The sequence below is a fragment of the Nerophis ophidion genome, linkage group LG17, assembly GCF_033978795.1.
Source record: "Nerophis ophidion isolate RoL-2023_Sa linkage group LG17, RoL_Noph_v1.0, whole genome shotgun sequence".
Taxonomy (NCBI): domain Eukaryota; kingdom Metazoa; phylum Chordata; class Actinopteri; order Syngnathiformes; family Syngnathidae; genus Nerophis; species Nerophis ophidion.
The window spans coordinates 19,110,158-19,182,246 of record NC_084627.1 but is presented as its reverse complement, the minus strand read 5'-3'; the positions used below and the strand labels follow the sequence as shown (position 1 = coordinate 19,182,246).

General features: G+C 39.2%; 2 protein-coding genes across 5 annotated transcripts; one reads left to right on the top strand and one right to left on the bottom strand.

Annotated features, from left to right (window-relative positions):
• Nucleotides 1-15,358: 15,358 nt before the first annotated feature.
• klf4 (Kruppel like factor 4) lies at nucleotides 15,359-48,451 on the top strand. Of its 2 annotated transcripts, none has more exons than XM_061876459.1 (5): nucleotides 15,359-15,486; nucleotides 31,155-31,263; nucleotides 39,531-40,374; nucleotides 40,699-40,869; nucleotides 47,478-48,451. In XM_061876459.1, exons 1-5 carry the CDS (start codon nucleotides 15,446-15,448, stop codon nucleotides 47,651-47,653), a joined length of 1,341 nt encoding a protein of 446 aa, XP_061732443.1. In that variant the 5' UTR covers nucleotides 15,359-15,445; the 3' UTR covers nucleotides 47,654-48,451. The 2 variants fall into 2 exon arrangements, with proteins under 2 accessions (XP_061732443.1, XP_061732444.1); XM_061876460.1 differs by lacking the exon at nucleotides 15,359-15,486 and adding an exon at nucleotides 30,837-31,059.
• Nucleotides 48,452-51,655: 3,204 nt separating this feature from the next.
• On the bottom strand, nucleotides 51,656-70,797 carry rad23b (RAD23 homolog B, nucleotide excision repair protein). Of its 3 annotated transcripts, none has more exons than XM_061876456.1 (10): nucleotides 70,590-70,797; nucleotides 64,356-64,437; nucleotides 63,102-63,181; nucleotides 60,392-60,555; nucleotides 60,277-60,326; nucleotides 60,075-60,202; nucleotides 58,474-58,603; nucleotides 58,276-58,403; nucleotides 52,237-52,410; nucleotides 51,656-52,152 (listed from the first exon to the last, which is right to left on the bottom strand). In XM_061876456.1, exons 1-10 carry the CDS (start codon nucleotides 70,653-70,655, stop codon nucleotides 52,039-52,041), a joined length of 1,116 nt encoding a protein of 371 aa, XP_061732440.1. In that variant the 5' UTR covers nucleotides 70,656-70,797; the 3' UTR covers nucleotides 51,656-52,038. The 3 variants fall into 3 exon arrangements, with proteins under 3 accessions (XP_061732440.1, XP_061732441.1, XP_061732442.1); XM_061876457.1 differs by having other exon boundaries at nucleotides 58,480-58,603; XM_061876458.1 differs by lacking the exon at nucleotides 64,356-64,437 and having other exon boundaries at nucleotides 70,590-70,726.
• Between the last annotated feature and the right edge of the window lie 1,292 nt (nucleotides 70,798-72,089).

Genomic DNA, 72,089 nt, shown 5'->3' with positions numbered 1-72,089 from the left:
TACACAGGAAGTTGAGCAAAATAAACAGACTCCTCTTCAAAATGTTATTAGTCGTTTTGTTGTTTTTTTCAGGTTATAGGCTGGTTTACTACTTTTTGCATACGATGTTGCACAAAATATATTTTTGATACTTCACCAACAACTAAGCTAACCGCTCATCTTCACACAAAAACACATCATAATGGGACTGAATGTGAATGGAGATTGTCGTTACAACTATATGTACAGTAGCTTCTTACCTGGTCTACCAGAGCATAAGAAGACACAGCTGGAGGGATCATTGTTGCCAACTAAGTGATCCCGTTGCTATAATTGAGTATCAAGACCAGCTTAGATACTCTTTAAATTAAAAAAAAATACATCTAAAAATCAAAAATGCCTTTCAACATGGTTCTCTCCCGGAAAAGGGTGGAGTGCCATCTCCGGGTTGGGAAGGAGACCCTGCACCAAGTGGAGGAGTTCAAGTACCTAGGAGTCTTGTTCACAAGTTGGGGAAGAGTTGATCGTGAGATCGACAGGCGGATCGGTGCGGCGTCTTCAGTAATGCGGACGTTGTACCGATCCATTGTGGTGAAGAAGGAGCTGAGCCGAAAGGCAAAGCTCTCAATTTACCGGTCGATATACGTTCCCATCCTCACCTATGGTCATGAGCTTTGGGTCATGACAGAAAGGATAAGATCACGGGTACAAGCGGCCGAAATGAGTTTCCTCCGCTGTGTGGCGGGGCTCTCCCTTAGAGATAGGGTGAGAAGCTCTGCCATCCGGGAGGAACTCAAAGTAAAGCCGCTGCTCCTCCACATCGAGAGGAGCCAGATGAGGTGGCTCGGGCATCTGGTCAGGATGCCACCCGAACGCCTCCCTAGGGAGGTGTTTAGGGCACGTCCAACCGGTAGGAGGCCACGGGGAAGACCTAGGACACGTTGGGAAGACTATGTCTCCCGGCTGGCCTGGGAACGCCTCGGGATCCCCCGGGAAGAGCAGGACGAAGTGGCTGGGGAGAGGGAAGTCTGGGTTTCCCTGCTTAGGCTGTTGCCCCCGCGACCCGACCTCGGATAAGCGGAAGAAGATGAATGGATGGATGGCCTTGCAACAAATCCAGAAATCATTTCTCGTCTTCCTAACAAGCAGCGGGTGCTTTGGGGGCTTTCCCGTATTCAAAATCACTCGCAGGCGGCTTTGTCTTGTTTTTGACATTTAAAGAACAATAAAAAGTGACAGAAGGAAGTCATTTGTATTTCCACATATTTGCTTCGCTTGTCATATTTTTTTCACTCCTTTTTGATCCCACAGCGTTGTTCCTTACTCCTACAGTGTCCATTACACGTACACGCGTCATTTGACTAGGGATGGCTACGTTTCAAATGGTAACAATTCTGACTGCTTCTGTGACTAATAAATGTTCATTTTTTTTCTCATTAATTACAAAGCGGTAATAACAACTTTTGTTGTCCAGTTTGTTCATCTTGTTTCCTTACATCTCTAAGAGTCTCATTCAAAATTAATTTCAGTTTGTCTTAAGTGTTTTGCTTTAGTCCGTAACAAATACTTACCATTAAGGTAAATGTCTTTTGTTGCGCCCTACAAAATGTTCATCCAGTAAGTATTGTACTCATTACTCATTCAAATTGTTTTGAATCATATTTATTTTATATTGGTTTTACATGTGTTTATTTTTATTTTTTGTTTTTATTCAGTCATTGGTGGAGCTCAGGATAGTATTTGAATGTTGTTTTTAATATTGTTGAGCAGCACTTTGGTAACATTTTGTTGTTTAAATGTGCTATATAAATAAAGTGGATTGGATTGGATTCCACACCAGCTGTTTTATCGCAAAGTGCATCTAAGCTGTATTTTTTATTACCACATTTGAAGGTGTTAAATTTGCCATGTAAATTTGCTAATGCTAATCAGTAGCATCCATCCATTTTCTAACGCTTGTCCCGTTCGGGGTCACTGGAGCCTATCTCAGCTGCATTTGGTCGGAAGGCGGGGTGCACCCCGGACAAGTCGCCACCTGATCGCAGTAGTATGCATATAGCATATCCAATGTACGTTTGCATCCAGCTGGCACGTTTTAAGTGCAGCTTTACTTTTGAGCGCTTTCTAACAGGTGTGCTTGCTTTGTTTTTGGCATTTTAAAATTGCAACATTACCTAGAGGCAAATAAATACGCCTGTTTCCCAGCCGAGTGTGTATGCAATAAAGGTATTAAAATATGATACACATTGATTTTATGTGAATCGGTACCTGGTAGTACCAATGGAAATTGGTCGGTACCTATAAAAGTACAGAATTTAGTCCTAATACCTAGTCATGGTCCATTATGCAAATTAAACAACAATGTCACCACAAATAGATTGCGTAGAACACTGCACGGCCTAAGAGTGCTTTGTAGTTGTTTTTTTTACATTTCATAGCAGCGTTAACTTCTTTTTACACTTGTACATTGGTTTTGTAGCAAAAGAAAATACAAACTTCCTAAAATGTAATTGAAGAAAAATCAGAACATCAGGTAAATAAAGCAAACTTTGGAGTCGCTAAGCGCTTTTTTTTTGCAATGGTTCACTTCTTTTTACACTTGTACATTGGTTTTGTGGCAAAATAAACTAAACTTCCTAAAATGTAATAAAAGAAGAATCAGAACATCAGGTAAATAAAGCAAACTTTGGAGTCACTACATGCTTTTTTTGCAATGGTTCACTTCTTTTTATACTTAAACATTGGTTTTGTAGCGAAAGAAAATACAAACGTGCTTAAATATCATAGAAAAATCAGAAGAACAGTTAAATAAAGCACATTTTGGAATCGCTACATGCTTTTTCTTTTTTTGCAATGGTTCACTTATTTTTACACTTGAACATTGGTTTTGTAGCAAAAGAAAATACAAACTTCCTAAAGTGTAATAGAAAAATCAGAACATCAGGTAAATAAAGCAAACTTTGGAGTTGCTACATATATATATTTTTTTTTGCAATGGTTCACTTCTTTTTACACTTGAACATTGTTTTTGTAGCAAAAGAAAATACAAACTTCCGAAAATGTAATAGAAGAATCAGAACATCAGGTAAATAAAGCAAACTTTGGAGTTGCTACATACTTTTTTTTTTATTTTTGCAATGGTTCACTTCTTTTTACACTTATAAAAAAATGTAATAATCTTTACACATACATAAAGTGTAAACATCTTTATTATGTATATATAATACTATTATGTCAATATAATATATATATATATATATATATATATATATATATATATATATAATAAGAATGTTATGATGGCAACAGCTTGATGCCGAAAAAGACTATTCTGTGATAAATAGTTGCAAAATCTGAAATTGATAGTATTTCATGCTTTCATGCAAAAAAAAAACAATATATACACGTGAGACATTTTGCACCCCCCCAATAAAAAAAAAACCATGGCACTTGGATGCTTTATCAGTTTTACGTATAATAATACAAACTTCCTAAAATGTAATAGAAGAATAATCAGAACATCAGGTAAATAAAGCAAACTTTGGAGTCACTAAACACTTTTTGTTGCAATGGTTCTCTTCTTTTGACACTTATATATAGTGTAATAATCTTTATCATATATAGTATTATATATATATATATATATATATATATATATATATACACAAACCCCGTTTCCATTTGAGTTGGGAAATTGTGTTAGATGTAAATATAAACAGAATACAATGATTTTCAAATCCTTTTCAACCCATATTCAGTTGAATGCACTACAAAGACAAGATATTTGATGTTCAAACTCATAAACTTTATTTTTTTTTTGCAAATAATAATTAACTTAGAATTTCATGGCTGCAACACGTGCCAAAGTATTTGGGAAAGGGCATGTTCACCACTGTGTTACATCACCTTTTCTTTTAACAATACTCAATAAACGTTTGGGAACTAAGGAAACTAATTGTTGAAGCTTTGAAAGTGGAATTCTTTCCCATTTTTGTTTTATGTAGAGCTTCAGTCGTTCAACAGTCCGCTGTCGTATTTTACGCTTCATAATGCACCACACATTTTCCATGGGAGACAGGTCTGGACTGCATGCGGGCCAGGAGTGTACCCCCACTCTTTTTTTACGAAGCCACACTGTTGTAACACTTGTCTTGCTGAAATAAGCAGGGGCGTCCATGATAACGTTGCTTGGATGACAACATATGTTGCTCCAAAACCTGTATGGACCAATTCAGCATTAATGGTGCCTTCATCTACGAAGCCACACTGTTGTAACACTTGTCTTGCTGAAATAAGCAGGGGCGTCCATGATAACGTTGCTTGGATGACAACATATGTTGCTCCAAAACCTGTATGGACCAATTCAGCATTAATGGTGCCTTCATCGATGTGTAAGTTACCCATGCCTTGAGCACTAATACACCCCCGTACCATCACAGATGCTGGCTTTTGAACTTTGCGCCTATAACAATCCGAATGGTTATTTTCCTCTTTGTTCTGGAGGACACCACATCCTCTGTTTCCAAATGTAATTTGAAATGTGGACTCGTCAGACCACAGAACACCTTTCCACTTTGCATCAGTCCATCTTAGATGAGTTCAGGCCCAGCCAAGCTGGCGGTGTTTCAGGATATTGTTGATAAATGGGTTTGGCTTTCCATGGTAGAGTTTTAACTTGCACTTACAGATGTAGCGACCAACTGTAGTTACTGACAGTGGTTTTCTGAAGTGTTCCTGAGCCCATGTGGTGATATCCTTTACACACCGATGTCGGTTTTTGATGTAGTACCACCTGAGGGATCAAAAGTCCGTAATATCATTGCTTACTTGCAGTGATTTCTCCAGATTCTCTGAACTTTTTGATGATTTTACGGACCGTAGATGGTAAAATCCCTGAATTCCTTGCAATAGTTCGTTGAGAAATGTTGTTCTAAAACTGTTCGACAATTTGCTTACAAATTGGTGACCCTCGCCCCATCCTTGTTTGTGAATTACTTAGCATTTCATGGAAGCTGCTTTTATACCCAATCATGGCACCCACCTGTTCCCATTTAGCCTGCACACCTGTGGGATGTTCCAAATAAGTGTTTGACGAGCAGTCCTCAACTTTTCCAGTATTTATTGCCACCTTTCCCAACTTCTTTGGCACGTGTTGCTGGCATCAAATTCTAAAGTTAATGATTATTTGCAAAAAAAAAATGTTTATGAGTTTGAACATCAAATATGTTGTCTTTGTAGCATATTTGTCGGAATATGGGTTGAAAATTATTTGCAAATCATTGTATTCCGTTTATATTTACATCTAACACAATTTCCCAACTCATATGGAAACGGTGTTTTATAATAAAGATGTCATGATGGCAACAGCTTGATGCCAAAAAAGACTATTCTATGATAAATAGTTGCAAAATCAGAAATTGATAGTATTTCATGCATTCATGTAAAAAGAAAAAACAGCATATACACTTGAGACATTTTGCACCCCCCCAATAAAAAACCCCAATGGCACGTGGATACTTTTTCAGTTTTACGTAGCGTGACAAAGGGGCCGCATGAGGTAGCGACTCGGCTTTCAAGAATTAGCGCAAGAATGAAAACTATTTCTAATTACTGAGCAGCATCTGGAGCGGAGTGGCCCAACGCTTACTTCAATATCTCAACTTCTAATCTGCTGGTACTCAAATTCACTTTTAGGAGAGAGGGTCACTCCACCAAAAAGTGGTGCTGCCGCGTGATTGCGAGCGTCCATACTTGCATCAGATAAGATCAAACTTTAGGTGCGGTGTCGCAGCCCAAAAACAAAAAAAAAAATGTAAATCTCTAAAGAATCAAACCATCCCTCGTTATTCACGGCGCTACAATAACAATTACCTCAATCTCTCCATATTTCATTCTTGCACTTTGCTCATCAGCGCCGGGAATTTATGGTCAATATTTGGGTTGTTAACACTTAAAATGATTCATGCTGGGTGGGCTGTGGAAGCCCCCAAATTCCATGCATGAACACAGAGCCCGGGCTACACCAAGGAGCGTAAATCTCCAGTTTTAATCGCGATGTGAGTCAGCAGCTGTTCTTTTGGCTAATTATGACTGTTTTCTTGTCTGCCATTTGACTGTCACAAGTGATTCCCTTCAAACCCTTAGGAACTACAGTAACACGATAAGTACTAGTACAACCAAAACCTCTGCCAAGGCTCCCAATCCTTGTCTCACTTTTTGTGTATAGGATTCATGGATTATTCACTGAAAAGCTGAGGGAAAATATTTTAAAATATTGTACATGGATGACTAAAATGATGGTTAAAAAGAACTCACGGTGTTTGTTCTGTTAAGTTTATTGCATATTTTTAAGTCATATAGGCAACACTAAATTGGCCCGAGAGCAACGGTGTCTAACTCATTTTAGATGGGGGGCCACAGGGAGAAAAATCTACTCCCAAGTGGGCCGGACTGGTAAAATCACGGCACGATAAATTAAAAATAAACACAAACTCTGATTGTTTTTTTGTTTAAAATAGAACAAGCACATTTTGAAATATTCAAATCATAATGTTGTCGGGGAGTTTTTTACACTTACATGTTGCGGTTAATAGTATTCTATTTCTGAATAAATTATTTAATAATGTTAATCAGTCAAGTCATTGCTGTTAATTTTCAATCTATTGAGATAAAAAATGATATCACAATTAAATTACAGGATGTTATTTATGTAATTTGATTATTTTCCTCGACTGATGTACTAACATCATGTGGTTTATTTTGTACATATTTGTATGTACTGTATGTGTATATATACATAAAATATATACGTGTATATATATATATATATATATATATATATATAATGTGTATATGTATATATATATACAGATACATATACATACATATATATTTATACACATACATATATAAATATACATATATACACATATATAAATACATACATATAATATATATACATACATATATACACACATATATATACATATATATATGTATATATATACATGTGTATATATATATATATATATATATATATATTACATATATGTATATATCTATATACACACATATATACAGTATATATATACATATACATACATACTTATACATATATATACACATATATACAGTATATTATATATATATATATACATATACATACATACTTATACATACATACATATATATATATATTTATATATATATATATATACACATATATACAGTATATTATATATATATATATATACATATACATACATACTTATACATACATACATACATATATATATATATATATATATATATATATATATATATATACATATATACAAGTACGCGCACACACGCACACATATATGTACATTTTGTACATCATCTACAAAGACACAAAGAATTGCTGTTGTGACATCCAGTGGACACATTTAGAACAGCTGTTTCTTTCATTGAAAAATTTCAGGTTCAATTTTATACTTCTCACACTCATCCCGTGGGCCGGGTAAATCCTGCTCGCGGCCCTGATCCGGGCCTCGGGCCGTACGTGTGACACCCCTGCCCTTGAGTGTGAATGTTGGCTATCTGTGATGGCCCTGCGAGGAGCTGGCGGCTTGTCCAGGGTGTACCCCGCCTTCCGCCCAAATGCAGCTGGAATAGGCTCCAGCACCCTTGCAACCCCTGGGAGGGACAAGCAGTAGGAAATGGATGGATGGATGGATGACATATTTATACTGATAATTGTATCCCACCATTACAGGTGGTAAGTTGGACTCCTGTCTGTATCGTGTGCAGAACACAGGACTTTGTATTGTTGTCATCCTGCTCAAAGTGTATGGCAGTCAAGATCTCGGGGCCAAAATTGTTTTTTTTTTTCCTTTCAATTTTGATTACATTATTTTCCCTCGCAGTTCAAACAGATTGGTACATATTGTATACAAACATAATGTCATAAAACAAGATGCCTGTTGGGATAAATAGCTGTTGTGTGTAACCACATCTCCGTAATATCGCTAAAATTCGCTCCATTCTGTCCACTAAAGACGCTGAGATCATTATCCATGCGTTTGTTACGTCTCGCCTCAACTACTGTAACGTATTATTTTCGGGTCTCCCCATGTCTAGCATTAAAAGATTACAGTTGGTACTTTTGACAAGAACAAGAAAGTTTGATCACATTACGCCTGTACTGGCTCACCTGCACTGGCTTCCTGTGCACTTAAGATGTGACTTTAAGGTTTTACTACTTACGTATAAAATACTACACGGTCTAGCTCCATCCTATCTTGCCGATTGTATTGTACCATATGTCCCGGCAAGAAATCTGCGTTCAAAGGACTCCGGCTTATTAGTGATTCCCAAAGCCCAAAAAAAGTCTGCGGGCTATAGATCGTTTTCATTTCGGGCTCCAGTACTCTGGAATGCCCTCCCGGTAAAAGTTCGAGATGCCACCTCAGTAGAAGCATTTAAGTCTCACCTTAAAACTCATTTGTATACTCTAGCCTTTAAATAGACTCCGTTTTTAGACCAGTTGATCTGCCGTTTCTTTTCTTTTTCTCCTATGTCCCACTCTCCCTTGTGGAGGGGGTCCGGTCCGATCCAGTGGCCATGTACTGCTTGCCTGTGTATCGGCTGGGGACATCTCTGCGCTGCTGATCCGCCTCCGCTTGGGATGGTTTCCTACTGGCTCCGCTGTGAACGGGACTCTCGCTGCTGTGGTGGATCCGCTTTGGACTGGACTCTCGCGACTGTGTTGGATCCATTATGGATTGAACTCTCACAGTATCATGATAGACCCGCTCGACATCCATTGCTTTCCTCCTCTCCAAGGTTCTCATAGTCATCATTGTCAGCGACGTCCCACTGGGTCATTATTGTCAACGATGTCCCACTGGGTGTGAGTTTTCCTTGCCCTTATGTGGGCCTACCGAGGATGTCGTAGTGGTTTGTGCAGCCCTTTGAGACACTAGTGATTTAGGGCTATATAAGTAAACATTGATTGATTGATTGATGACTTGTTGTTCTATATTACAGCAGGAATAATACACTTTTTTAAAGGATCATTTATTATTACTGATACTATCATTGATACTTTTGCTATTATTATTTTTTTCCTTTTTTTAAGTATTGTATTTACTGTAAATGCATTGTATGTGTAAATGTCTTTTGGATTGCTTTGTACATGTATATCTTAAGTATCGTAAAGGTTTGAAGTTGGGCTTGCTCCATTTTCTTTTATTAGATTTTATTAGACTCATTGTGTGACATTTGTAAATAAAATAAATGGGAACAAAAATGTTAATATTGTCTTAAATTATAATAACATAACATTTTACCGTATTTGCCTACTGTCAAGCATGGTGGTAGTTGGTAGTATTATGCTCTGGGCCTGTTTTGCTGCCAATGGAACTTGTGCTTTAAATGGGACAATGAAAAAGGAGGATTACCTCCAAATTCTTCCGGACAACCTAAAATGATCAGCCCGGAGGTTGGGTCTTGGGCGCAGTTGGGTGTTCCAGCAGGAGAATGACCCCAAACACACGTCAAAAGTGGCAAAGAAATGGCTAAATCAGGCTAGAATTAAGGTTTTAGAAGGGCCTTCCTAAAACACTGACTGTGAAGAGAAAAAATCCACGTCAGAAAACCAAAATATTTAGCTGAACTGCACCACTTTTGTCAAGAGTGGTCAAAAATTTAACCAGAAGCTTGTGGATGGCACCCAAAAGTGCCTTATTGCAGTGAAACTTGACAAACATCAACATTGCTGAATGTCTACTTTTGACCTAGAAGTTTCAGTAGACCCACAATAAACTTATAAAAAAGAAAACTTCATGAATGTCTTTTTGTGACCAACAAGTATGTGCTCCAATCACTCTATCACAAAAAAAAAACAAGAGTTGTAGAAATGATTGGAAACTCAAGACAGCCATAACAGGATGTTCTTTACAAGTGTATGTAAACTTTTGACCAGGACTGTATGTCTTCCAAAGTATTATTCCAAAGGCAGTTTTGCCATCTTATGACACACTAAGTAAGCCACCTTTATTGTGTTGAGGGGGGTTAAAAAGGAGACAGTGGTGTCATTTTCTACTCCTTTCAGTATCCCCCCCCCCCCCCCCCCCCTCCTCACGCTGTCATTAGTATTGCAACGCGATCATTTTCAAAAAGCATTATCCCCAAGCATAAAGAAAATGGCTATCATGACCTAGCTTTTACATTGTGTGTCTGCAGGAAGCACACAAAACACAACTGTAGGCGCCATGCAGGTTTAAAGCCTTCGCTGCTATCAGATGAGTGTGAAACTTAGAAATCTACGCACTCACAAAAGATACATTAGCTCAGGGGTTCGGGAACCTTTTTGGCTGAGAAAGCCATGAAAGCCAAATATTTCAAAATGTACAGTATTTCCGTGAGAGCCGTATAATATTTTTAACACCGAATACAACTGTCAGGTTCAAACACTGATGACATCCAGTAACAGGCATGTGATTTGACCACAATGAAAAAGACTGGGGGTCTGGGGGACAAAGTCTTCCATCAATAACCCCAGGTCCAGTAATTCACCAATTTAACATGCTAAAATTAACAAAGACAGCACCATTTGAAAACATTTTTTTAGTGTTTAAAGACATGAAAACATCATTAATAGAACATACATACCCCAATTATCCTAATGAATCACTGTATATGGTTCAGTCCCAACAGTATTTAGTCACTAACATTTACAGCTTGTGTTCATTTCACATCCACAGGTGTCACATTGATCAGTGTTATTATCTACAGTTTATTTACAGAATTACCACATTACTTCAGTTCACCTCACACATTTACTTGCTCGGAGAGCCCAAACAAATTTCTGAGCAGCCTGCATTTTCCTTTTGGTCTCTGCTTTTGTAGCTTCTTTTTTGGATTTCACTGCCAACTTCTGCCTCTAGTATTATATGCAAATTTATTTCAAATAAATTGTTAACTGGAATCAATAATGCGACTCTTTGAATTTCTGTAATTTCATAATATATTTTCACGTGGGTTTTTATTTTTAGAAAAAAACATTTATATTTTGCAAAGCAATAATTGGTTAATATCTAAAACAAACATGCGTATTTCGCAAGCAAATATTTTTTTAGCTTACCTCATTATTAACTACCCTGTCTGCAACTGAAGTGGGTTGTTTGGGTGGATCTTTCCTCTCGATGTCTACGGCAGTTGTCGATGTAAACAAAGGATGAAGTCCGTAAAGTTTGCTCACTTTCGGTTGACATCCAAAAGTACCAGCTAGTGATAAATTTGTTTTCCTTGCTTCAAGTTGTTTCATATGTTTTTGGCGTTTCGCATGTACTTCCAAAGCATTGAAACCTCGTGATCCATAGTCAATATTATCATGTAACCACGTGCACAAAACTTTTCCGGGACAATCGATTTTCCAAATAAAATCGCCGAACAAAGTCGTAACTTCCTTCTTCCCAACAGTATCAGTGATTTCCCTTTCCATCCAGTCCCATCGAAACTTATTTTTGACATGTTTATCAATTTATTTTGCTCGTGAAGCGTCCTTTCTCTCGAGAACAGATATCAATTACATTTGGGAAAAAATGGCAGTAATAACGCCATCATTCATAACAGATCTCCTGATTGGTCACAAGTAACATATCGACTAATCAACTACGGCGGAATATTATATTACGCCGTAGTTGATGGGTCGACACTTTTTTTCCTCCCGAGATTAAAAAAGACAGAATACCGACTTTAGACGGAAAAATCACATGCCTGTATTAAACAGACAAGAAGCAAAGAATTACAGAGACGGGATTCAATTTAGCTCAATGAGGAGAAACGTGTAGACCTGTACCCTTGTTCAGTGTATTCCCACACTCTGACAAGAGAATTCTACGCCTCCTCTTTTATTTGGACTTTTCCCTGATTACACAACTAAATGCGTGCATCTCTTATTCTTCTTAATAACATTGTTATTCTGAAGGTAACCAATAATAAATAAAATACGTTTGACCATTAATGCGACTTCTTGAACAGGTGCTGTCGGGTTTGTACCTGATAGTTTGGTCTATGTCTTTGTTTTTCCTCTGCATTTGTCTTTGAGGCGGCATGGCTCGGTTGGTAGAGTGGCCGTGCCAACAACTTGAGGGTTGCAGGTTCGATTCCCGCTTGTGCCATCCTAGTTACTGCCGTTGTGTCCTTGGGCAAGACACTTTACCCACCTGCTCCCAGTGCCACCCACACTGGTTTAAATGTAACTTAGATATTGGGTGTCACTATGTAAAAAGCTTTGAGTCACTTGAGAAAAGTGCTATATAAATATAATTCACTACACTTCACTTTGTTTCCTGTCTTTAGTTCCTGTCAGCACTCTTATTTCGATTCTGTTTCCCGTTTGTCTCCCTGAGTGCTGCGTCCCCTCAGCTGTGGCCTATTGGCACCTGGCCACACCTGGTGTCAATCAGCCAGCCACTATTTAGACCTGCTTTCTCCTCCAGTCAGTGCTGGATCATTGTTGTGTCGATGTCACCACTACCTGTCATTGTCGATATCATTAAAGCTACTACCTGTCGTGCTGCTACTTGTCTTTATCGCTGTCGTCCTAGCGGTAAGTTGTTCCTGTTAGCTGGGTCTTTTGTTTCGTGTTTTCTTTGTAGCCATTAGCTGTTTCCAGTTTTTTTTGTTTGCTGGTTCCTGTTTTCAGTTTTGGCTATACCTAGTTCCTGGTTTGTGTTCTTTTCGTTATTTTTGAAGATTAAATAATGTTTTCCCGCACAATGCCTGCCGCCTTCTCCGCATCTTGGGGTTCGTCACCAACCCATCCATCGATCTTCTTCCGCTTATCCGAGGTCGGGTCGCGGGGGCAGCAGCCTAAGCAGGGAAACCCAGACTTCCCTCTCTCCAGCCACTTTGTCCAGCTCTTCCCGGGGGATCCCGAGGCGTTCCCAGGCCAGCCGGGAGACATAGTCTTCCCAACGTATCCTGGGTCTTCCTCGTGGCCTCCTACCGGTTGGACGTGCCCTAAACACCTCCCTAGGGAGGCGTTCGGGTGGCATCCTGACCAGATGCCCGAACCACCTCATCTGGCTCGTCTCGATGTGGAGGAGCAGCGGCTTTACTTTGAGTTCCTCCCGGATGGCAGAGCTTCTCACCCTATCTCTAAGGGAGAGCCCCGCCACACGGCGGAGGAAACTCATTTCGGCCGCTTGTACCCGTGATCTTATCCTTTCGGTCATGACCCAAAGCTCATGACCATAGGTGAGGATGGGAACGTAGATCGACCGGTAAATTGAGAGCTTTGCCTTCCGGCTCAGCTCCTTCTTCACCACAACGGATCGGTACAACGTCCGCATTACTGACCAACCCAACCTGACAAGTGCGATAGAAACGGATGGATGGATTAAAATGCATGAGAATGTTTTATATTTTGAATGTTATTTTTAACACTGTGATTACCAGTGGAAATATTCATTACTCATCGTCTTAAGCAACGTCAGCTAAGATTTATCTGAGAGCCAGGTGCAAGTCATCAGGAAGAGCCACAGGTTCTGTACCACTGCATTAGATCAGGAGGTGCCAACCTGATTTGGAAAAATAAAAGAATTCTCAGACCCAATTAAAAAATGCCCTGTGACCGTTTTTGGGCCTCAAGCCTCACTTTGGGAAATACAGCTGCCAATAGATCACCTGTATCGCCCCAGGTTCAACAAAGTTCTCATGCTATTGGATCCAATACTGTATGTCTTCTCCCACCAGTTTTTTCGGTGTTCACGCCAGCAACCTTAAAGGCCTACTGAAACCCACTACTAATGACCACGCAGTCTGATAGTTTATATATCAATGATGAAATATTAACATTGCAACACATGCCAATACGGCCTTTTTAGTTTACTAAATTGCAATTTTAAATTTCCCGGGAGTTTCTTGTTGAAAACGTCGCGGAATGCTGACGTGTACGCGTGATGTCACGGACTGTAAGGAAATATTAGCGCTGCGCACACACAGAGCTAAAAGTCGTCTGTTTAACGGCATAATTACACAGTATTTTGGACATCTGTGTTGCTGAATCTTTTGCAATTTGTTCATTTAATAATGGAGACCATAAAGAAGAATGACATTGGTGGAAAGCGGTGGATTGCAGCTGTCTTTAGCACCGAGACCCAGCCGGTGTTTCTTTATTTGTTGTGAAAGCAGAGCGGTCAAGCGAACATGTTATCTCTACGTCAACCAGCATGTTTTTGGATGGGGAAATTTTGATATATGCATTACCGAAGACATCAGTGGATTATTCGTCGTTCTGCAGCAGCTGTGAGCTTGGCTCTTCAGCTTCTTTCTGAGACACAGTATGTTCACCACAGCCATCCGACCTCAAGGTATGTCTTTACAATCTTTACTTTGCAATCTTTAAAATCTCACTAAAACACTATTAAAACAATAAGCAGATAAGGGATCTTTAAGAATTATCCTAGTAAATGTGTCTAATTACATCTGAATCGCTCACACTGCCGTCGCCCGGAGCCGTCGTTTTTTTTCTTCTTTCTTTTATTCCTTCACTATCAATATTCTAATTCACGAATCTTTAATCCTCGCTCAAATTAATGGGGAAATTGTCGCTTTCTCGGTCCAAATTGCTCTTACTGCTGGTGGCTCCAATGAGAACAGTGATTCTTAACCTGGGTTCGATCGAACCCTAGGGGTTCGGTGAATCGGCCTCAGGGGTTCGGCATAGCCTCCACCACGGAGGTCAAGACACACCTGACTCATCGTTTAAATAAAAACTTGTCCCTATCCGCGTATTATGGATGCCACCAAATAATGTTCCCTCCAATTTTCCATCTGATTTGCAAGTAAGTAATTTGTTGTGAGTTCATGCACTGTGTTGGTTTTGTTCTTTGAAGAAGGTGATGTTCATGCACAGTTCATTTTGTGCACCAATAAGAAAAACATGTAACTTTGTCTTGAATTGTCTTGATAAGCAGGGCTTATCTACTAGCGACCAAAAGTTGCGAACTTTATCGTGGATGTTCTCTACTAAATCCTTTCAGCAAAAGTATGGCAATATCGCGAAATGATCAAGTATGACACATAGAATGGACCTGTTATCCCCGTTTGAATAAGAAAAACTCATTTCAGTAGGCCTTTAAAGAAGTCAAAATGTCGCCGTGTCCTGTTGAAGTGACGGAACGTTTGTTTGACATGCCCAACGGACAAGATCCTGATGCAGCAGGATGAGTGGCGAAGGTTTCTGTTTGCTTGCAAACTTTTTTCCAGCCATAATTGTCTCACAAAGAGAGAGAGGGAGAGAGAGAGAAAGAGAGGTTTGTGTTAGCTCTGCTAGCTTTGAGTAAACACGGCACTAAAAAAACCAGTTCAAACGCAGCACTTTCAAAGCAGCGTCTGAGATATCACCCGAGGTGAGCTTTTCTTGTGGCGGGGTGTCAAGTTTGCGTCGTTGGATGGCGAATGGACGTAAAGAATGAAGATTTTATTAGAAGGAAGTTTGGCACAGAAAATACTGTAAGTCTTAAATATTCCCATGTTGTAGTTGACTGATGTAGTTGTTCATGTAGCTGTATGAGGGTTTTGGCTATATCACTATAGTTATGTATTTTAATGGGCTCAATTTAACAACACATTATCTGCTTTTAGAAATTTTAATGAGGTACAGTATTCATTTAATCAGGCTTACTTTGGGGTTGCAGTTTGCACTATTATAAATAGTACTGAGCAGTTTACAAACTGTATGTCATTTCAAGTACTTGCTACTCAGTCACCTAGTGGTTAGAGCAGGGGTAGGGAACCTATGTGGCTCTTTTGATGACCGCCTCTGGCTCTCAGATAAATCTTAGCTGACGTTGCTTAACACTATAAGTAATGAATAATTCCGCTGGTAATCACAGTGTTAAAAATAATGTTCAAAATATAAAACATTCTCATGCATTTTAATCCATCCATCCGTTTCTATCGCACCTGTTCAAGAAGTCGGATCAATGGTCAAAAGTATTTTATTTCTTATTGGTTACCATCAGAATAACAATGTTATTAAAAAGAATGAGAGATGCACGCATTTAGTTGTTGTAATCAGGGAAAAGTCCAGATAAAAGAGGAGGCGTAGAATTCTCTTGTCAGAGCGTGGGAGGACAGTGTTCAAGGGTACAGGTCTACGTGTTTCTTCTCATTGAGCTAAATTGAATCCAGTCTCTGTTTAATTCCTTGCTTCTTGTCAGTTTAATAGATGCCATCAGTGTTTGAACCTGACAGTTTGTATTCAGTGTTAAAAATATACGGCTCTCACGGAAGTCCATTTTAAATTAGTTGGCATTCATGGCTCTCTCAGCCAGAAAGGTTCCCGACCCCTGGGTTAGAGTGTCCGCCCTGAGATCGGTATGTTGTGAGTTCAAACCCCTGGCCGAGTCATACCAAAGACTATAAAAATGGGACCCATTACTACCTCCCTGCTTGGCACTCAGCATCAAGGGTTGGAATTGGGGGTTAAAGCACCAAAAATTATTCCCGGGTGTGGGCACCGGTGCTGCCCACTGCTCCCCTCACCTCCCAGAGGGTGAACAAGGAGATGGGTCAAATGCAGAGGACAGATTTCACCACAATTAGTGTGTGTGTGTGTGTGTGTGTGTGTGTGTGACAATCATTGGTACTTTATGTCCTGTCTTGGTGATCATATTTAGTTTGGCTATGTTCTGTTTGGTTTTTGGATTTTGTCAGTTCCTGTTTTTTCACTATGTTTTTTCCATGACAACCCATTAGTTTTCACCTGTCCTCATGTCATGCACCAGATTCATTTGGACTAATGCACCTGTTGCTAATGACTTCACCACTATTTAAGCCTGTTGTTGCCAGGCAGTCAGCCTGGCGACATCACATTCATGCTGTGAACTCTTGACACTGAGTACTCTGTCCAGGTCGTAGTTTGTGCTGCTCTTTTCTTGCCATGTAGGTTTTTTTTGTTTATTGAAGCCACAGTTTAGTGAGTTTTTTTAGTTCATGTTTTCATGTCCATAGTTTTTGTTTTCTTAGCCAAGTTTTGTACCTCCGTTGTGAGCGCCTTTTGTTTTCACTTTTTGGTGGATTAATTAAAAGATGTCATTACCTTCACGTTGTATCCGGTTCAGTCGCTTTGCACTACGAGAAAACAAACCGCAACAAAGTCCACGGCATGACACTTTAACTTTAACTTAACTATGTGTTAAGCTGTTTTTAACCGCAAATGTACAGTACAGGCCCAAAAGTTTGGACACACCTTCTTCTCATTCAATGCCTTTTCTTTATTTTCATGACTATTTACATTGTAGATTGTCACAGAAGGCATCAAAACAACGAATGAACACAGGTGGAGTTATGTACTTAGCAAGAAAAAAAGTGAAACAACCGAAAACGTGTTTTGTATTCTGGTTTCGTCACCCTTTGCACACTCTAGGCATTCTCTCGATGAGCTTCAAGCACACCTGTAAAGTGAAAACCATTTCAGGTGACTACCTCTTGAAGCTCATCGAGAGAATGCCATGAGTGTGCGAAAAAGTAATCAGAGCCAAGGGTGGCTATTATAGTCTTTTAGGTGTGCAAAAGTGGGGTCATGTCCTCCCTCAAAAATTAGTGCAATAATTCCCAATAAATAGATTATTTTAAGATTGTTTTGTTCTATTGTTATCATAACACATTATTTGGTATTACTAATACCTTCCTAAAAAATAAAAACACCCTTGTGGAATTTAAGTTTCTACAATATTACATACATTTGTGAAGCACAACTGTTAATTAGTTCCATGGTAAATGAATTTACACCATGTAGGAATTATTCATTAAAGGTTTATTAGTTTTATAGTTATTGCATTAAACAATGTTTATACACTTTTAAACAATATGAGGCGATGGATGACTGTATCCTCACAAGGTACAGCAAAGATTGCAAACAATTAAACTAATTATTTACCTGTCTTTTGGTTCTACGATTATCATAAAAAGTATTCATCATACGCGAACAAGTCAAAGAAAAAACAAAACAGATTTGTAGAACAATATTTCCAAAATATTACAGATGTGTATGGCTTCATGGGTACAATAATGAGGTATACTCAGAGGTACTGCAATAATTAAAAATATTTTAACTATTTATCGAAGAAAAAAAGTTATGTGGTTAAAACGACACATTCCCTGTTTGATATTAAGACTATGCTAAGAAAAAAACTGAAAAAAGACAAAGAAATAATAAAACATTTTATGGAATTAAAAGCAGCATTGTATTTCATTGAAATATAGGATGTTTGGGGTAAAATGATGCAGTACACTCAAAAGGTACTGCAATGATTACGAATAATTTGACTGGTATTTTTTATTCTTTGATAATAAGACCATGCCAAAAACACAAACAAAATACAGAACATTATGGAATAAAAAGTTCCTGAGTATATAATTTAATCATAATGTATGTATGCATTACCGTATTCTTCGGACTATAAGTCCGTTTTTTTTCATAGTCTGGCCAGGGGTGCGACTTACACACAGGAGCGACTTAACACATTACCGTAAAATATCAAATAATATTATTTAGCTCATTCACGTAAGAGACTAGACGAATAAGATTTCGTAGGATTTAGCGATTAGGAGTGACAGATTGTTTGGTAAACGTATAGCATGTTCTATATGTTATAGTTATTTGAATGACTCTTACCATAATATGTTACGTTAACATACCAGGCACCTTCTCAGTTGGTTATTTATGCGTCATATAACGTACACTATGTAACGACCGGGTCGCATCGTGGTGCGGAGTTCGTTCTCCCAGGAATACAGACGGGCTTCGGACACAGCCTGAAGGTAGGAACAAATGATTTATTTAAAAATAAATCAGACCTTAACAAGGAAAAACGTGCTCAAAGCACAGAAGGCAAAAAACAAAGTGGCTAGCCTGGGAGCTAGCAAGTAAAAGAGCCTAGCGGGGAAACTAGCAGGTACAGAGCCGGAGACAAAAGTCGTCATCTGTTGCGTATTGCAAATTAGGAAGCCAGACTGACTGACTGGAGAAGGCAGGCTTAAATAATGTCAGTCATTACAAAACACAGGTGCGCGTCCGGAACAAGCGGCAGGTGAAAAGAATAAGTAACTATGGTGACCAACTCAGAGGTGCACAAACAGGAACCGAAGGAGTCCAAAACCAACAGAAAACACAAATGACTCAAAAATCCAATCAGAATATGATCCGGGCAGCGGATCATAACACCATCCATCCATCCATCCATCTTCTTCCGCTTATCCGAGGTCGGGTCGCGGGGGCAACAGCCTAAGCAGGGAAACCCAGACTTCCCTTTCCCCAGCCACTTTGTCTAGCTCTTCCCGTGGGATCCCGAGGCGTTCCCAGGCCAGCCGGGAGACATAGTCTTCCCAACGTGTCCTGGGTCTTCCCCGTGGCCTCCTACCAGTTGGACGTGCCCTGAACACCTACCCAGGGAGGCGTTCGGGTGGCATCCTGACCAGATGCCCGAACCACCTCATCTGGTTCCTCTCGATGTGGAGGAGCAGCGGCTTTACTTTGAGTCCCTCCCGGATGGCAGAGCTTCTCACCCTATCTCTAAGGGAGAGCCCTGCCACACGGCGGGGGAAACTCATTTCGGCCGCTTGTACCCGTGATCTTATCCTTTCGGTCATGACCCAAAGCTCATGACCATAGGTGAGGATGGGAACGTAGATCGACCAGTAAATTGAGAGCTTTGCCTTCCGGCTTAGCTCCTTCTTCACCACAACGGATCGGTACAACGTCCGCATTACTGAAGACGCCGCACCGATCCGCCTGTCGATCTCACAATCCACTCTTCCCTCACTCGTGAACAAGACTCCTAGGTACTTGAACTCCTCCAGTTGGGGCAGGGTGTCCTCCCCAACCCGGAGATGGCACTCCACCCTTTAACGGGCGAGAACCATGGACTCGGACTTGGAGGTGCTGATTCTCATTCCGGTCGCTGCACACTCGGCTGCAAACTGATCCAGTGAGAGCTGAAGATCCCGGTCAGATGAAGCCATCAGGACCACATCATCTGCAAAAAGCAGAGACCTAATCCTGCGGTCACCAAACCGGAACCCCTCAACGCCTTGACTGCGCCTAGAAATTCTGTCCATAAAAGTTATGAACAGAATCGGTGACAAAGGACAGCCTTGGCGGAGTCCAACCCTCACTGGAAATGTGTTCGACTTACTGCCGGCAATGCGGACCAAGCTCTGGCACTGATCGTACAGGGAGCAGACCGCCACAATAAGACAGTCCGATACCCCATACTCTCTGAGCACTCCCCACAGGACTTCCGGAGGGACACGGTCGAATGCCTTCTCCAATTCCACAAAGCACATGTAGACTGGTTGGGCAAACTCCCATGCACCCTCAAGAACCCTGCCGAGAGTATAGAGCTGGTCCACAGTTCCACGACCAGGACGAAAACCACACTGTTCCTCCTGAATCCGATGTTCGACTATCCGGCGTAGCCTCCTCTCCAGTACACCTGAATAAACCTTACTGGGAAGGCTGAGGAGTGTGATCCCACGATAGTTGGAACACACCCTCCGGTCCCCCATGTTAAAGAGAGGAACCACCACCCCGGTCTGCCAATCCAGAGGTATCGCCCCTGATGTCCACGCGATGCTGCAGAGTCTTGTCAACCAAGACAGCCCCACAGCATCCAGAGCCTTGAGGAACTCCGGGCGGATCTCGTCCACCCCCGGGGCCTTGCCACCGAAGAACTTTTTAACTCACTCAGCGACCTCAGCCCCAGAAATAGGAGAGTCCACCACAGATTCCCCAGGCACTGCTTCCTCTTAGGAAGACATGTTGGTGGGATTGAGGAGGTCTTCGAAGTATTCCTTCAACCTATCCACAACATCCGCAGTTGAGGTCAGCAGAACAAGGTGGTCCAAAATCGCTTCGAAGCCGTCCGGAAGTCATTTTCCATGGCTTCCCCGAACTCCTCCCATGTCCGAGTTCTTGCCTCAGCGACCGCTGAAGCCGGACACCGCTTGGCCTGTCGGTACCTGTCCACTGCCTCCGGAGTCCTATGAGCCAAAAGGACCCGATAGGACTCCTTCTTCAGCTTGACGGCATCCCTCACCGTTGGTGTCCACCAAGGGGTTTTAGGATTGCCACCCCGACAGGTACTAACTACCTTGCGGCCACAGCTCCGATCAGCCGCCTCGACAATAGAGGTGCGGAACATGGTCCACTCGGACTCAATGTCCAGCACCTCCCTCGTGACATGTTCGAAGTTCTTCCGGAGATGGGAATTGAAACTTTCTCTGACAGGAGACTCTGCCAGACGGTCCCAGCAGACCCTCACAATGCGTTTGGGCCTGCCAGGTCGGTCCGGCATCCTCCCCCACCATCGCAGCCAACTCACCACCAGGTGGTGATCGGTAGAAATTTCCGCCCCTCTCTTCACCCGAGTGTCCAAAACATAAGGCCGCAAATCCGATGACACAACTACAAAGTCGATCATGGAACTGCGGCCTAGGGTGTCCTGGTGCCAAGTGCACATATGGACACCCTTATGTTTGAACATGGTGTTTGTTATGGACAATCCGTGACGAGCTCAAAAGTCCAATAACAAAACACCACTCGGGTTCAGATCCGGGCGGCCATTCTTCCCAATCACGCTTCTCCAGGTTTCACTGTCGTTGCCAACATGAGCGTTGAAGTCCCCCAGTAGGACAAGGGAATCACCCGGGGGAGCACTTTCCAGTACTCCGTCGAGTGTACCCAAAAAGGGTGGGTACTCTGAACTGCTGTTTGGTGCGTAAGCACAAACAACAGTCAGGACCCGTCCCCCCACCCGAAGGCGGAGGGAGGCTACCCTTTCGTCCACTGGGTTGAACTCCAACGTGCAGGCTTTAAGCCGGGGGGCAACAAGAATTGCCACCCCAGCCCGTCGCCTCTCACTGTCGGCAACGCCAGAGTGGAAGAGGGTCCAGTCCCTCTTGAGAGAAGTGGTTCCAGAGCCCTTGCTGTGCGTCGAAGTGAGTCCGACTATATCCAGCCTGAACTTCTCCACTTCGCGCACTAGCTCAGGCTCTTTCCCCCCCAGTGAGGTGACGTTCCACGTCCCAAGAGCTAGCTTCTGTAGCCGAGGATCGGACCGCCAAGTGCCCTGCCTTCGGCTGCCGCCCAGCTCACATTGCACCCGACCTCTATGGCCCCTGCTATGGGTGGTGAGCCCATTGGAGGGGTGACCCACGTTGCCTCTTCGGGCTGTGCCCGGCCGGGCCCCATGGGAACAGGCCCGGCCACCAGGCGCTCGCTATCGTGCCCCACCTCCGGGCCTGGCTCCAGAGGGGGGGCCCCCGGTGACCCGCGTCCGGGCAAGGGAAATCTGGGGCCTTTGTTTTCTCTTCTTCATAGAGGTCTTCGATCATAACACACTATTCTTTATTTATTTTAAATTGCCTTTCAAATGTCTATTCTTGGTGTTGGGTTTTATCAAATAAATTTCCCCCAAAAATGCGACTTATACTCCAGTGCGACTTATATATGTTTTTTTCCTTCTCTATTATGCATTTTCGGCAGGTGCTCCGGAGCGACTTATACTCCGAAAAATACGGTATGTATATATTAGAGCTGTCAACTTTAACGCATTTGATTAATAGATTAAAAAAATGGTAACACTTTAGTTTGAGGAACATATTCACCATTAATTAGTTGCTTATTAACATGCAAATTAGTAACATATTGGCTCTTAGTCCTTAAGTACTTAATAATGCCTTATTTTACAAGGCCTTATTATACAACCAGTAAGCCATTAACGAGAAGTCTTCCCTCAATAACATCAGAATTATTGCTTGTTAGTACTAAGTAAGGAAGTTGTTGTATATGATTCTCCCTCTAATACCACTTAACACAGAACTACAATGACCCTAACCCTAAAGTCTTTGTTACTTAGAATATGTTCCCACAGTGTCCAAATAACTCTAAATTAAGTCTTTGTTACTCAGAATATGTTCCCCCAGTGTCCAAATAACTCTAAATTAAGTCTTTGTTACTTAGAATATGTTCCACATTCCAAAGTGCTACCTAAAAAAATGATTGCGTTATAATAAATTAAATCAAGATTAATCACACGATTTGTTATGGCCGCATGTAAACCCGCTAATCGGCATTTATCGTTACAAGGTACAAAGACGGGTGATGACACTTCGATGGAACTTTAGATCAAACTGAGTTAATTTGTTGGCACTACAGCGACAAATCAATTTTGTCAACAAACTTAGCAAAGATACGTTAAACATAGCCTTCGCAAAATGGCGAGCCAGCAGCATGTAAGCTACTTATAATCGCTGAAGACAAAAGTGCTGCAATGATGTCTTTCATATCACAGCTGTCAGCATTCTGCCACGAAAAAAGAGATCAACACTGAAAAGGTAAACAAGTATGTTTGTTTAAACAAGTGGTTAAGGGAAGAGTAAATGCAGATATAAAATGGTGCACTAAGTAAAGTTGTTAATGGGTGTGTTTACTATCTGTACTTTGAAAATGTGCACTTAATTTTTACTATATCGTATTTTTCGGAGTATAGGTCGCTCTGGAATATAAATCGCACCTGCCGAAAATGCATAATAAAGAAGGAAAAAAAAACATATAAGTCGCACTGGAGTACAAGTCGTATTTTTTGAGGAAATTTATTTGATAAAACCCAACACCAAGAATAGACATTTGAAAGGCAATTTAAAATAAATAAAGAATAGTGAACAACAGGCTGAATAAGTGTACGTTATATGACGCATAAATAACCAACTGAGAAGGTGCCTGGTATGTTAACGTAACATATTATGGTAAGAGTCATTCAAATAACTATAACATATAGAACATGCTATACGTTTACCAAACAATCTGTCACTCCTAATCCCTAAATCCCATGAAATCTTATACGTCTAGTCTCTTACGTGAATGAGCTAAATAATATTATTTGATATTTTACGGTAATGTGTTAATAATTTCACACATAAGTCGCTCCTGAGTATAAGTCGCACCCCAGGCCAAACTTTGAAAAAAACGCGACTTATAGTCCGAAAAATACGGTACTTACTGTCACCGAGTTGAGCATACCTGAGGTACCTTGAAAAAATAAAAGTATTTTAAATAAAATAAATATGAGAAGAAAAAAAACAGCCACACATAATAAGATGAATGAAACAATAATAAAAAAATCCTGTGCTTTTGTATATTTTTGGGAGGTGGTGGATTTTCTGTTTTACATTGGCTATTCAATACACATGTATTTGGTTTTTTTTGTTACTATTGATATGATTTTTCTTATCTTGATAGATTGAAAATGAACATCAATGAGTTGACTGATGAACATTATCACATAATTTGTTCAAAAATATAAGTAATGACAAACAAACATAGAATACTATTAACCGCAACATGTAAGTGTAAAAAAAAAACCCCAACAACATTATAATTTGTCAGACAAGACAACAAATATATTTGCAAAGCCATTTTCAAGAAGGATATTTAAAGATAAACTATATTTTGTGAGAGACCATGTCGGCCAACCCTGGAAACTAGCTCAGCTGTCGATGAAATGTGAGTTCTGGTATTTTATTTTATGTTTTTTTCACGTTTAAAATGTATTTTGCAATTTTAATTTGGACAGTACCACAAAAGATATGTTTTAATTGCTGATACGGGATTATTGATTCTTAAATACGCCAGAAAAAAAACTGTTTAGTACAATGCCCATTAGTGCGTAAATGTGTTCCTGTTAGGTTTGTAAGGTATTAGTATAGTACCACGATACTAATTAATAATTTTCTGTACTATACCGTCTCTGAAAAATACGGTTCCCACACTCTCCCCGTGTCAATGTCACGTTGTGACATTCCTGGTTTACGAGCAGAGGAGCATGTTCGGCAGCGCACAATCACAGAGTACTTACAAGCAGACACAGTGTGTAGACGGAAACGGGAAAACGAACACATTTTGGCTTAAAAACTAACAATAAAGGTGAAGTTATAACACTAAGACATGGCTGGCCAGCTAGTCGGCAGTGTTTTAGATACTTCTAAATCACTAATCCTCTCCTCCATGGCGACAAATAAAGTAAGTTTCTTACAAGTATCATCCCTGCAGGACAAGGAATAGCTAAACATGTTTCACTACACACCGTAGCTCACCGGCATCCAAATGTAAACAAACGCCATTGTTGGATCTACACCTGACATCCACTGTAATGATATCAAGTACAGGCACGTATCTGGTAGATACTACTATGATTATGTCGATATTTTTTGGCATCAAAACATCTTCTTTCGCTTTTTTAAAATGTATATTAAGTGTATAAACTCAGGAAATATGTCCCTGGACACATGAGGACTTTGACTATTACCAATGTATGATCCTGTAACTCGAATTGATACCCAAGTTTGTGGAATCATCCAAAACTAATGTAAAGTATCAAACAACAGAAGAATAAGTGATTATTACATTTTAACAGAAGTGTAGACAGAACATGTTAAAAGAGAAAGTAAGCAGATAATAAAGGCATACTGAAACCCACTACTATCGACCACGCAGTCTGATAGTTTATAGATCAATGATGAAATATTAACATTGCAACACATGCCAATACGGCCTTTTTAGTTCACTAAATTGCAATTTTAAATTTCCCGCGAAGTGTTGTGTTGAAAACGTTGCGGAATGATGACGTGTACGCGTGACGTCACATACTGTTAGGAAATATCAACGCTGTGCACACACACAGCTAAAGGTCGTCTGCTTTAACCGCATAATTACACAGTATTTTGGACATCTGTGTTGCTGAATCTTTTGCAATTTGTTCAATTAATAATGGAGAAGCCAAAGTAGAAAGATGGAGTTGGGAAGCTTTAGCCTTTAGCCACTGTGATTCATTGTTTAAAATTCCCGGAGGTGAAATTTTACTATGGATCAGAGCGGTCAAGCGAACATGGATCCCGACCACCAGCAGTTTTCGGTGAGAAAATTGTGGTAAAAAATCGCCACTTACTGGAGATCAGCTGAGCTTGTGCCGTCCGTACAACTGCCGTCGACTTCCATCAGACACTGACCTCAAGACACTCGTGGATACACCCTTCCGATTATCAGGTACTATTAAACTCACTAAAACACTGGCAACACAATAGAAAGATAAGGGATTTCCCAGAATTATCCTAGTAAATGTGTCTAAAAACATCTGAATCCGTCCCAATGCAATCGCGTTTTTTTTCAACTTGATTTTTTTTTTTTTCTTTTTCTAGTCCGTTGCTATCAATATCCTCAAACACAAATATTTCATCCTCGCTGAAATTAATGGGGAAATTGTCGTTTTCTCGGTCCGAATAGCTCTGTTTGTTGGAGTCTCCCATTAAAAACAATGTGAGGAGCCCTCAACGGGTGAGGTCATCGTCTGCGACTTCCTTTAAAGGCAGGGCTTTTTTGTTAGCGACCAAAAGTTGCTAACTTTATCGTGGATGTTCTCTACTAAATCCTTTCAGCAAAAATATGGCAATATCGTGAAATGATCAAGTATGACACATAAAATGGACCTGGTATCCCCGTTTAAATGAGAAAATCTCATTTCAGTAGGCCTTTAACAGTAAATGAAGTAAATTTATAATACATTTTCTACCACTTGTCCTTAATAATGTTGACAAAATAATATAATGGAAAATGACATAATGTGTTACTGCATATGTCAGCAGACTAATTAGATGTCTTTGTTTGCTTATTTACAACTAAAAGACAACTCTTGTATGTTCACTATTTTATTTAAGGACTTAACTGCAATAAGAAACATATGTTTAATACACCCCTAAGATTTTTTGTTAAAATAAAGCCAATAATGGAACTTTTTTGTGGTCACCTTTATTTTGAAAAGTACCAAAATGTATCGAAATCATTTTAGTAAAGGTACCGGTACCAAAATATTGGTATCGTTAAAACACCAGTTCCTGTATAGTATTTCTCCCGCAAAGGTCAAGTGGGGACATAAATGATGGTATTTTGAGAGGCAGTCATTGAAGTCGGACATCACTGAAGGCCTAAGTGGGAAATGCACCGTTCGCCACTGTATTTCATTGAATTATATGATTTAAGGGGTACAATCGACGTAAATTGAAAGAGTAAATGAAACCAAATTTCTAGTTATGATTGATGATATATTGAACTGTAAAAATCATGTAAAAATATACAACATAAAGTAGCAAGAAACACGTCAATAATGAATAAAGCAAAACATGTTCTAGACCAAAAATCCCTTCACATTCTCTACTGCTCACTAGTGTTACCATATCTGAGTTACTGTGCAGAAATATGGGGAAATAATTACAAAAGTACACTTAATTCACTAACGGTGTTATAAAAAAGATCAGTTAGAATAATACATAATGTTGGATATAGAGAACATACAAACCCTTTATTTATTGCATCAAAGATTCTAACTACATAGTGAATTTGCAAAGAGCTAAAATTATACACAAAGCAAACTATAACCTGCTACCCAGGAATATACAACAATTCTTCTCAACAAAAGAGGAGAAATATAATCTTAGAGAAAATGTAATGTAAAAAAACATTTGTATGCACGTACAACACTTAAAACTTTCAGTATATCTGTAGGTGGAATTAAATTATGGAATGGATTATGCAAAGAAATCAAACAATGTACTAAAATAATCCACTTCAAGAAACTCTTTAAACTCAGTGTTTACAAAGTACAAAGAAGAACCATGATAAACATTCGGAATTTATTTCATCCATCTATTCTTTCATTCTCAAAATAATCTTACTCATCTCATTATATTCCCGGGCGCGGCACCGCTGCTGCCCACTGCTCCCCTCACTTCCCAGGGGATGAATAAGGGGATGGGTCAAATGCAGAGGAAAGATTTCGCCACACCTAGTGTGTGTGTGACAATCATTGGTAATTTAACTAATATGAAATATAACTTACTTCACCAATTATTATTCCATCCATCAATTTTCTACCGCTTGTCCGTTTTTGGGCTCTCGGGTATTCGGGCTGAAGGCCCTGAACAAGTCGCCATCTCATCGCAGGGCCCAATTATTATTTATTGATTTATTTTTATTGTGATTACTTATGGCAGTGGTTCTCAAGTGGGGGTACTTGAAGGTATGCCAAAGGGTACGTGGGATTTTTTTTTTAAATATTCTAAAAATAGCAACAATTCAAAAATCCTTTATAAATATATTTATTGAATATTACTTCAACAAAATATGAATGTAAGTTCATAAACTGTGAAAAAAAATACAACAATGAAAAATTCAGTGTTGGCAGCTAGATTTTTTGTGGACATGTTCCATAAATATTGATGTTAAAGATGTCTTTTTTTGTGAAGAAAAGTTTAGAATTAAGTTCATGAATCCAGATGGATCTTTATTACGATCCCCAAAGAGGGCACTTTAAGTTGATGATTACTTCTATGTGTAGGAATATTTTTTTAGATTTGAATCACTTGTTTATTTTTCAACAAGTTTTTAGTTATTTGTATATCTTTTTTTCCAAATAGTTCAAGAAAGACCACTACAAATGAGCAATATTTTGCACTGTTATACAATTGAATAAATCAGAAACTGATGACAATGTGCTGTATTTTACTTCTTTATCTCTTTTTTTCAACCAAAAATGCTTTGCTCTGATTAGGGGGTACTTGAATTAAAAAAATGTTCACAGGGGGTACATCACTGAAAAAAGGTTGAGAACCACCGACTTATGGTGTATATTGTGAATACATTGAGAACAGGACGTGAACAATAGTTTTAGCAACTGTTATGTAAAGAAAAGGGGTATAGGATTAAATAAGCTCTGCTTCTTCCTACTCCTTTTCCAACATGTTGAAAAGAGAAACTGGAAATGGTGATGAATCATGTTGTATGCTTGCCCTGAAATCGGTAGGTTGGGTGTTCAAATCCTGGCCGAATGTGGCTTAGCGTTGTCTTGCTGAAATAAGCAGGGGCGTCCATGAAAAAGGCAGCGCTTAGATGGCAGCATATGTTGTTCCAAAACCTGTATGTACCTTTCAGCATTAATGGTGCCTTCACAGATGTGTGAGTTCAAACCCCGGCCTAGTCATACCAAAGACTATAAAAATGGGACCCATTGCCTCCCAGCTTGGCACTCTTCATCAAGGGTTGGAATTGGGGGTCAAATCACCATAAATGATTCCCAGGCGCGGCACCACTGCTGCCCACTGCTCCCCTTACTTCCCAGGGGGTGATTAAGGAGATGGGTCAAATGCAGAGAACATATTTCACCACACCTAGTGTGTGTGACAATCATTGGTACTTTAACTTTAAAAGCCTATTGAAATGATATTTTCTTATTTAAACGGGGATAGCAGGTCCATTCTATGTGTCATACTTGAGCATTTCGCGATATTGCCATATTTTTGCTGAAAGGATTCAGTAGAGAACATCGACGATAAAGTTCGCAACTTTTGGTGCTGACAAAAAAGCCTTGCTTTTACCAGAAGTCGCAGACGATGACGTCATCCGTGTGATGGCTCCTCACATCTTCACATTGTTTTTAATGGGAGCCTCCAACAAAAAGTGCTATTTGGACCGAGAAAACGACAATTTCCCCATTAATTTGAGCGAGGATGAAAGATTCCTGTTTGAGGATATTGATAGCAATGGATTAGAGAAAAAAAACGCGATTGCATTGGGACGGATTCAGATGTTTTTAGACACATTTACTAGGATAATTCTGGGAAATCCCTTATCTTTCTATTGTGTTGCTAGTGTTTTAGTGAGTTTAACAGTACCTGATAGTCGGAGGTGTGTCTCCACGGGTGTCTTGACGCGCAGTGTCTCAGGGGAGTCGACGGCAGCTATGGACGGCACAAGCTCAGCTGATCTCCAGTAAGAAGCGACTTTTTACCACAATTTTCTCACCGAAACCTGCTGGTTGACATTCTGTCGTGATTCATGTTCGTTTGACCGTGCTCTCACCCATAGTAAAGTTTCACCTCCAAGAATCTAAAACAAGGAATCACCGTGTGTTTGTGTGGCTAAAGGCTAAAGCTTCCCACCTACATCTTTCTACTTTGACTTCTCCAATATTAATTGAACAAATTGCAAAAGATTCAGCAACACAGATGTCCAAAATACTGTGTAATTATGCGGTTAAAGCAGACGACTTTTAGCTGTGTGTGTGTGCAGCGCTCATATTTCCTAAAAACCCGTGATGTCTTGCGTACACGTCATCATTACACGACGTTTTCAAGACGAAACTCCTGGGAAATTTAAAATTGCAATTTAGTAAACTAAAAATGCCGTATTGGCATGTGTTGCAATGTTAATATTTCATCATTGATATATAAACTATCAGACTGCATGGTCAGTACTAGTGGGTTTCAGTAGGCCTTTAACTTTAAATAAACTCAAACTCAATGAGGCGGTATACAGAGATATGGCAATAATTAGCATATCTATGACAGTATTTATCACACACACACACAAAGAGAAGACCAGAGAATGAGTCAGAATTAAACATGTTGCTGCTTGTTATAGTTTAAAGATGGCGGCTATTTTCCATAATATTAGATCGAGACGACCCACCCTCCCCTTCCCTCCACCCCCGACAAAATAAACTTACTCTTCGCCTCAGAACGTTCAAACTTCAAACAAACAAACAAAAAGTGAAGGAAGTTTCGCTTCTTCGCCGGCTTTTTTTTTTTTTTCTCACAGGACTAAGCGCAGTGCTGACGGGTACCGTTGCTATGAACACAAACAACGTGCCGACCTAAATGTTTTCGGCCCGGTTGCCAGGGGCAACGCGGGCGTAGCCACGCCCAGCGCTTTATAAGCGCAGGGCTTCACACGCCTCGCTCAGTCCGCTGCCTGACGCGCCTTGCGGGGCCACGACGACGGCGACTGCCGCGCAAGAGGGATTCCCCGGACGATCGGCGCCTTCGTGTCTTCCCGCAACAACAACCACAAAAAAAAACAAAAAAAACAATCAAAAAGTAATCCAGCGGAAGCAGAATGTCGTGACACAAACCGGAGCGATTTATTTGTTTTTGTTTTTTTTTCTCCGAGAAACATCACTTCTAATGAATGAGGTGCGATCGATACTTTTAGGGGACAAAAAAGTGAAGGACTACAACATCAGGACCAAGCGGGACTGACTTTTTTTGTTTTTGTTTTTTTGTTGTAGGCAGCCTCCAAATGACGTCGAGATGGCTTTAGGAGGAACGCTGTTGCCATCCATATCCACCTTTACTAACCCTGCTATCAAGACTAAAACCATAGGGAGTGCCAACCTAGTGAGTAGACTCTTACTACACATGGAATACACTTGTTTTGTTTGTGTACTGTACTAATGCAGCCATGTACTACTACAGTGGTTCTCAACATTTTCTCAGTGATGTACCCCCTGTGAACATTTTTTTAATTTAAGTACCCCCTAATCAGAGCAAAGCATTTTTGGTTGAAAAAAAGAGATAAAGAAGTAAAATACAGCACTATGTCATCAGTTTCTGATTTATTTAATTGTATAACAGTGCAAAATATTGCTCATTTTAGTGGTCTTTCTTGAACTATTTGGAAAAAAAAGATACAAAAATAACTAAAAACTTGTTGAAAAATAAACAAGTGATTTAATTACAAATAAAGATTTCTACACATAGAAGTAATCATTAGCTTAAAAAACCCTCTTTGGGGATTGTAATAGAGATCCATCTGGATTCATAAACTTAATTCTAAACATTTTTTCACACGAAAAAAGAAATCTTTAACATCAATACTTATGGAACATGTCCACAAACAATCTAGCTGTCAACACTGAATATTGCATTGTTCTATTTCTTTTCACAGTTTATGAACTTACATTCATATTTCATAGAAGTATTATTCAGTAAATATATTTATAAAGGATTTCTGAATTGTTCCTATTTTTAGAATATTTTTAAAAAATCTCACGTACCCCTTGGTATACCATCAAGTACCCCCAAGGTTACGCGTAGCCCCATTTGAGAACCACTGTACTATTACACCAACACTGTGTACACTCAGGTATTTGCTCTTTGGACACACACCTTTTCAAAGTTACCTTTACAGACACTTTCATGCACCATTATCAGGTGCTCAAAAACATATTTTTAACAGTTGCTAACTCTAAGTTTAATAACAGAGGCTAATACAAATAATAACAGAAGAAATTAACACATTAAAACAGGTTTCGGGAACCCGTGGACCCCGACTTAAACAAGTTGAAAGACTTATTCGGGTGTTACCATTTAGTGGTCAATTGTACGGAATATGTACTGTACTGTGAGATCTACTAATACAAGTTCAATCAATCAATCCTTTTTGGCTGAGAGAGAGCCATGAAAGCCACATATTTTTAAAAAGTATTTCCATGAGAGCCATATAATATTTTTTAACACTGAATACAACAAAATGTGTGCTTTAACAGACAAGCGGTAGAAATGGATGGATGGATTTTTAAGTAAGACCATTATTTTTAGAGTATAATAGGTCTCTTATTCTTTTTAATAACATTGTTATTCTGAAGCTAACCATCCATTCATCCATTTTTTACTGATTGTCCCATACCCGGAGGGAACCCCCACAGTCACGGGGAGAACATGCAAACTCCACACTGAGAGATCTCGAGCCCGGGATTGAACTCAGGACCTTCGTATTGTGAGGCACACGCCTTAACCCCAGTACCACCGTGCTGCCCATAGTCGTGTGTGTGTGTGAAATGTTCTTATTGAAATATTGATGAGAGTGCAGGTCTTGTCGTAAATTCAGTTTTTGAGATGCTCTGCAATAATAATTAATAAACATCTTTTCAAGACCAATGTTTAGGAATTCCGTCGACTAACACTAAATTAATTTAGATGACTAAAACACGTTTTGGTCAAAAGACTATAACTGAAACTAATTTAAAAACCTGTCAAAATTAACATTGGTGAACATTGTTTTACACTCAATGTGTTTCCTTTTAAAAGACATTGAACTGTAAGTTTTTTTTATTTTTTATAATATTTGCTTGAAACAGTGGATGTCCCTGCACAATTATTTGCAGTTAAAAATGCATGTTTGTAGTAATAAATATGATTATAACATTTTAACATAATGTTTGTGTTCAATAACAATTACCGTTAATGCGAATTCTTGAACAGGTGCGGTAAAAAAATGGATGGATGGATTAAAAATGCATGAGAATGTTTTATGTTTTTAACGTTATTTTTAACACTGTGATTACCAGCGGAATTATTCATTACGTATTGTGTTAAGCAATGTCAGCTAAGATTTTTCTGAGAGCCAGATGCAGTCATCAAAAGAGCCACATCTGGCTCGAGAGCCGTAGGTTCCCTACCCCTGCAGTAAAAGGATGGTTTGACAAAAACAGACCATCTTTGAATCTTAGTAAGACTAAAATAATGCTATTTGGTAGGAGTAGAAGAGAAAGTCAAACACAAATACAGATAGACGGAGTAGACATTGAAAGGGTAAAAGAAAACACATTTTTTGAGTGTAATAATAGATAAAATGAAAGGGAAATCTCATATAAAAAAATATACAACATAAAATAGCAAGAAACGCATTAATAATAAATAAACCAAAACATGTTCTGGACCAAAAATAACTTCATATTCTCTACTGCTCGCTGGAGTTACTATATCTGAGTTATTGTGTAGAAACATAGGGAAACAACTACAAAAGTGCGATTCATTCACCAACAGGGTTACAAACAAGATCAGTTTGAATAATACATAATGTTGGATATAGAGAACATACAAAGCCCTTTTATTTATTGAATCACCAATATTGAAATTAAACGATTTGGTGCATTTGCACACAGTTATAGTTATGCACTAAACAAACTAAAACCTGCTACCCAAGAATGTACAACAAATTCTTCTCAACAAGAGGAGAAATATACCCTTGGAGGAAAATCTCATTTAAAACATCTGTATGCTCGTTACAACACTTAAAATCTTTATTATATCAGTATGTGGTATTGAATTATGGAATGGATTAACCAAAGAAATCAAACAAAGCAACATTCAGTTTAAAAGACTACAAGTGTTCATAAAGTACACAGAACAAGAATTATGATGAAAATCTTAAACCCTTTTTTTCCCTTTTTTTTTTTTATTGAGACAAAGATTGTTTATGTATTTATTATTTGTATGCTTACTGGTATATTTCTGATTTGTTCACTGTTCTGTTACGGAGAACAAGGAAATTGGTTAAAATTGCTATGGTACAAAAAGGGGTAGGATTAAATAAGCTCTGCTTCTTCCTCCTCCTTTTCGGGCGTGCTGTACTGGAACAACTGGAATTTTGCGATGCATTACATTGTATCCTATGCATCTTCCAAATAAATTTAACTAGAACTGAATTATCAGGAGCTCAAAAAAAAAGTATTTGGACAGTTGCTGACTCTAGTTCAGGGGTCACCAACGCGATGCCCGCGGGCACCAGGTCGCCCGTAAGGACCAGATGAGTTGCCCGCTGGCCTGTTCTAAAAATAGCTCAAATAGCAGCACTTACCAGTGAGCTGCCTCTATTTTTTTAATTTTATTTATTTATTAGCAAGCTGGTCTCGCTTTGTTCCACATTTTTAACTCTAAAAGAGACAAAATTCAAATAGAATTTGAAAATCCAACAAAATAATTTAAAGACTTGGTCTTCACTTGTTTAAATAAGTTAATTTATTTTTTAATTTGCTTCTTATAACTTTCAGAAAGACAATTTTAGAGGAAAAAATACAACCTTAAAAATAATTTTAGGATTTTTAAACACATTTACCTTTTAAATTCCTTCCTCTTCTTACCTGACAAGTTAAATCAATGTTTAAGTCATTTTTTTGTTATTATTGTAAAAGAATAATAAATACATTTTAATTCAATTCTTCATTTTAGCTTGTTTTTTCGACGAAGAATATTTGTGAAATATTTCTTCAAACTTATGTTTAAAATTCAAAAAAAAATATTCTGGCAAATCTAGAAAATCTGTAGAATCATATTTAAATCTAATTTCAAAGTCTTTGAATTTCTTTTAAAAATTTTGCTCTGGAAAATCTAGAAGAAATAATGATTTGTTTTTGTTAGAAATATAGCTTGGTCCAATTTGTTGTATATTCTAACAAAGTGCAGATTGAATTTTATCCTATTCAAAACATGTCATCAAAAATATATATTTATTGTGAGAAATCATTAAGATGATCAGTGTTTCCACAAAGATAAATGTCATTTATTAATAATAACATAGAATTAGATGTGAAATTGGCTATTTCTGGCAATTTATTTAAGTGTGTATCAAACTGGTAGCCCTTCGCATTAATCAGTACCCAAGAAGTAGCTCTTGGTCTCAAAAAGGTTGGTGACCCCTGCTCTAGTTGAATCACAGGTGGCGTCACAATAACACAGGTGTCAAAGCCAAGGCCCGAGGGCCACATCATTTAATGTGGCTTGCGAAAGCCTGGATACGAGCATCAAAAAATACTTCATATGCACCTATTACAAAAGAAAGTTTGAAAAATAGTTAAATATTTGCTTGTCACCTTGACTTCAAAGCAAGTTATCAAGTTGTACACTGTAAAAAAAAAACACCAGTATTTCACAGCATTTAACAGTATTATTTCACAGTAAAGAGAGAGGGACTTCCTTTTATTGTCATTCAAATGTGAACTTTACAGTACAGATAAGAACGGAATTTTGTTGCATTGGCTCGTTGTAATGCAGGATAAACAGCAATAAGGTGCAGATACATATAAATAGATTACTGTACAGATAAATATATTGCATCCACGTTTATGGATGTATGTTGTGTTGTCTTTATATTCCAGCGAGTTAATCCGTTTTTGAAAGGGAATTGAGGGGATTATTATGATGCGTTCAAGAGTCTTATGGCCTGAGGGAATACGCTGTTACAGAGCCTGGATGTTCTGCTACGGAGGCTGCGGAACCTCCTTCTAGAGTCCAGCAGTGAAAACAGCACTTGGTGGGGGGTGGGAGGAGTCTCTACAGATTTTTCTGAGCCCTGGTCAGGCTTTTTGTGTATTTGTAAATTAGTGTAAATTTGTCTAAACATTTAACTTTACAGTGTGTTACTGTGAAAGTAACCTAATGAGCCAGTAATTTACTGTGGAAATGTTTACAGCGTACATTAATAAATCCAATAACCAAACGCAGGGGAACTCCGAATACAGCCATAACTGCAATTTGACCATCAACGAAAACAAGTTTGACACACGTGTGGACTATAACAGCGATTCTCAAACTTTCTTTACCAAGTACCACCTCAGAAAACACCTGGCTCGCTATGTACCACCATTATGACATTAAAATACAGTAGCGTAGTAGGCCTAAATAGTCATTAAAACAAGGCAGAGGTTTTAAATACAAGATTTTTTAAATATTTTTGGCCACTGCAACATTACACACAGTTTGAACGGTAAAGCTGTGTTTGAATAATTAAGTGATTCTTTAGCGTATAAAATCATTTAACCTATATACCACACTGCAAAAACTGAAATCTAAGTAAGATTAAATATCTCAAATAAGGGTGATATCTGCTTATTTTAGGTCTGATAAGATAATTCTTCTCACTAAGCAGATTTTATGTTAGTGTATTTTACTTGTTTCAAGGTCCTTGTTTTGGTTTTGAATGATCTCAGTAAGATATTACACCTTATTGCTGAGATTTGATGACCTATATTGAGTAAAACATGCTTGAAACTAGAATATCAACTGTTGCAAAGCTGTGTCATCAACACTCACAAGAATAAAACTACTTTTATAAAGTAATCATTTCTTATTTCAAGCATGAAAAAAAAATGACGCCGAGCACATATCATTGTCAAGATAATGGCACTAGTATTTTTCAACATATTGAGCAAAGAGCTCTCATTTTTTTTCAAGTGCACTTAGTAGTGAAAATTTTAGGGTATTTTGGGTTCATTGAGGTTAGCTAATTTGACTTGTTTTGGAAAGTCTTGACAAGCCGAATTTTCTTGTTCTATTGGCAGATAATTTTGCTTAGTTCACATAAAATATCCCTCATGTTTCTATTTTTTTTTTCTTGTTTTTGAACACTGACTTTTTGCAGTGCACTGATATATAGGTTATACCAGGGGTGGACAAACTATGGCCCACGGCCCACATCCGGCCCGATGTTAAAACAGGATTGAGAATCTGTTTTAAGAATTGCCACAACAAAACTGACACTAGACTTCGAGGCACTGGCAAACAACCACACTGCTCCCACTAAATGAGAATGCAAGCGTTAATAACCCTCTTATACCGTTTTTATGTTTCTTTGATATGATATTGTTGAAAAGACATGTATTATGATTAAAATAGATCGTGTTTGAGAAGCCTACTACGAGTACAGACATATATATCCTTTGAAATGCATCATGTGCTCGCCCTGTCTGTTAAATATCAAAAGCCAAGGAGATACAGGACAATAAAATGCCGGACAAACACATTTAAGAACACTTTTTACCTGAGGGCAAAAGTGTCGCTGAACACAAGACAATAACTGTGCATGTGAGCTGTGTGTTTGGTATTGTTATGTATTTTTATCTATTTATCTATGTTATGTTTTTATGTGTTATTACCGAAAGGGACAAGAGGTAGAAAAATGAATGGATGGATGGATGGATGAGGAATTTGCACTAAATTAGTTTTTGCTCACAATTTTGTTGTACAATGTACAATGACAATAAAGATATATTCTATTCAATGTGGCTCCTGAGTCAAAAAGTGTGTCCACCCCAGATTGAGCATCACTGCAAAATAAGATTCATGCTTAATGTACTGTAAATATAGGAAATAAATTAAGTAAAAATAACGCTGTAATGTTTACAACATTTTCATTTATTTTTGCATCCTGCTGCACTGCAAAAACTGAAATCTAAGATTAAATATCTCAAATAAGGGTGATATTTGCATATTTTCTGTCTGATAAGATAATTCTTCTCACTAAACAGATTTTATATTAAAGTGTTTTTACTTGTTTTAAGAGTTTTGTTCTTAAATGATCTCAATAAGATATTACAGCTTGTTGCTGAGATTTGATGACCTATATTGAGTAAAACATGCTTGAAACTAGAATATCAACTGTTGCAAAGCTGTGTCATTAACACTCACAAGTATAAAACTACTTTTATAAAGTAATAATTTCTTATTTCAAGCATGAAAAAAAAATCATGATGCCGAGCGCATATTATGTCAAGATAATGGCACTAGTATTTATTTAATTTAAGAATATTTTTCAAAATATTGAGCAAAAAGGTCTTTTTTTTTTCTCTACCAAGAAAAGTACACTTGTTTGTAGTGAGAATATACTTATTTTAAGGTATTTCTGGGTTCATTGAGGTTAGCTAATTTTACTTGTTCTACTGGCAGATAATTTTGTTTAGTTCAAGTAAAATACCCCTCATTTTTGTATTTTTTTTTTCTTGTTTTTGAACACTGACTTTTTGCAGTGTGGTTCATGCCCAACGGTTGCTACAATTAAGTTATTTTTTTGGGACTATTTTGTCTAATCTGAACAGGACTAACACTGGATTGTAAAAGGAAATGATGAATAAAAGATAGGTGAAGTCAAATGAAGCACATAATCAGACATAAGAAACATTTCAACTATAAAAATATTTGATATAAATAAATGATAAATGGGTTGTACTTGTATAGCGCTTTTCTACCTTCAAGGTACTCAAAGCGCTTTGACACTACTTCCACATTTACCCATTCACACACTGATGGAGGGAGCTGCCATGCAAGGCGCTAACCAGCACCCATCAGGAGCAAGGGTGAAGTGTCTTGCTCAAGGACACAACGGACGTGACGAGGTTGGTACTAGGTGGGGATTGAACCAGGGACCCTCGGGTTGCGCACGGCCACTCTCCCATATCTAAAAACAAGTAGCGTCAAAATGATGGCTCGAAAGCATACCACACCATACGTCAAGGGTTATAATGGATGCTCAAATTTACTAAAACTATTAAAACGGGTGGATCATTAAACCTACTCAAGACTTTTGGCATACATACAATGAAACATTAGTCAATGGTCACCCGATTTTTGGCAACTGATGCATGTTGCAATGAAGACACAAATGAAGGTCGCCAGTGAAGTTACAACAAAGCATCTCCAAGGAAGAAAGTATCATTCTAGTATGTAATAATAATATTAGTTGTGTCTAGTATTGTGTCAAATGTACAAATATTTTGAGCCCCTGAAAATTGAGGTACATTATAAACTGCATTAAAGAACAAAAACATCCTAAAAAGGAAATGCCATGTATTATTGTAATGGTGTGTAAAAGCAAAATAATCACAAATGTTGGAAACACTTGCTGATTATGAGTGAGAAATTGTGTCCAAACTTTTGACTGACACAGTATTACATTATTGCCCAAGTTTCTACCCCTTTTATTTTAGATTTTGACCATGAATGACAGCGATATTTCTAAATCTTAAAAAAACAAAACAAAAAAAAACAACTCCAGGATGACGACATTGTGTGTTATTCCGGCCACTAATGTCTCTCTAACTTTTTTCTAGCGATGGAAGGAGGAGCTGTCCCATCTTAAGAGACTCAGTTTGCCAAGCGAAAACTCCGACCCAGACCATCCCAGCAGCACCAGCACCAGCCCCGCAAGCCCCAGCATGTCCAGGAGAGACACCGAGACAGACTTGGACTTAGACTATGACTTCATTCTGTCCAATTCCATGCTCCAGCAGCAGCAGCAGCAACAACAGCAGGATGAGGCCATGGCGTGCGGTTCTGCCCAAGTCCTGCAGCCTCCATCCCCTGGCTCCTTTTCCTCCTCGTATCCACTTCCATCCCCTCAGGGTTCAGCTGGCGATTTGCTCTACACCCTCCCGGACATCAGCGACGTCTCGCCGTCCGGGGGTTTTGTGGCGGAGCTCATGAGGCCCGAACTGGACCCGGCGTACCTACACTCCGCCAGCCTGCATGGCAAGTTCGTGGTCAAGACCACAGTGGACTTGGGAGAGTACAACTTGGGGGTTAACGTCAGCAAAGCCTGCGTCAACACAGTGGCAGATCCGCCTCCATCACGTGCCTCGCCCCCCTTTCCGTGCCACCGAATAAAGCAGGAGACACCCAGTAACTGTACCATCTCGCTGCCGATGGACCTCCACCTGAGTGGGGGGAGGCAGCGGCCGGGCCACCTGGACCTGCACGGATTCCCCGGAAGCACAGGGCGCTCCTTGACGGGCGGCCGCTTGTCTTCGTCCTCGTCTCTCTCACCGGAACACCCCCTGAGCCGCGAGCATCAGGTGTTGGGCCACCCTCACACGCAGATCCCCCACGGATACCGACACAACTCCCCGCAGGGATACACCGCCTACCCTCCAGCGGGCGCCATGCAGCAATACCAAGGTGCGTGTTGTCATTTCAAACGCTCGTTCCATTCGTCCCAAGAGAAGACACGCTAACAAAGAGCGGCTTGTCAAAAGGCATACAGTATGAAATCTCTTTTTAAATATATCCTATACAACCTCATCATGGGTTGTAATTACAGAGCAAACGCGATGCTTGAAAGGGATTTAAACCTACATCCCATGGCCTTGGATACAAAAGCATCTCATAATCGTAGACTTCAACAAACCAGACCAGATGTGAAGCTAACTTGTTCCTTTTTGCAACTGAATTTTTGTGTTAAAACAACAACTGTAACACCAGGCGCTCTTTTTTTTTTTACAGACCCCATCATGGTCTCCAGTGGCGACTGTATGCCGGAAGAACCTAAACCCAAGCGAGGGCGCCGCTCCTGGCCCAGGAAGCGAGTGGCCACGCACACCTGTGACTACGTGGGCTGCGGGAAGACTTACACTAAGAGCTCGCACCTCAAAGCGCATCACCGTACCCACACAGGTAAGCAGCACCTTGCCACCTTTAAAATATACATCCATCCATCCATTTTCTAGCGCTTATTCCCTTTGGGGTTGTGGGGGGCACTGGTGCCTATCTCAGCTACAATCAGGCGGAAGGCGGTTTACACCCTAGACAAGTCGCCACCTCATCGCAGCCTTTAAGGCAGGGGTGGGGACCGTATGGCTCTAGAGCAGTGGTTATTAACCTGGGTTCGATCATACCCTAAGGGTTCGGTGAGTCGGCCTCAGGGGTTCGGCAGAGTCTCCGCCACGGAGGTAAAGACACATCCGACTTATCGTGTGAATAAAAACTTCTCCCTATCAGCGTATTATGGATACCCCCAAACAATATTCCCTCTAATGTTCCATCTTTGCAGATTTTGTGATTGATTGATTTAAATTTTACTAGCAGATTGCAAAGGAAGAGAATACATTATATGAAACAGTACAGTTTACACTGTACAGTACATATTCTGTACAATTGACCACTAAATGGTAACACCCGAATAAGTTTTTCAACTTGTTTAAGTCAGGGTCCACATTAATCAATTCATGGTAATGTGTGTAAGGTGTGTAATTTGTTGTGAGTTCATGCACTGTGTTTGTTTTGTTCTTTGAACAATGTGATGTTTATGCACGGTTCATTTTGTGCACCAGTAAAAAAACAGAAGACTTTTTCTTGAATTTGAAAACAAAAAAAAAATATTTTTTTTTCACTAAAGAAGGGTTCGGGAGTGCGCATATGAAACTGGTGGGGTTCGGTACCTCCAAAAAGGTTAAGAACCACTGCTCTAGAGCCAGATGTGGCCCTTTTGATGACTGCATCTGGCTCTTAGATAAATCTTAGCTGAAATTTGCATAACATGATAAGTAAAGAATAACTACTCTGGTAATCACAGTGTTAAAAATAACCACGTATCAAACAGACTACAAAGCCATCAGCAAAACCATGCAGCACCAGAAGTCGCATTAATGGTAAGAAGCATTCTATTTATTATGAGTTATCTTCAGAATACCAAAGTTATTAAAAATAATAAGATACTTATTAGGGGTTTGGGAAAAAATCGATTCGAATTTAAATCACGATTCTCACGTTATGCGATTCAGAATCGATTTATTTTTAAAAAATTGATTTATTTTTTATTATTTAATTTTTAAACCAATCCAACAAAACAATACACAGCAATACCATAACAATGCAATCCAATTCCAAAACTAAACCTGACCCAGCAACACTCAGAACTGCAATAAACAAAGCAATTGAGAGGAGACACAAACACGACACAGAACAAACCAAAAGTAGTGAAACAAAAATGAATATTATCAACAACAGTATCAATATTAGTTATAATTTAAGCATAGCAGTGAATAAAAATCCCTCATTGACATTATCATTAGACAATTATAAAAATAAAAAAAGAGTAGTGTCACAGTGGCTTACACTTGCATCACATCTCATAAGCTTGACAACACACTGTGTGAAATATTTTAATAAATATAAAATAAGTCATATTTTTGGTTCGTTTGATAGTTAAAACAAATTTAAATTATTGCAATCAGTTGATAAAACATTGTCCTTTACAATTATAAAAGCTTTAAAAAAAAAAAAAAAAAAATCTACTACTCTGCTAGCATGTCAGCAGACTAGGGTAGATCCTGCTGAAATCCTATGCATTGTATGAATACAGAATCGTTTTGAATCGGAAAAATATCGTTTTTGAATCGAGAATCGCGTTGAATAGAAAAAAATCAATTTATAATCGAATCGCGACCCCAAGAATCAATATTGAATCAAATTGTGGGACATCCAAAGATTCGCAGCCCTAATACTTATCATACGCTAAACATGTCGGTCTTTCTTAAAAATGCACACATTTAGTTGTATTCAGTGTTAAAAACAAATTATATGTCTCTCACGGAAATACATTTTAAAACATTTGGCTTTCATGGCTCTCAGCCAAAAAAGTTCCCGACCCCTGCTTTAAAACATACATCCATTGAAACATTGCATCGATGTTCCCTGAAAGAATATATACATAATATGCAGCTAATGGCTGTCAAAAATAACGAGTTAACTTATGTGATGAATCACAAAGGTGTTATCGCATTAATCATGTATATATGCAGATTATTCACACAATTTATGTTGACTGTACACCTTAACTGAGGATGAATGCATTTGATGAGTGGCTTGACTTTGACTCTTGTGCTCACTGGAACATTTTACATCGAAATACAACCTGCCTGGACTCTATACATAAAACTGTTACCAAATGTTGAGCAAATAAAATAGTACACATTCAAGAATAAATATTTCAAAAAATGTTCCTGGATGACATTTTGACAATAGAATTGCTTTTGTGTCCAAATATATATATACATTTTTTTAAAGTTAATTTAAATCATGCAAGCGACTAATGACCTGTGATTAATATTGATAAATCCAAATACAAAATATATTAAAAAAAAAAAAATGGTAGCATTCACAGAAAAAGGTTAGTTGCCACTCATATCTCGTCAATAGAGGACGCTGTCTCTCAAATTGCGGTATAGAAATGTATGCAATTGTGGTCTCGAGAGCAGGGGGTTTCAATTTTTTCCAGGTCAAGGGCCCCAAAACTGATTGAGAGACGGAGCGGGGACCCCCCCCACTTATATATCTAGTATGAAGATGTGTCCTAAAGGTTCCTTGCTATTGTTCAATAACAACAAGATGTTCAAATAATACATTAAACACAAATAATAGTCATCCTTGCCATCTCTCCCGATTTTCCTGGGAGACTCCCGGCTTTCAGTGCCCATCCCGAAAATCTCCCGGGTCAACCATTCTCCCGATTTCCACCCGGACAATAATATTGCGGGCGTGCCATAAAGGCTCTGCCTTTAGCGTCCTCTACAACCAACCATCACGTCAGCTTTTCCTACATACATGTCACATTATATATGCGGCTTTTGCACACAGATAAGTGAATGCCAGGCAAACTTGGTCAACAGCCATACAGGTCACACTGAGGGTGGCCGTATAAACTTTTAACACTGTTATAAATATGCGCCACACTGTGAACCCACACCAAACAAGAATAACCAACACATTTCGGGAGAACATCCGCACCGTAACACAACATAAACACAACAGAACAAATACCTAGAATCCCATGCAGCACTAACTCTTCCGGGACGCTACAATATACACCCCCCCAAGCTCCCGAATTCGGAGGTCTCAAGGTCCGCAAGTATGATACTAGCTGGCTGGCAAATAACGTGCTAGTTGCCAGCTGATTGATAGTTTGCTTATTGGCAGCTAGTCGCTATGTGGCAAATAGAATGCTAATTTAATTCCCTGCTATCCTACATTTTAACATGGTATATTTAAAGCAACTACACTAGAGTGTGTTGGATCAATTTTAATGTGTATTCAGATACAAAAATTGCAAAGGGAATTTAAATAAATAAACATTTTTAAGTTTAATCAGTCAAAAAATTCATAACCCCCCTGCAGTGCCTCTGCGGACCCCCTCGGGGACACGGATCCTCTCCAGCTCTCAAGTTGGAGGGCTGGATTTTTACTGCTTTTTATGTCAAATTGTAAATATTCGGCTCCTTTTTATTTGTCTTCTATTTTTTTTTACACATTAGATTTAAAGGGAAAGTCATAGTTTAGATTGCTAGTTGTTACATGATTATTAAGCCTTGATCCAAGGAAATAATTCCAGTCGGGGTTTGGTTGCACTTTCTTTTTGTGATTGGTTGTCAAGTAAATGACAGTGCAGCAAGTGTAAGACAAATTACTTTCACACCAACAGTAGTAGAAACATTTTTGTTGAGATAGGCAAAGCTGAGTACTCCCGGTAGTGGTGTTGATAAAAACTACATCAGCAGGCAAAGCCGTTATATTTATTTTAATCAGATTACCGTAATCACACTTTTGAATTCGGATTATTATGACTAAATTACATATTACTCCCTTGCATATTTAAAATATACTTTAAAAATGTCATTGTCAAAATGTCCTGCAGGAATTTAATTGTTTTATTTTGTTTGAGCGCCCATTATTTATCGGCTCAAAACTTGCAAGTAGTTTTTATCTAAAGATTCATCTGGGTGTATTTTGAAGCATTGACCTTAGACCACTGACCGTATAACATCTTATGCCGCCTTTCAGGTGCATGTGCGCTCAAAATAAATTGCGTGATCATTCTGCGGTTAAACATAATTAATGCGACACATTTTTGTGATTAATCGCATGAGTACCGGTACATTATTTTTAACAGCTTTACTTTTTACAGAATGAATTTGTATCAAAACAAAGATGAAAAGAAAGTGAAAGTTTAGATCAGGGGCTCGGGGGTCCAGAGAGGTACTGCAGGAAGGGTGGTGCAATTTTTTTAATTAGACTTTCTTCTACCAAAACTATACATAATTATACTGCATAATTATATTAATGTTAGCGTTCTTGTTGTCAAGTACCTGGCAGCCTTATACTTTATTCTTTGAGTAGTATTGCACAATAAAAAGGTACCTTTAAGAGAGGTTTAATTTAAAAAAAATTTTTTATACATGCTATACAAGTAGTGTGTCCCCACACAATCAATTTGGGGGTCCTTGGCCTAGAAAAAGTTGAAGACACCTGGTTTAGATTGCTAGCTAACTGGTTGTTCCACGCTTTGATGCAAGCGAGAAATTCCAGTTTAGGTTGGCCGTCACAATCTCTTTGCGGTTGGTTTGTCACATAAACAACAGCATGCATGAGTTTCGGTTTAGAGGTAGGTGAAGCAGCTGGATCCTGACCACTCACTGTACTTCTCACGCAGCCACTGCCATCATGTGGCGGCAATACAAATAACATCAGGAGGTTACCTGCGGCCACAGCTGGTCAAACCAATCTTTTTTCTTTTTTTTTTCAATTAAGTGCTATTTGGACCACTGCAGTTATTTGCTTTGTAAACCACCAACTGAATTGAATTAGGGCTTTTATAGTACTTAAAACCGACATTGTAATCACAATTTAAGAGTTGCTAAGTAATGAAGAGTACCATTAAGAGCAGGCCTGGGAAATTATTTTACTCGGGGGCCAGTGTGTCTTAGGCCGGTATATAATAATAATAATGAATTAGATTTATATCCCGCTTTTCTATTGTAAGATACTCAAAGCGCTCACAGAGAAGTGGGAACCCATCATTCATTCACACCTGGTGGTGGTAAGCTACATCTGTAGCCACAGCTGCCCTGGGGTAGACCGACGGAAGCGTGGCTGCCAGTTTGCGCCTACGGCCCCTCCGACCACCACCAATCATTCATTCATCATTCATTCACCAGTGTGAGCGGCACCGGGGGCAAGGGGTGAAGTGTCCTGCCCAAGGACACAACGGCAGCGACTTTGATGTCAATAGGTGGGAAGCGAACCTGCAACCCTCAGGTTTCTGGCACGGCCGCTCTACCCACTACGCCATGCCGCCCCTCAAATAATATCTATTTTTAGGAACACTAATATAAAACCTCACGATAATGAGAGAAAGCTAAAAACGTTATGACAGACCGTCTTAAAAAACGGAATGGAATTTGAATTTGTCTTTTACTGAATGAGACACCCAGAATGTACATGAAAATAAAGAATGTGGGATTTACAATACTAACTATGAATGATAAAACACTGAATATTGACAACATATTTTACAATCAATCGAAACGCAGCAAAAATGCAACAAACAGTGAAAAGACCCCACCTACAATCTGAGATACCTCATAGTGACCATAGTAAGTAATTAGATGACCATAGTGAGTAATTAGATGACCATAGTAAGTAATTAGATGACCATAGTAACTAGTATATGATGCAGATTCCAGGCATTGAAAGACTTAGTATAGTTGAAGACTTACGGTCATTAGAAAACATGACTGCACATCATAATGGCAGCTACATTTTCCATCTTAAACATCTAAAACAATTATTTGGTATTTGTCCGGCGGGCCAGACTGAAAAGCTCAACGGGCCACATGTGGCCCCCGGGCCTTAATTTGCCCAGGTCTGATTGAGAGCATTTTAACCTCAAATTTACACACTTGTCAGGCCTTTGCAAAATTCTCATTTTTTTCAAGCACATAACCGCTCTGGTATGAAAATGTACCTACTTTACATTTTTTTCGCATTAAAAAAAAAATAATTGAAAGAGATGGATCAATATGCTGTGGTAAAACAGAAACATTTTGTAGGAGCAGGGTGACGGAAATGACAGGAATGTATTTTTGCTGATGGCCTTTTAAAACAACATATTTTTACTCAAACCATACAAACTGAAATTATTTTTAAACACCCTAAGGAGCCTTGTGATGTGCCATCCTCATGCACTGCTGCTAATTGGACTTACTAGTTTTGTTCAGACTGCGTATGAATCGCATGCTGGGAAGGGGGGATGGTGAGGGAGGACAGGTGCAGAGAGAAAGAACAGGTTGCTACTGATCCTTACTCAAACATAAACCCCACAGCCTTTTTAGACGGGCCTTCAGGCTACAGAACTGGAAAGACCTCTATTCTGCTTGAGGGAGGGAGGGGCGAGTGTCAAAGGTCACCGCTAACTCCAGTTATGTACATTGTGTTTCCAATAAAAAAAGGAGAGAAGCCTTACCACTGCGACTGGGAGGGCTGCGGCTGGAAGTTCGCCCGTTCCGACGAGCTGACACGCCACTACAGGAAGCACACGGGCCACCGGCCTTTCCAATGCCAGAAATGTGACCGGGCCTTCTCCAGGTCGGACCACCTGGCCCTGCACATGAAGAGACACTTGTGAGGACCGATGAAGGCTGCAAAAAGTTGTAATTTCGTTGGATACAACAAGACACGCTGTGGTGTTCACGGCTAAAGAAGCGACTATCAAGACAAGACCTGTCCGGGGTTGTAAAAGGGACCAAAACTGGAAGTCGTCTTATTTATGTGACAAAAACTTGAGAGTACCATGTGCCAGAGACGCTTTTTAACTGGAATTGTGTTGTTCTTGACATGGAAAAAAAACCAGCATAGGGACCAAACGTCTCCAGAGGCCTTCTTATCTGCAGCGACGCGCCATTATACATACGACACTGTATTAACGCATATCTATATTTATATATAGTCACATTTCGCCTGCGACTCCATTGATTTCAGGTACAATGTTAGGTAATTTATACCCAATGGTGCTCAAAGGTTTTCCAAAAAAAAAGGTACCAAAGATTGACTAAAAAGAAAAAAAACAGTGACAAAGTGCCATAAGATTTTTCTGCCATCCGCCACGCAAAAACATTTAACGCAAAAATAAATATATCAGGTTATGACTTTCACTTTGGAGCGGTTATGGCAATCTTGAGATGCACTGCAGTTGCATTGTGCAATAATTATACATATATATATGTATATATATATATATATATATATATATATATATATATATATTCATATTTTTGTAATGGAATGAGTGACTCTGAACAAAATACTTTTTTGTTTTTATAGCCATAAAAATGTAATATAATCTTGATCTTGTACATTTGTATATACAAATCATTTGTTATTATTGTTTTGTATTTTACGGCATAATAAAATGTATTTCAAATAATGGAAAGGTGGTCATTTTTTGTCTTTCTGCGATGCGCTCATATTAAAAAAAATGTAGGAAAGCATTCAGAGTGCATACCATCGCAAGGCTTTCCCTTGAAAAAGTGAAAAAGTCCTGAAACAAAAATGTAATCCTTTTCCCATTTCTGATATTTCATAAAAGATCAATTAAAATCCGTCAATAGCTTTTTGAGCTTAGCGGAATGTAAGAAGCCTAGTTTGTCACCCACTGGCTTTGTCTCCGTGGGTGGAAACGGGACGCTCGCACACACAGACGCACGAAAGCATAGGCTCATAACGTAAAGTTAGGGCAGCCTCCCAGCAGATACAAGACATTGATACAATGTTGACTATACTTACATGTCTCTTAAAAGCCTACTGAAATGAGATTTTCTTATTTAAACGGGGATAGCAGGTCCATTCTATGTGTCATACTTGACCATTTCGTGATATTGCCATATTTCTGCTGAAAGGATTTAGTAGAGAACATCCACGATAAAGTTCCCAACTTTTGGTCGCTAACAGAAAAGCCCTGCCTTTACCGGAAGTCGCAGACGATGACGTCACCCGTTGATGGCTCCTCACATGGTTTTTAATGGGAGCCTCCAACAAAAAGAGCTATTCGGACCGCGAAAACGACAATTTCCCCCTTAATTTGAGCGAGGAAGAAAGATTCGTGTTTGAGGATATTTATAGCGACGGACTAGAAAAAAAAATAAATAAATAAACAAGTTAAAAAAAAAACGCGATTGCATTGGGACGGATTCAGATGTTTTTAGATACATTTACTAGGATAATTCTGGGAAATCCCTTTCTATTGTGTTGCTAGTGTTTTAGTGAGTTTAACAGTACCTGATAGTCGGAGTTGTGTTGACGCGCAGTGTCTGAGGGAAGTCGACGGCAGCTTTATGGACGGCGCAAGCTCAGCTGATCTCTGGTAAAAAGCGATTTTTTACCACAATTTTCTCACCGAAACCTGCTGGTTGACATTCGGTCGGGATCCATGTTCGCTTGACCGCTGTGATCCATAGTAAAGTTTCAACTCCTGGAATTTTAAACAAGGAATCACCGTGTGTTTGTGTGGCTAAAGGCTAAAGCTTCCCAACTCCATCTTTCTACTTTGACTTCTCCAATATTAATTTAATAAATTGCAAAAGATTCAGCAACACAGATCTCGAAAATACTGTGTAATTATGCGGTTTCAAGAACAAACTCCCGGGAAATTTAATATTGCAATTGAGTTAACTAAAAAGGCCGTATTGGCATGTGTTGCAATGTTAATATTTCATCATTGATATATAAACTATCAGACTGCGTGGTGGGTAGTAGTGGGTTACAGTAGGCCTTTAAAACTGACTTTGAAACAATGTTTCAAAATAATTGTATTTGTAAACTGAGCCAACAGAAAGGCCTAACGTTTAAATCCACGTTGTTGGTCGGGAAAGAACCAAAATTCAACGGTCAAATCAACGTCACAACCAAACATTGATTAAACGTTGCCAAAAATCATGTTACTTTCCTGAAAATCCACCTACAACGTTTTGACGTTGTAAGAAATGGAGTTAACACTTTTATCCGTCTCTATCTTTGTCTCTGCGAGGCCGCTAGCATACACACACAACATTTAACGCTCGTAAAATGTAAGGTAGCATAAAACAAATGATCTGAATAAATTAAAAAAAGGTTTTGAGTTAATACAGTTTGTCAAACCCGGCGATTACATAATTACAACTAAATGCAACAAGATCCCACAAGATCCCCTAACCACACAAATTGTATAAGAAGTTAACATACCATATTATTCGGACTATAAGTCGCATTTTTTTTCAGTTTGGCCAGGGGTGCGACTTACACTCAGAAGCGAATTATGTGTGAAATTATTAACACATTACCGTAAAATATCAAATTATATTATTTAGCTCATTCACGTAAGAGACTAGACGTATAAGATTTCATGGGATTTATCGATTAGGAGTGACAGATTGTTTGGTAAACGTATAGCATGTTCTATATGTTATAGTTATTTGGATGACTCTTACCATAATATGTTACGTTAACATACCAGGCACCTTCTCAGTTGGTTATTTATGCGTCATACAACGTACACTTATTCAGCCTGTTGTTCACTATTCTTTATTTATTTTAAATTGCCTTTCAAATTTCTATTCTTGGTGTTGGGTTTTATCAAATAAATTTCCCCAAAAAATGCGACTTATACTCCAGTGCGACTTATATGTTTTTTCCCTTCTTTATTATACATTTTCAGCAGGTGCGACTTATACTCCGGAGCGACTAATACTCCGAAACATACGTTACATAATATATCATAAACAATTGAATGAGTCCCCCCTGAGGTTATGGTCATCTACAACCATCTTGTCATATTCATTTGTTGGTTACTTTAAATGCTGCATTTGAGGATCAGATAGTTACGTATTCTTACTTTAATGGGGCGATGTGACTCAGGAGCTATTGTCCAGTCAACGGTGGGTTCTCGGTTCGAATCCTTTCTTCCTCTATCCCAATCCCACACTGACCAAGACGCTGAGCTACGACCTGCACTTGGTCCTGTGATCGCCACCGTAAAAGGCTGGGTCGAATGCACAAGACAAAACAAATTATTTATCTTTAACAAGATGCATTCACGTACGTTTTAAAGACAGTATGGAGACATTTTATGTTTTATGGGATATAGACTTTGACATTATAAACAAAATGGGTAAACTGACTAGCATATCAAAAATGTGTTGACGATATGCAGTATATCAATCATGATTTTTTTTAAACGTTTCCAATATTTAAGATTTCACAATAACACATGTTTATTCATTCATACTGTTTTTAATGGGTCAAATTATCCAGTTAAGTATTTAGCATAAATACCTCTGTAGATGTTTATAGCAGTCCGAAATATAACATTTTTTAGTCAACAGTGTCAGTGTTCAAGACAAGAAACTTTTTCCAAGTGTGCAAAAATAAAACTGTTGGCATGACTCACCAACAGTTAGGGGGGTGATCCACCTTGAGGTTTATGCCGCCCTCTAGTGGTGTTCTCACATGCCACAGCACTGTAGACTCGAAATAAATTAGTGCATTTGACAAGACATTCAACAGGTTGCATCATACCAGCAGGTGGCAGTTAAGCAGTTCAAACTGCCATTCAAACAAAAGAGCAGTGAGAATAAAACTTAACGGTAAAATACAATTACAAAGCAAAACACATTTTATTTATTCAGGTTTGAATGGGAAGCCAACATCTGTGTCAGCCACATACATAATAATCATTTTGGTTCACATGCTAGTAAGGGATGTATAATTGTAGAAAAACATTATCAGTGCAGTTTTAACGCAAACATACATAAAAAAGCATAAAAAAAACAAAGCATTATGCGTGTATATAATAATGATTTTAAAGTAAAAACATTTCTGTATACCGGTACTTAAAACTGTTGCTGGATTTAATAGTGATGAAAGTGGACAGAAGTGGCTAAAAACAAAGTTTGGTGGGGAGATATTTATTTAAATCTCTTTTACTGTATATTAATAGCGAATACCGTAAATCAAAAAAGTTACGTTGCAAATCGTCCATCAGTCGTCATCAAAATTCTGCTGTAAAAGGAAGTTGGCAGCCAAGTTCTCGTTCTTCTCACAAGCAAAGTAAGCTTGTATAACGAGTCCCTCTGGAAATCCTAAGGCTTTTAACTGCAACACATGAGACGCGCAAGTTAACCACACACACGCCTTCTTGCAGACAAGTTAGTCGGTCATGGATGGCGGCGTCCTCACCCTCTCGATGGCTTCTTTTTCCTGCGGGGTGACCTGGATGTAGCTCATGTTACTTCCGCTTTGAGAGTCCACCGGCGCATCGGCGGTTCCCCCACCTCCACCGGCTGTCGGTGACGGCTCTGGAAGGGGTTCATTCAGCATCTGGATGAAGTGCTCTTGATTGTTGCTGATTTCCTACAGTGGTTAGAGTGTTGCAAAGGTTTATGCATAAAGTATCCTCACAAAAGCCAAGTACATCGACAGCTCTACCATCTAAGCCAGTGGTTCTCAAATGGGGGTACGCGTACCCCTGGGGGTACTTGAAGGTATGCAAAGGGGGACGTGAGATTTTTTGAAAATATTCTAAAAATAGCAATAATTAAAAAATACTTTATAAATATATTCATTGAATAATACTTTCAACAAAATATGAATGTAAGTTCATAAACTGTGAAAAGAAATGCAACAATGCAATATTCAGTGTTGACAGCTAGATTTTTTGTGGACATGTTCCATAAATATTGATGTTAGATTTTTTTTTTTTTGTGAAGAAATGTTTGGAATTAAGTTCATGAATCCAGATAGATCTCTATTACAATCCCCAAAGAGGGCACTTTAAGTTGATGATTACTTCTATGTGTAGAAATCTTTATTTATAATTAAATCACTTGTTTATTTTTCAACAAGTTTTTAGTTATTTCCATCCATCCATCCATTTTCTACCGCTTATTCCCTTTGCGGTCTCGGGGGGCGCTGGCGCCTATCTCAGCTACAATCGGGCAGAAGGCGGGGTACACCCTGGAAAGGTCGCCACCTCATCGCAGGGCCAACACAGATAGACAGACAACATTCACACTCACATTCACACACTAGGGACCATTTAGTGTTGCCAATCAACCTATCCCCAGGTGCATGTTTTTGGAAGTGGGAGGAAGCTGGAGTACCAGGAGGGAACCCACGCATTCACGGGGAGAACATGCAAACTCCACACAGAAAGATCCCGAGCCAGGGATTGAACCCAGGACTGCAGGACCTTCGTTTTGTGAGGCAGACGCACTAACCCCTCTGACACCATGTATCTTTTTTTCCAAATAGTTCAAGAAAGACCACTACAAATTAGCAATATGTTGCACTGTTATACAATTTATTAAATTAAGAACTAATTATATAGTGCTGTATTTTACTTCGCTATCTCTTTTTTCCAACCAAAAATGCTTTGCTCTGATTAGGGGGTACTTGAATTTAAAAAATGTTCACAGGGGATATATCATTGAAAAAAGGTTGAGAACCACTGATCTAAGTAAGCCATGCTGGGATTTTATTCAATAAATATGAACACATAAATATTTTTGCTAATAATGTTGCAAGGATGTTTCTATATAGCGGACAAAGTTTAGTATACTCCATATAAGCGCACAGCAATTACAGTAGTGTATAAAGAAAATATGGCAAACTAAAACAAGAGGCGCCATTTTTGCCACCAAAGACGTGTGCGGCTCTGCATGGAAGGATGCCTTGTGGTCATTCTGACGTTAGTTTTCCTGACTAATTAAACCAAAATAATACATCTATGTATAGTTATAAATATCCTCCAGCTCATTTTGTCAAAATAAATTTGCAGCCGTATTTGACGCACTCTGTTGCTACTTTCATGCACTGTTTAGTGACCAGCAGGCTCAATATTAACGCTTCCGATGATGCAACAAAACAAAACGCTTCCGATGATGCAACATAACAAAATACACAGAACGACAAAAAAAACACAAAAAAAACTTATTACCCTCATTTTGCTTTGTACATAATTTTAACTGTTGGAAAGTGCAGCGGATCATAGAATTGTAGTGATTTTTGATTAGAGATATCCGATAATATCGGACTGCCGATACGATCGGCCAACAAATGCTTTAAAATGTAATATCGTAAATTATCGGTATCGGTTTCAAAAAGCAAAATTTATGACTTTTTAAAACGCCGCTGTACAGAGTGGTACACGGACGTAGGGAGAAATACGAAGCAGTTGCGTCTCCCAGTCATACTTGCCAACCCTCCCGATTTTCCCGGGAGACTTCCGAATTACAGTTCCCCTTCCAAAAATCTCCCAGGGCAACCATTCTTCCGAATTTCTCAAGATTTCCACCCAGACAACAATATTGGGGGCGTGCCTTAAAGGCACTGCCTTTGCGTGCTGGCCCAATCACATCATGTCTACGGCTTTTCACACACACAAGTGAATGGAAGGCATACTTGGTCAACAGCCATACAGATCACACTGAGGGTGGCCGTATAAACAACTTTAACACTGTTACAAATATGCGCCACACTGTGAACCCACACCAAACACAAATGACAAACACATTTCGGGAGAAGATCCGCACCGTAACACAACATAAATACCCAGAACCCCTTGCAGCACTAACTCTTCCGCTGCAATATACACCCCGCCCACCTCAACCTCCTCATGCTCTCAAATTCCAAGCTGCTGTTTTGAGGCATGTTAAAAAAATAATTTCTCTTTGTGACTTCAATAATAAATATGGCAGTGCCATGTTGGGAATTTTTTTCCATAACTTGAGTTGATTTATTTTGTAAAACCTTGTTACATTGTTTAATGCATCCAGTAGGGCATCAACAAAATTAGGCATAACGTGTTAATTGCACGAATGTGTATATCGGATATTGGCAAAAGAGCCTTTATCGGATATCTCTAATTTTGATTTAAAAAATAAAGGGTTCTCAAAAGCCAACGTTAATTTATCTGATCTTTTTTTTTTTGTAACAAGGTAATGAGTATGGGTACTTTTGTGGTTATTTTCCCATAATTCTGCACAGTAACTCAGATATGGCTACACTGGCGAGCAGTAGAATATATGGAGTGATTTTTGGTCCAGAACATATTTTGCTTTACACATTATTGACCTTTTTCTTGCCACTTTATGTTGGATATTTTTATATAAGATTTCCAGTTCTATCATTACACCCAACATGTGGTTTCATTTAGTCTTTCAAGGTCTGTCTTTTTTTGGATTACTGTTTGACTTTTTCAACTGCTGCTTAGTTAAGTTTTACTTAGATTCAAAGATAGTCTGTTTTTGTCAAACTATCTCTTAAATTAATGAATTTATTGTGCTATTACTTGTATTAGCTTCTGTGTGTTCTCTCCTGAACAAAACACGGACGTTGTGCCGTGTGTTTACCTGGCACAAGACACTTTAATTTGTGGCTCTCCTGTGTTGATGGCAAACCCATCCATCCATCCATTCACTACTGCTTGTCCCTTATGGGGTCGCGGGGGGTTGCTGGAGCCTATCTCAGCTGCATTCGGGCGGAAGGCGCGGTCCAACCTGGACAAGTCGCCACCTCATCGCAGGGCCAACACAGATAGACAGACAACATTCACACTCACATTCACACACTAGGGACCATTTAGTGTTGCCAATCAACCTATCCCCAGGTGCATGTCTTTGGAAGTGGGAGGAAGCCGGAGTACCCGGAGGGAACCCACGCAGTCACGGGGAGAACATGCAAACTCCACACAGAAAGATCCCGAGCGCAGAATTGAACCCAGGACCTTGGTATTGTGAGGCAGATGCACCAACCCCTCTTCCACCGCGCTGCCTTGATGGCAAACCTTCACTTCTCATTCTTTTCTTTCCGGGTTGACGGCAAAGCGATGTAAAAGCTCTCCACAATTCTTACGGGTGAAGCAGGCAGCCCCATTCTGGACAACATGGCATTTTTACACTTTGAGAAACTAACATAGCATCAGCTCAAAGTTGGTGGAAAGAAAGCAAGGCACCCTGTAGTCACGTGAAAGCCTTCGGACAAATCATTGAGGAGATAACCTGGAACCGGGTTGGCCATACTCTCTCGATACGCGACTCGAGACATCCATGTGACGTTACTGACACCTAGTGACCAGTAAGTATACACTACCACTAACCGCCATCTGTTCATTTCTCTCAAAAAAATGTCTGCTATTAACTGGACTGATCGTCGACGTTGGGCAAAATCTAATCAGATTCGACTATGAAAATCTTTTGTCAAAGACAGTCTTACCTTGTACATTGAATACGGTTTTATAATAGGGAGAGTAAAACCTCTTTTTGTGAACCTTTTATTTCCTAACTATTAGATCCGGCCAACTATGTGTGCGAACCATGTCTGTGTGTGCGAATGCTTCTTTTGTTCATTTTGTGTTCCGCTGGCATCCATTATGTGCTTGCGAGTATTGAAGAGATTGACGAAGCGGGCTTTGTACTACAGAAAGTTTTTGATTGTGATGAAACCAGACTCTTCTGGAAAAATCCGCCAAAGCGGACTTATATCACAGCGGAGGAAAAAACACTGCCATTCATTCAGCGGTCTCTTCTAAGAGCGCACACTACTCAGTCGCCTAGTGGTTAGTGTCCGCCCTGAGATCGGTAGGTTGTGAGTTCAAACCCCGGCCGAGTCATACCAAAGACTATAAAAATGGGACCCATTACCTTCCTGCTTGGCACTCAGCATCAAGGGTTGGAATTGGGGGTTAAATCACCAAAAATTATTCCTGGGTGCAACCACCGCTGCTGCCCACTGCTCCCCTCACCTCCCAGTGGGTGGACAAAGAGATGGGTCAAATGCAGAGGACAAATTTCACCACACCTAGTGTGTGTGACCACCATTGGTACTTTAACTTTAACTCACGGACCGCCCCTCGGCTCCTTTCTTTCCCTTGTCAACTTCTTATTAGTCAACGACAATATAATTGTGGATTTTACTTTTAAAGTGTGTGTTATTGTAGCAATATGGTGGTTAAAGTAAAGGATTGTTGTTATTTCTGATCATTTGTGAGGGCACCAAAGGGACTTTTGTGTGTGTGCACATGTTGGCAGAGCAACGCATAAAGGACAGTTAAGCTTGTCGTCGTTGTTTTGGCTTGTTATGAAATAGAGTGTTGATCCATCAGCTCCTTATGAATGTTTGATACATAGTACAGTATATCACGCCATAGTGTGTTCAAAGTGTATAAAACATTCACTAAAATATGGACATTTGTCTAGGCCGGAACCCATTATTCAAATTTACATTTTTTATGGAGAAATTTGATTCACTGTACAAACTTTATTAAAGAAACCAGTTCAAGAAACCTCATAAATTGAGGTTTCACTGTAGTTTGATCATAGGACCTCATTTCTTTGTCCATTACTTATGTACCTGCAGGGTCTTAGAAATTCATAAATACAATCATTTGAATTTAAAGCCTTAAAATGTATTAAAAATTCAAAATCCTTCAGAAAGTCTTAAATAGGATGGTGAAAGGTCTTAAAAATATAATAACGTTATTGCGGGTCAGGACCAGGATTTGGAGCTATTGTAGAGAGCAGCTTTGAAAACATTGTGGAAAAAGTGAATGGAAAAAAAAAAAAAAAAAAAGTCAACAATCCGAAAAAGGTATATGTCAAAATATGCCAAAATGTCACAAACACCTGCAGAGCTGCATTTTTGTCAGTATGGGTGTGTAATTAGTAATTTTTAATCACACCTAAGTCTTAAATTTGACTTTTTGAAATTGACAGAGTCCCTGATTGCTTTACATGGGACAAACCCCGTAACTGATTGTATCCATCCATCCATCCATTTCCTACCGCTTATTCCCTTTTGGGGTCGCGGGGGGCGCTGGCGCCTATCTCAGCTACAATCGGGCGGAAGGCGGGGTACACCCTGGACACATCGCCACCTCATCGCAGGGCCAACACAGATAGACAGACAACATTCACACTCACATTCACACACTAGGGCCAATTTTAGTGTTGCCAATCAACCTATCCCCAGGTGCATGTCTTTGGAAGTAGGAGGAAGCCGGAGTACCCGGAGGGAACCCACGCATTCACGGGGAGAACATGCAAACTCCACACAGAAAGATCCCGAGCCTGGATTTAAACCCAGGACTGCAGGACCTTCGTATTGTGAGGCAGACGCACTAACCCCTTTGCCACCGTGAAGCCCGATTGATTGTATTTGACTTCAATTTAGTTCCATTGTACAGTGCTGGTTGGTAAGGAGGTTTAATGTATCGTTTACCTGCAGAAGCTCTGGGTTTTCCCTGCCAATTTCCTGCAGCAGAGCGGGAAGCAGTGCAGCGTTCTGCTGGATCAACTGTCGCATCATAAAGAACTGGGGCTGATTCCTTAGGAAGCTGAGCGGATTGCCTGAGAGCGTGACAAAATCCAAAATGCTCCATGAAGACAGATGCTCCTGCAGAGTCAAAAGTCCTCTCACCTGCACCTTCTGAAGCGTCAGAGTTGACCGGGTCGCTTATATCCCCTGTAGGTCCACTTAGAGCGCCAGTCAGTGAAGAAAACGCAGCGTCAGAGCCTCTGGCTTGGACCTGGTCTCTGCTTGGGATTTCCTAATGGTACAGAGTGAAAATGTTTAAATTCAGAGGATGAAAGATTAATATTATGCAGTACAGTGAAACCTCCTTTTACGAACCTCTTATTGTAGGAACGTCCGATTTACGAATCACTGAACTAATACAAACATGGTGCACGAACAAATGTTTCATCCACCCATTATGTGTCCGGCAGCACATCCATTGTGGGAGGGCGGATCACTCTTCAGTGCTCATTCAGTCAGCACAGTGCTGCCATTACCTTCTTTTGTGTGTTTTTAAATGTTTTAGCATTTCTACACCATTTTACTAGTTTTGCTAGCTCAGTATCATAAAGTTTGGTTCTTTTATGAATTTATTATGGGTCTACTGAAAATGTGACCAAATCTGCAGGGTCAAAAGTATACATACAGCAATGTTAATATTTGGTTACATGTTCCTTGGCAAGTTTCACTGCAATAAGGCGCTTTTTGTAGCCATCCACAAGGTTCTGGTTGAACTTTTGACCACTCCTCTTGACAAAATTGGTGCGGTTCAGCTAAATTTGTTGTTTTTTTGACATGGACTTGTTCATGGCCCAGAGCATACTACTACCACCACCATGCATGACGTTAGGCTCTGGGTCTCTTTTGCTGACAATGGAACTGGTGCTTTACAGAGAGTAAATGGGACAATGAAAAAGGAGGATTGCCTAAAATCATCACCCCGGAGGTTGGGTCTTGGGCGCAGTTGGGTGTTCCAACAAGGCAATGACCTTAAACACACGTCAAAAGTGGTAAAGGAATGGCTAAATCAGGCTAGAATTAAGGTTTTAGAATGGCCTTCCCAAAGTCCTGACTTAAATGTGTGGACAATGCTGAAGAAACAAGTCAATTTCAGAAACCCAAAAAATTTGGCTGAACCGCACCAATTTTGTCAAGAGGAGTGGTCAAAAATTCAACCAGAACCTTGTGGATGGCTACAAAAAGCGCCTTATTGCAGTGAAACTTGACAAAGGACATGTAACCAAATATTAACATTGCTGTATGTATACTTTTGACCCAGCAGATTTGGTCACATTTTCAGTAGACCCATAATAAATTCATAAAAGAACCAAACTTCATGAATTGTGACCAACAAGTATGTGCTCCAATCACTCTATCACAAAAAAAAATAGTCGTAAAAATTATTGGAAACTCAAGACAGCCATGACATTATGTTCTTTACAAGTGTATGCAAACTTTTGATCGCGACTGTATCTTTTGACATAAAGTCAAAAGTATTTCTACGTTGCATGTGCTATGATTAATGCTGATATCGGCCAATACTCAAAGCTGGAATATTGATATTTTACCTAAAGTGAAAGATTGCATCGGGACACCACTTATTAAAAATGGTTGCTGAAACATAAGGGGTGTGCTAACTTTTGTTGGATACTGAACACAATGCAGTAAATTGACATCAAGCACAACATTTCTGCCTTTACTGTCAGAGAAGTGTAGGTTTTTACCGAGAGCAGGTACTCCACAGCCCGGTCTGGGTTGTTAAAGCTCGCTCTCAGAGCCGCCACTACCTGCTCCCTCTCGTAGCCCATGAGCATCATCTCGGTCACCATGGCGTCGTACGATGTGCCTGTCACTACGAGCACACCTCGGCAATCAGGTACATTTTTGACAGAGCAAAAGTAAAAATTAAGAGCACTGTGGCCTTACCGAGATTTGAACCTGCTTCCTCAATTAAGTTCATGGAAGCATCCAAGCTTCTGCACGAGAAAGGAGATGATCGTCCATGTCACAGATCAAAATCAGACTATTATCACGCTATTACCCGACAGAAAGAGGCGTGGGGAAGGCAGCGGCAGGTCGCCTTGCATCTGGTTGGCCATCAGCCGGAACACGCTCTGTGGGCGCCTGTGATGTGGGCGTCGTCGTCACAGGTGCCTCGGTGCTGAATGAGGAGGACGGCTTAGTGGCAGCTGGGCCCTTTTTAGGCTACACGTCCATCATTAGGACACAAAAATAAAACAGCATTAGTAAACGCAACTGGTCCCAACTCGCCTGTCCAAAAGCAAAACCTAGTAACTCACTTCTAGCTGATTTTGAGAAAACAAAGGAAAACCAATCTATCTCGATGCTGTCTTACAAAGATTTACAAAGTCATCAAACATATAGATGTTTTCTTGAGCTTTCATTTTCTTGCCGATTGAGCCATGGATTGAATCTGCTCTCATGAACGTGTGCCCTTTCTCCAGATATTTTATCACAATCTCGGGTGGGCCCCATTCTGCGTTTGCACATTGGGCAAGAGCCGTGTACAGCGTCCAGTTTTTATTTTGACCTCCACAGTTATCTGCCCAAAAGAGTATGCAAGGGGAAGAATCAAGAACAATACATCTAATGAAGGCGCTTGAAACGTCCTGGGCCAATCTTCCAAATATCCCCTCGTGCCATAATATCACATAATCAGGTTGACCGTCGGCCCCCATTCGTGCAAATGTCCCATTAAAGACAATAAGGCGACTGACGAAGAAGCTCCGATTGGTCCCTTGAGATACTAGGTTTTTCTGTTGTATCTACGCGGTTATGTGGTAGTTGCTAGGTCCTGCCATGTGCGTAACAGCTTACTTACGGAACAAATTACAATATCGCATACACTAATGTAAAACATATCACCTAGGAACTCCAAAATTATTATCAGCTCAGTTTTGACCAAAATTGAGTTACTGGGTTTTGCCTTTGGACAGGGGGAACTGATCAGCAATAATCCTTAATTACATTAGTGGGTGGATTGTTTACTCAAGTGCAGAGAGTAACAGGCATTTATTTGAAGTAACGGCTGTTTTTATAGCAGGCTTTTATTTGTACGAATGCTGGTAAATAATGCGTATAGATTGGTTGCAATTGAATGAGTTCGGGTCATTAGGGTTCTGATAAAGTTGCATTAGTCTATGTTGTGAGACCATGCTAATGTTTTATTAAAGGGGACCTTATATGCAAAACCAACGATTCTTACCCGATGGTTCCTGTTTTTGTTTATTATGAATCCCAATAAGTACCGGAAGTTTGAAATCCAAACATGTACGCATTGCGGACATATTTATAAAATAATATTGCCTTTCTTCATACTTCCTCCTAAGGTTGTACGGTATACCTATACTGGTATAGTACCGCGATACTAATGAATCATATTCGGTACTACACCGTCTCTAAAGGGTACTGGTCCCCCACGCCCTGCCCCCTGTCATCGTCATATCGCGTCATTGCTGATTTATGAGGAAAGGAGCATGTTCGACAGCGCACAATCACTGAGTACTTACAAGCAGACACAGTGTGTAGACAGAAAAGGGAGAACGGACGCATTTTGGCTTAAAAACTAACAATAAAGGTGAAATTATAACACTGAAACAGCCTCAGGAAGAGACATGGCTAGCCAGCTAGCGGCTAAAATCCACCCCCAGTTGGCAGTGTTTTAGCTACTTCTTAATCACTAATCCTTACCTCCATGGCGACAAAGTAAGTTTCTTACAAGTATCATACCTGCAGGATGAGGAATAGCTAAACATGCTTCACTACACACCGTAGCTCACCGGCGTCAAAATGTAAACAAACGGCAAAGTCGGATTTACACCTAACATCAACTGTAATGATACCAAGAACGGGAGCGTATATAGTGGCTCCTATAATCTATTACATCGATATTTTTTAGCGTCAAAAAATCTTTTTTACGTTTTATTTTTTTAATTTATGTTATGTTTATAAACTCTGGACACATGAGGACTTTGAGTATGACCAATGTATGATCCTGGTACTACTTGGTTTCGGATTGATACCTAAATTTGTGGTATCATCAAAAACTAATGTAAAGTATCAAACAACACAAGACTAAGTGATTATTACATTTTAACAGAAGTGTAGACAGAACATTTTAAAAGAGAAAGTAAGCAGATATTACAGTAAATGAACAAGTTGATTAATAATTCATTTTCTACCACTTATCCATAATAATTTTGACAAAAGTAATAAAATGGAAAATGACATAATATGTTACTGCATACATCAGCAGCTAAAATAAGAGCTTTTGTTTCCTTACTACTAAAACACAAGTTGTCGAGGATGTTCACAATTTTATTTAACGACAAACTTGCAACAAGAAACATGTTTAAAGTAACGTAAGATTTTTTGTTACTTAAAAAAGTATCGAAATACAGTTAACATTTACTACACAACATTTTTAAATGGTAAATTACTATTTGTATTCTTGAATTACGTGTATGCATCAGTGCTTCTCACCTGTGCTTGGGCAAACAAATGGTGACCCAGATTGTGGTGTTTTGAAAACTCAAATGTTGTATCTTATATTAAATGAAAATACATTTAAGTGCAGTTTGAATTTGAGGTGCTGTAAAATAAGTTGTACCAACACATAAAACAAGTTTAATGATTGTTTCAGGAGCAAAATGTTTTTCTGTCGACAAACAAAAAGATCACAAAGTGTCTCTCCGCAGACCTTTCTTACTAAAAAACGAAAAGCAACAAACCTTTGTCACCATGACAACAACAAAGTTCTTCTCATCAATTTTGTATTCTTTGAGGGCGGAGTCATTGCTGAGGATTTTACCTGGGGACAAAATCAAAGATAATTGATCATGATTTTCCCATGAATACTACAATAAAGGCTAATGTATCAAATTAGATCGATATTATAATCAAGTAAACCAATATTGTAAAATAGAGTAAAGTCCATTCATCCGTTTTCTACCGCTTGTCCTGCTCGGGGTCGCCGGAGCCTATCCCAGCTGAATTTGGGCGGAAGGCGGGGTACACCCTGGACAAGTCGCCACCTCATCGCAGGGCCAACACAGATAGACAGACAACATTCACGCTCACATTCACACACTAGGGACCATTTAGTGTTGCCAATCAACCTATCCCCAGGTGCTTGTCTTTGGAGGTGGGAGGAAGCTGGACTACCCGTAGGGAACCCACGCAGTCACGGGGAGAACATGCAATTGATTCTTAAATATCAAACTCCACACAGAAAAACCCAGTGCCCAGAATTCAACCAAGGATCTTCTTATTGTGAGGCATACACACTACCCCCTTGTGCCACCGTGCTGCCCATATAAATAGTAAAGTATAGATAAACAAAGAGTAAGTATAAACAAAGAATAAATAAACAAAAACACGCTGTCAGGGGTGGCCAAAATGCGGGCATAATTTTTTTAACAACACATTTTAAAAGTATAGCCCCCCACCCCCAGAAAAGTGGAATAAAAGAGCAAGCAGGTGTAATGTGACGAAAACATGTTGCAATATTGACACTAATAACAAAAAAACTGCCATGTTGGCAGTTTTCATTTTAAAACTTGTATTTTATTTGAAGAACTTATAATTGACGGACAGACCTGAAGTTGATCCAATGATTTCAAACATTGAAAGTAAAACTAATATAGCAATTTTTTTTCAAAACTTTTATGAGGCGAAAATATTGCATATTTTGTCTTTTTCCTTTTAAAAAGTTTTGACAAAAAAAGCATGCGACATAAAAATACTTTTCATTGACATCCCACTGGGTTGAGTTTTTCCTTGCCCTTAAGTGGGCTCTGTACCGAGGATGTCGTCGTGGCTTGTGCAGTCCTTTGAGATACTTGTGATTTAGGGCTATATAAATAAACATTGATTGATTGATTGTTTCTGGTTCCAGGATGGCTCAGGGGAAAAGGTTTGGGCACCCCTGCTTGAAAAAAATGATTACATATGAAGTAAGGTAAAATAGTTCATGAAATAAATACCAGCATAAATTAGTTTTTGCCCGGCAACAGGAAAATCGTCCAATCCCTTCTCTTGTTCAATTCGCTTTTTTAATGTTGTCACCTGAAATGGAAATCAGGACAGTAAAGTTAGCTTATCATTTGTAACACATTACAAAAAATTTACCATCACAAAAAAAGCAGTGGTTCTCAACCTTTTTTCAGTGATGTATCCCCTATGAACATTTTTTTAATTCAAGTAACCCCTAATTAGAGCAAAGCATTTTTGGTTGAAAAAAAAGAGATAAAGAAGTAAAATACAGCACTATGTCATCAGTTTCTGATTTATTAAATTGTATAAAAGTGCAAAATATTGCTCATTTGTAGTGGTCTTTCTTTAACTATTTGGAAAAAAAGATATAAAAATACCTAAAATTTGTTGAAAAATAAACAAGTGATTCATCCATCCATCCATTTTCTACCGCTTATTCCCTTTTGGGGTGGCGGGGGCGCTGGCGCCTATCTCAGCTACAATCAGGCGGAAGGCGGGGTACACCCTGGACAAGTCGCCACCTCATGGCAGGGCCAACACAGATAGACAGACAACTTTCACACTCACATTTATCAACCTATCCCCAGTGATTCAATTATAAATAAAGATTTCTACACATAGAAGTAATCATCAACTTAAAGTGCCCTCTTTGGGGATTGTAATAGAGATCCATCCACCTGAATTCATGAACTTAATTCTAAACATTTCTTCAAAAAAAGAAATCTTTAACATCAATATTCATGGCATAGATCCACAAAAAAATCTAACTGTCAACACTGAATATTGCATTGTTGCATTTCTTTTCACAGTTAATGAACTTACATTCATATTTTGTTGAAGTACTATTCAATAAATATACAGTGGGGCAAAAAAGTATTTAGTCAGCCACCGATTGTGCAAGTTCTCCCACTTAAAATGATGACAGAGGTCTGTAGTTTTCATCATAGGTACACTTCAACTGTGAGACAGAATGTGGGGGAAAAAATCCAGGAATTCACATTGTAGGAATTTTAAAGAATTTATTTGTAAATTATGGTAGAAAATAAGTATTTGGTCAACCATTCAAAGCGCTCACTGATGGAAAAAGGTTTTGGCTAAAGAATTTATTTGTAAATTATGGTGGAAAATAAGTATTTGGTCAACCATTCAAAGCGCTCACTGATGGAAGAAGGTTTTGGCTCAAAATCTCACGACACATGGCCCCACTCATTCTTTCCTTAACACGGATCAATCGTCCTGTCCCCTTAGGAGAAAAACAGCCCCAAAGCATGATGTTTCCACCCCCATGCTTCATAGTAGGTATGGTGTTCTTAGGATGCAACTCAGTATTCTTCTTCCTCCAAACACGACGAGTTGAGTTTCTACCAAAATGGATACATGGATGATACAGCAGAGGATTGGGAGAACGTCATGTGGTCAGATGAAACCAAAATAGAACTTTTTGGTATAAACTCAACTCGTCGTGCTTGGAGGAAGAAGAATACTGAGTTGCATCCCAAGAACACCACACCTACTGTGAAGCATGGGGGTGGAAACATCATGCTTTGGGGCTGTTTTTCTGCTAAGGGGACAGGACGATTGATCCGTCCGTGTTAATGAAAAATGAATGTATCGTGAGATTTTGAGCCAAAACCTCCTTCCATCAGTGAGAGATTTGAATGGTTGACCAAATGCTTATTTTCCACCATAATTTACAAATAAATTATTTAAAATTCCTACAATGTGAATTCCTGGATTTTTTTTCACATTCTGTGTCTCACAGTTGAAGTGTACCTATGATGAAAATTACAGACCTCTGTCATCATTTTAAGTGGGAGAACTTGCACAATCGGTGGCTGACTAAATACTTTTTTGCCCCACCGTATTTATAAAGGATTTTTGAATTGTTGCTATTTTTAAATAATCTCACGTACCCCTTGGCATACCTTCATGTACCCCCAGGGGTACGTGTACCCCCATTTGAGAACCACTGCAATAAAACAACCACATTGAACACTGTCATTTTGTTTTCATCTGAGTATAGAAAAAAACAACTAAATATAAACCCCAACCACTGTAAACATATTGCAAAATAATGGTGTTGCATGAACTGCGGTCCAAAGTGTACTTAAAAGTCATAAAATGAAAGTTGAAGAGTCATGAAAAAAACCTTGAACCAGTCATCCAAATAGCATATTTCTATTTAGCTATTTGTGGGCCTTTTTTGCAGGATTTGTGACTGATTCATAGGTAAACAATAATAATTTTAATATGGGGTGACATAATATTAGGAAGTAGTGGGCTATGGCTAAATACTGATCACTTTTCAGTCTAGTCAACCATAGCAACTCCACATTAATATAGATTCCCATGACTTTTTAAACAGAACTTGCATATTTTTGTATAGAACACGGGTCAGCAACTTGCAGCTCCGGAGCCGCATGCAGCTTTTCGACCACTCTGATGTGGCTCAGCCGCATACTTGCCGATCGCCCGGACTCAGGTAGATTTCCAAATTTTAATGTTTCTAACATAAATCTCCCGGGTAAACACTTTTAGATTTTCACCCAGACATCAACTTTGAGGGCGTGCCGTGATGACAACGCCTCTAACACCTTTTCTACATGTCATCGCGCCAGGATTTTCACCATGCAATCTGCGTGCCGGCTGGCCGGTCACATTTTGGATGCGACGTCTATCTGAACGCATACGCTACTGCAAGGCACACTTGTTCAACAGCCATACAGGTCACACTGAGGGTTGTGATATAAACTTTAACACTCTTACTAATATGCGCCACACTGTGAACCCACGCCAAACAAGAATGACAAACACATTTCAGGAGAACATCCATCCGCACTATAACACAACATAAACACGACAAAACAAATACCCAGAATACCCAGCTACCACCAACCCAACCCCTCCCACCTCAACCGACGCACGGAGGGGTAAGGCCGGGGGAGGGGTTGGGTTGGTGGTAGCTGGGTATTCTGGGTACCGTATATTTTGGAGTATAAGTCGCTCCGGAGTATAAGTCACACCTGCCGAAAATGCATAATAAAGAAGGAAAAAAAACATATAAGTCGCACTGGAGTATAAGTCGCATTTTTGGGGGAAATTTATTTGATAAAACCCAACACCAAGAATAGACATTTCAAAGGCAGATTAAAATAAATAACGAATAATGAATAACAGGCTGAATAAGTGTACGTTATATGACGCATAAATAACCAACTGAGAAGGTGCCTGGTATGTTAACGTAACATATTATGGTAAAAGTCATTCAAATAACTATAAAGTATAGAACATGCTATACGTTTACCAAACAATCTGTCACTCCTAATCCATAAATCCCATGAAATCTTTTACCTCTAATCCAGTGGTTCTTAACCTGGGTTCGATCGAACCCTAGGGGTTTGGTGAGTCGGCCTCAGGGGTTAGGCGGAGGTCAAAACACACCCGACTCATCGTGGAAATACAAACTTCTCCCTATCGGCGTATTATGGATACGGCAACAGCTGACTGATTTGCAGGCGTGTAATTTGTTGTGAGTTTACGCACTGTCTTAGTTTCGTTGTTTGAACAAGGTGATGTTCATTCACGGTTCATTTTGTGCACCGGTAAAAAAAAACATGGTAACACTTTAGTATGGGGGACATATTCACCATTAATTACTTGCTTATTAACATGCAAATTAGTAACATATTGGCTCCTAACTAGTCATTATTAATTACTTATTAATGCCTTATTCAGCATGGCCTTATTATAACCCTAACCCTAACCAAATAACTCTAACCCCGACCCTAACCCTAACCAAATAGCTCTAAATTAAGTCTTTGTTACTTAAAATATGTTCCCCTAGTGTCCAAATAACTCTAAATTAAGTCTTTGTTACTTAGAATATGTTCCCCATACTAAAATGTTACCAAAAACATAACTTTGTCTTGAATTTGAAAAAAAGAAAACATTTTATTTTTCACTAAAGGGTTCGGTGAAAGCGCATATGAAACTGTGGGTATAGCTCGGTTGGTATAGCTCGGTTGGTAGAGCGGCTGTCCCAGCAACTTGAGGGTTGCAGGTTCGATTCCCGCTTCCACCATCCTAGTCACTGCCGTTGTGTCCTTGGGCAAGACACTTTACCCACCTGCTCCCAGTGCCACCCACACTGGTTTAAAAATGTAACTTAGATATTGGGTTTCACTATGTAAAGCGCTTTGAGTCACTTGAGAAAAGCGCTATATAAATATAATTCGCTTCACTTCACTTGTTGGGGTTCGGTACCTCCAACAAGGTTAAGAACCACTGGTCTAGTCTCTTAAGTGAATGAGCTAAATAATATTATTTGATATTTTAATAATTTTGATATGTTAATAATTTCACACAGAAGTCGCTCCTGAGCATAAGTCGCACCCCTGACCAAACTATGAAAAAAACTGCGACTTATAATCCGAAAAATACGGTATTTGTTCTGTCGTGTTTATGTTGTGTTATAGTGCGGATGTTTTTCCTGAAATGTGTTTGTCATTCTTGTTTGGTGTGGGTTCACAGTGTGGCGCATATTAGTAAGAGTGCTAAAGTTGTTTAAACGGCCACCCTCAGTGTAACCTGTATTGCTGTTGAATAAGGATGCCTTGCAGTCTATAACGTGTGTCTGCAATAGGCTCGTCAAACAATTCTTTGGGCTGGCAAGCTATTTGTACAAGCTGTAGAGGGCGCTAACGGTAGTGCCATCATTGTACGCCTTTATTATTGTTAATTGGGTGAACACCAGAGTACATTCGAGAGAATAATTACTCTGAAATTCGAGAGCCTCCCGGGAAAATTGGGAGGGTTGGCAGGTGTGACGCGGTCAAGCGGCATTCATATAAAACTCGCGGGCCACACTAACATTACATTTTCATATTAAGGTGCGGGCCTCGTGTCTGAGTCCCCTGGTTTCCTGGTTTATACATAGCACAAAGCAAAAAAAACTCTGTATGCAGTATTATTTCATATGTGGCTCCCATGTTTTTCTTTACTTTGTGGAACGGGTCAAAATGGCTCTTTGAGTGGTAAAGGTTGCCGACCCCTGGTATAGAAAAATGTTAAAGGCCTACTGAAATGAAATTTTCTTAGTTAAAACGGGGATAGCAGGTCCATTCTATGTGTCATACTTGATCATTTCGCAATATTGCCATATTTTTGCTGAAAGGATTTAGTAGAGAATATCGACGATAAAGTTCGCAACTTTTGGTCGCTAATAAAAAAGCCTTGCCTGTACCGGAAGTAGCAGACGATGTGCGCGTGACGTCACGGGTTGTAGGGCTCCTCACATCCTCACATTGTTTACAATCATAGCCAGCAGCAGCTGGAGCTATTCGGACCGAGAAAGCGACAATTTCCCCATTAATTTGAGCGAGGATTAAAGATTTGCGGATAAGGAAATTTACAGTGAAGGACTAGAAAAAAAAGGCGATTGCAGTGGTAGCGATTCAGATGTTATTAGACACATTTACTAGGATAATTCTGGAAAATCCCTTATCTCCCTATTGTGTTGCTAGTGTTTTAGTGAGATTAAATAGTACCTGAAAGTCAGAGAGGTGTGGCCACGGGTGTGTTGACGCCAGAGTCTCAGAGGGAAGTCACGGCAGCTGCAGCAGGACGGAAGCTCCGCTGATGTCTCCGGTAAGAGGCGACTTATTACCACAATTTTCTCACCGAAAATTGCCGGTTGACATGTAGTCGGGATCCATGTTCGCTTGACCGCTCTGATCCATAGTAAAGCTTAATCTTCGGGAATTTCAAACAAGGAAACACCGGCTGTGTTGTTGTGGCTAAAGGCTAAAAGCTTCCCACCTCCATCTTTCTGCTTTGACTTCTCCATTATTAATTGAACAAATTGCAAAAGATTTAGCAACACAGTGTCCAGAATACTGTTTAATTATGCGATTAAAGCAGACTACTTATAGCTTCAATCGGGCTGGAAAATAATGTCCGCTACAACCGGTGACGTCAAACGCACGCGTCATCATACCGCGACGTTTTCACCACGACACTTCTCGGGAAATTTAAAATTGCAATTTAGTAAACTAAATGTGTTGCAATGTTAATATTTTATCATTGATATATAAACTATCAGACTGCGTGGTAGGTAGTAGTTGGTTTCAGTAGGCCTTTAAGATTGAAAGCAGCCAAAACAGATACATTGTAAACAGTGAAAGGCTTCAAAGATAACTCCCATTCCCTCCATGGCCCAATCTTACCGTCTCCTCTTCGTCAATGTCGATTTTGAACGTCTGCTGTTGCAGAGTTTTCAACGTAATCTGCATTTTGACGGCAGAGTGTCCACAATTGTGGTGTAAATGCGATTAGTTGGAATTGCAGGACTTTGTTGTGGTTTCGCTGGCTCATTACAAACTGACAGCCGCCATGCCTCAGGGCCGCTCTTCTTCGACGAACCCTTATTTTAAAGTTGGCGGATGACAGCACCCCTAGCGGTTAGTCCGGGCTCCACAGGTAAGGGTTAACATTATAATCGCAACAATAAAAATTAGATATACAACACCAGTTAAACGAACACTGGAATAAGTTTGGTTGTGTGTTTGTTTTTTAATAATAATGTAACGTTTTTTTGTGTTCAGTTGTCTGAATTGGATGAATTGCTGTTGCATTCGCATGCACTCGGACATCTTACAATTCGTCATCTTTGGCCGCTTCGGTGAGACTATAGCTACGACATACATGTCTTTATATTGTACTTTAAATGCAATGACATCAATAATGCGTGCAGTCTATCCAAAAGAGGTTGTTCGCGTTTGACGTTATTCCCTTCGTTTACAGATTTCTGAGGTATTTCAACGCAGCATGGAGCCCTCTTTCTCACAGCATAGGTAGTAAAAATAGATATTTTTAGCTTTCTTACTTTTTACCTATTTTGTATTGCTTTTAACCAATTAATATCAAATTGGGTTACCTCCATATAGAGAATGGAGACTTTTAGATACAAAGTGTTACGGTTTCCAAAGTGAACTAGAGTTGTCGCATCCTGATGACGTCACACTCATTGACATTTCGCTTTAAATGACAGAATGCAAAATACAATTTTTAAAAGGATTTTTATCTTTCCAACCTCATTATACTATTGATTAAGTGTTAATAAGTGTTTTTGTGCCTTTAAAAATAATATATATACATATACACATATATACATATATATATGCATATATACATATACACACATATATATATATATATATATATACATATACAGACACATATATACATATATATATATATATACATACATATATATACATATACACATATATATACACATATACACATACATACATATATATATATATGTATGTATAATTCTATTTTAGTTTTTTTATTGAATTTACAACCTGTCATGAATGGTGACTTGTCCAGGGTGTGCCCGCCTTCCACCCAATTGTAGCTGAGATAGCGCCCCCCACAAAAGGGAATAGATGGATGGATCAATTAACAACACCCTGGCTTCTGTTTCTGTACTTGTTTTGATTATTTTTATTTCTCGATTGTATATAAATGTTGCGTATTATAAATAAAGGTTCATAAAATAAAAAAATAAAAATCTTTTTCAACAAGATGCATTTTTGCTCTAATAAAATAACATTACATTCAATCCAATCTACTTTACTTGTATAGCACATTTAAACAACATAAATGTTTCCAAAGTGCTGCATAACAATATTAAAAACAATATTCAAATATTATCCTGA

What these genes read in the sequence shown, in the direction of transcription:
- klf4 (XM_061876459.1), top strand. Translation starts at nt 15,446, where the DNA reads ATGAAGATTTTATTAGAAGGAAGTTTGGCACAGAAAATACT. An exon ending in AGTTTGGCACAGAAAATACT is followed by an intron (nt 15,487 to 31,154) that starts GTAAGTCTTAAA and finishes TTTTTGTTGTAG; the next exon opens with GCAGCCTCCAAATGACGTCG. An exon ending in CCATAGGGAGTGCCAACCTA is followed by an intron (nt 31,264 to 39,530) that starts GTGAGTAGACTC and finishes ACTTTTTTCTAG; the next exon opens with CGATGGAAGGAGGAGCTGTC.
- rad23b (XM_061876456.1), bottom strand. Translation starts at nt 70,655, where the DNA reads ATGCAGATTACGTTGAAAACTCTGCAACAGCAGACGTTCAAAATCGAC. An exon ending in ACATTGACGAAGAGGAGACG is followed by an intron (nt 64,438 to 70,589) that starts GTAAGATTGGGC and finishes TTTCCATTTCAG; the next exon opens with GTGACAACATTAAAAAAGCG. An exon ending in CTGTGGAGTACCTGCTCTCG is followed by an intron (nt 58,604 to 60,074) that starts GTAAAAACCTAC and finishes CTGTACCATTAG; the next exon opens with GAAATCCCAAGCAGAGACCA.